This window comes from Muscardinus avellanarius, assembly GCF_963383645.1.
Source record: "Muscardinus avellanarius genome assembly, chromosome: 14".
Lineage (NCBI taxonomy): Eukaryota > Metazoa > Chordata > Mammalia > Rodentia > Gliridae > Muscardinus > Muscardinus avellanarius.
Genome location: NC_137800.1, coordinates 73,681,070 through 73,752,240, shown reverse-complemented (window position 1 = coordinate 73,752,240; position 71,171 = coordinate 73,681,070). Strand labels below are relative to the sequence as shown.

Below are 71,171 nucleotides of genomic sequence, written 5' to 3'. Positions count from 1 at the left end.
GCTTCCAGGAACCCCAGTACCACCAAAAAAAAAAAAAAAATACACACACACACCCAGAGTGTAAATGTGTTTACACACACAGTGTTTAGCTATAATAGTTATTGATGTAGTTAAAGGTGTGTTATTGAGCTTTCATATAGAAGAATGGCAGAGAATCTTAGGTCATTAGCCCGGCAAAGAAGGTAACACTGAATACCTGATTATCAGCCCTATTACACCTCCCCGGCTGGAGACAATGATTTTAGTGGAGTAGGTTTGGGGGGGCTGGAGAGAGATGAGCGGCAGGGTTCTCCTAAGAGAACTGGTGAGCAAAAGAGTAGACTCTGGATAGGAGGGAGGAGGGCAGAAAGGGGCAGGGCAGGGTAGCAGGTGACCTCAGCCTGAAGTCACAGGTGTAGCTGCACGTCATCCAGAGATGAAAGACAGGCTTCAAGCTAATGAAAGGACAAAGGCTCTCCACACTCACATCTCATCCCAAGTGCCTGGAAAAAGATGTATTCATGGCATGGAAAGATGTTTTGCGGCCAGCCGCTGGGATTACATAACACACGCTTATGGTCTTGACCCATGAACTTGCTGTCATTGGGGTTTAATCAGAGACCCTCCTGGGGAAGGTGTGGAGCCCCGAGTCACAATGTGAATTAGTGATGATTCGCTTAGGAGCAAGAGTAGTGGCAGAGAGTGACGCAAGAGTGATTGTGTGAAGTCATGATGAGTTTTATGTCCGGCAGAGGAAGGCTGAGTGAGGCAGCTGTGGCTCAGCCCATAGAGCTGTCTGTCAAGGGGGCCAAGCCCTGGTTGTCTAAACAGTGACCTCTGGTGGCTGCTTGTACCATTGCAGTCTTCTTCCATCTAGAAAGGAAACATTTTTTAGATTTTTTTCTTTTTTCTTTTTTCTGTACTGGGGATGGAACCCAGGGGTATTCGACCTCCAAGCTACAGTCACCACACTTGGCTAATTTTTTTAGGTTTTTTCCTGAGCTCCTGTTATGCCAGGAAGTAGCCTAAACTTTGGGGATAGAACAATGAGTTTAAGGGAAGAGAGGGGAAAAAAAAAAAACAGCATGCAGAAAAGTACAAAAATAATGTATCAAAAGATAAATGTTATGGAAAATCAACCTGAAGATAAGCTGAGAGCCGAGCATGGCGCACGCTTGTAATCCCAGCATTTTAAAGGCTGAGATAGGAGGATCCTGGTGCGAGGACAGCCTCAGCTACTTAGGCCCTTTGCAACTCAGTGAGACCCTATCTTAAAATAAAGAAAAAATAGGGCTGGGAGTGTAGTTTGGGGTAGAATGGCCTTGGTTTCCATACCCAGCATAGCAAAAAAATAAAATAAAATAAATAAAAGAAGGAAGAAGAAGAGGAAGAAAAGAAGCAGCAGCAACAACAGCTGAGGATGGACAGTTGTCTTACATAGGGCAGCCCAGGAAAGTCTTCCTGAGAAGAAGGAAGGTGTGAGCAAAAAGGATTCCAAACAGGAATACCAGGTGCACAGATGGGGAGGTGCAAGGGTCTTTGGCACGAACAGAACCAGCAGGACCAGTGCTGCTCCAGACACAGGACATCGGTCGGGCCTGTTCATAGCCACGGTTTTCCCCAGAGATGCTGGCTTGTCAGGGTGAGGGTGCCAGAGGTAGTGAGAAATGGGCTATCTGGAAGAGGAGCCGATAGGATTTGCTTGCAATTCAGGTGTGTGTGGTGTGATAGAGCAGATGATACTTATATTCCTGGCCCTTTGACCTGAAAAACTTTGAGTTGGGGAGGGTGGGGAGGTGTCTGTCCCATCAGGTTTGAGTTTTGCTGATTAGACACAAAAGCACACATCATCAGGCAACATGGAAGCCAGGACCTAGATGCGCCCTTGCGAAGCTGCTCGTTTGATATGTATGTTCCTTTCCTCAAGAAAGGCAAGGAGCTGCCTTTTCAATGATAATGGAATTTCTGCACTAGTTCTTAACAATCAATTAACCTTTAGGAATGTTTATGTTCTTATCACAAAACTAATTATAAAAACAGGTTTGTTATGAACACTTTATTGTACTTAGTTGAGACAGGTTCCACAAGATTTTTTTTAATTCTCACCAAAGACAGAATAAACATTTTTTATGGTTCACAAACATTCAGATTTAAAAAAAAAAAAACATTATATAGTTCAGGCTATTTGTGGAGACAGATAGCATTTGAGCCAAGCATAATGGTGCATGCCTATAATCCCAGTAGTTAAGATTATTATCTTCCTAGTATCTATTAGGCTGAGACAATAGTGAGTTCACAGATCTGAGGAGGACAAAACTATCAGTAACTTAGACCCTGTTTCAAAATAAAAAGGGGTGGAGGGTGTAACTCAAAAGTGGATGCCCAGCACCAAAAAGACAAAGCACCATTTAGCCTGAGCCGTCCAATCCACTGCTTCCAGCCATCAGGTAATCGGGAGAATCCTTTGCCCCATTGTGGCTTGTGAAGGCACAGTTGAGTGTGTCTGGTGGCGGCATCTGACGTCTTTCCCAGGATGGCACAGAATGCAAAGCCAGAATTTAGGAAGAAGGAACCAGAGACGAGCCTTGGAAGTGATGAAGACTCTCTCAGGTTAAAATAATCCCAGGAGCCTCCGAGGCTGGGATTGGAGCCTGCCGAATGGTAGGCCGGTGCTGGGGCCAGCGGCCGGCACTGGAGCCTGTCTAGAGGCAAGGCCAGTGCTGGGGCCTCCGAGGCCGGGATCAGAGCCTACCGAGGGGTAGGCTGGTGACGGGGCCAGTGGCCGGCATCGGAGCCTGCCTTGAGGCAAGGCCGCTATTGGGGCTTCCGAGGCCGGGATAGGAGTCTGTTGAGGGGTTAGGCTGGTGTCAGGGTCAGCGAGGCTGGGACGGAGCCTGCCTTGAGGCTAGGCCAGTGCTGGGTCCACAGAGGCCAGGATCAGAGCCAGCCGAGGGGTTAGGCCGGTGTGGGGGCCAACAAGACCAGAATCGGGGCCTCCCATGAGGCAAGGCCACTGCTTGAGCCAGCGAGGTCTGGATCAGTCCACCGGGTAGCCAGGCTACGACTGGGGCCTTCAAGAGTGGGATCAGTACTTGCAACACAGCATGCACAGAGAAATATCGCAGAAAATTAAAACCAGATGCTTCCCCTAATCAGCAATAACTAGGAGGAAAGGGGCAACAGGAAGAGGTCGAGTTATAGAAAGGGACCTATAGCGAAGCAATTAATGTGACCAATCAGAGGGTATGGAATAGGGGAGGATGGAGCCTCTTTAAAACTTAGGAGGTACATAAAATGTATCAGAGGTAATCGCCAAACAAGCATGGGATTGAGGGAGGGAGAGGTAAAGGGATGGGGAGTGGATGAGGGCTAATTGGATGATGTGTGCTTGTATATCCTCTCAAGTCTTGTATTCCCATGTGATATATGATTACAATGCACCAATAAAAAAAGTAATAAATAAAATAATCCCAGGAACATCAGCTCCTTTCACTGCACATTCGAAACCAATCATTCTCCCCTTCTCTCCCTCCCTACCCCCACTCATTTCTTTCCTCTTTCTCCTATTAATTTTCTTTCCTGAATGTTTCAGTAGACTCTTCTAGTTGTGAACCAAACCACAGCATTTGATTCTAAGGAAGGCCTGTCTTTGGAATTTTGAGAAGTGGTTGTAATGGAAGACTCCTAAAATGTCCAAAAATGCCATGGTCTATTTACTGGTGAATATAGATACATTGATAAGCACAGCTTTTAGAGTAATCAATCGTGGTGCCTGATTTAAAAGCCTTAGTGAGTCTACAAATATTTTGGTAACCAGTGAAAAATCTTCATAATAGATATATGTGTGTCTACAATAGATATTATTGTCAGAACATTGGCCGAGTATTGGCCACTCGGAGGAGTGTATATGATACAGTTCACATACCCAGACCCTATTCATGACTAGGTGTCGGGCTGTCCGCCAGCAAAGAGGTGGTGTGCCCAAGAGCAGGGACTTGGTCATCCAGACACGCAGAGCAAAAAAAAAAAGAGGCCAACATGTTTGGAAATAGGGCTTCTAGTATTATAAACATCAAGTTATGTCTGACTGATATCAGGCGGGAATAAGCAAAACCCTGGTAGATTCTTTTGAGATATTTACATTTGAGAACTCTGTATGACTTGAGAATGCTCCTAAATAATCCCCATTTGATATAGGATTTTTGTCCTCATTTTATGTCATTAGAGGGACTCGAAGAGGTTTTTAGGTTTTTTGAGAAAGGGTTTTTAGGGTCTGTCCCAAATTGGTCCCCCTACGTAACACTCAGTGAGCATCCCCATTTGATCCTATGACTATTCTTTTTCACTTGATAAGTCGATATACAAACACAGGTTGAGGGTGCCTAATCTGAAATCTGAAACTTTTTTAGAGCACAAACATGATGCTCAAAACTTTTTTTTATTTTGGAGTAATTCAGATTTCTTTTTTGGATTAGGAATGCTCAGCCTATAAAGGTTATATACACATTCCCCCCACCCTAAATTTTTTTCAGTACTGGGTTTGGAACCTCAGGGCATTCTACCTCCAAGCTACGCCCCCAGCCCTATTTTTTTATTCTTTATTTTGAAACAGGGTCTCACTGAGTTGCAAAGGACCTCAGTAGGTAGCTGAGGCTGTCTGGTAACCTCGATCCTCCTGTCTCAGCCTCCAAATGCTGAGATTACAAGTGTGTGCTGCCATGCCCAACTTTAATTCTAGAATTTCCAGGGGTCTTTAAAAAAAAAAGATTCTAGTCCTCTACCGGCATCCTCAAGCTCATCTCTAATTTTAAATATTTTGAGCATAGTCCTTGAAAGTCTGCATCTCATGACTCCATTTCAGAGGCCCCTGTGTGTCTGTTTTTATTCTCTGTTGTCTTTACCAGTGTTTGTGCTGTCTCCTCTCCTCATGCCTCTCTTCTTTTTAACTGAATGTTAGTCTTCTATCTGCAGAAATTTTGGTTGAAATAACTCAAGGCAGTGCAGTTGTAGGGACTGAAATTTCGATCTGAGTACAATGCTTAGTGACCACAGCCCCCAGAGTGGGGTTTGCCCAAGAACACCCCCTTTCTGTACCCCAGACCCATCCCTGCCCCCATGCTTTGAGATACTCAACAGCCCATTTGGTTTCACATCCATTCATTCCACTTTGGAATGATCAGAACAGGCCCCAAACAAAGCTCTGGCCATCACTGCTCTTGATCTGACCCAGTAACTGTCTGCTTTGTTTTCTGTCCTGTGCCTTAAGGAAAACTGCATTTTGCACAGTTTTTGTTTTTGTATTTAGAGTTTTAGTTGTCCTCTGCAGGAGGCCTTGTGCAAATGATCTAGCCTCCTGCGTCTAAAAGGACTGCTGAAAACTGGCTTTCAAAATGACTCCCTTTTCTTGTTTTTGTTTTAAGATAAAGTTGAAGAGATTGGGTAGTTTGTGAGAATTTCTAAAAACCTGTGGCATGTCTCAGCCTCACTTTGAGGCAGCAGGTGGACTTGGCTGGTTTGCAAGCCCTGGGCCCCCTCTCCTTGCCTTCGTTCACACAGCGCTGCTCCCGGGAATCTCTTTCGCTCCCTATCACATCTCTTTAGCACAGCATAACCTCATCCTCCCTCCCTCCTGGTAGATGCCTTTCCTCTGCCTTCCAGCAGCTGCTCCCAGCTCCATAGCCCCACCCACCATGAGGATGGGCAGTTGTCAACCATGGTTTCTTTGGCCTGCTTGATCGTGAACCTCTTCAGGACTAGGGCTATCTTCACCCAATTTCCTTAGGTCCATCATGGACCCACAGTGGCCTGAAGAAACGTCAGCTATTAAAAGGATGCTGGGCTTCTGTTATCATTAAATAACAAAAACAGCAGAGACTAGATGTAGGGCTTGCCCTTGTGGGTGAACCGTACTCTTGAACTGTCCGTGTTCCAACAGTGACCTCCTCCCAGATCTCTCCAAATGTTGCTCAACATTCAGGATCCTGGGAAGCTTCCTCTAGTTACTCTAGCCCTTATTGATAATTCTAGAATTCCTAGAATATACTTAGCCAGTAAATATTAGTCTCCAGCCACCGGCCAGTTCCCCAATCAGCGACTAGGGACATAGAAATGAACGCTACGTACCTTCCTTGTGGAGTTTACAGACAGTCTCACTGATCCGCGCTTGGTCCTGTCAAATGGGATAATGACTGTTGTCCACTGAGCCAGCCAGTGTAGGCCAAGGCTTGGGCTCCTGAGTTTCCCACAGAGCCGCCACGCTGGTTGCCAAATGCTAGGTGGCTGTTGTGTCATTGCTAGAGAGAGGGTCAGTGCTTCATGTAACAGAGACCTGGCCAGGCATGGTGGCACATGCCCGTAATCCCACTACTTGGGAGGCTAAGATAGGAACATCAAAGGCTTGAGGCCAGCCTGCACAACTTAGTGGAATCCTGTTTAAAAATAAAAAGGGCTGGGGGTGTAGATCATAGGTACAGTACCCCTGGATTCACACACACACACACACACACACACACACACACACACACACACACACACACCACCCACTGTAAAGCTAATATTTAGTAAAACATTTCAAATGCTGAATGGACTTTTACACTGGACAGTTTTCACCCTGGCTTCTGCCCAACATCTAAATATGGTAATTACAATTAAGTGGGAAGTGGGGAGCCTCATTTTTAGTGTGTTGCTGGGGGTTAGGGGGAAGAAGAAAGTCTAGAGGCGCCCCCTTCCCCACCATGCACGTGCATTAGATGAAACCATAATCAACCATTTTCATGTATTTCCTCCCTCCTTCCTCTGTTCCTGCAGGTCAGCGTTGAAGTTTTGGTAGAGTATCCTTTTTTTGTGTTTGGACAGGGCTGGTCATCCTGCTGTCCGGAGAGGACCAGCCAGCTCTTTGATTTGCCGTGTTCCAAACTCTCGGTCGGGGATGTCTGCATCTCGCTGACCCTTAAGAACCTGAAGAATGGCTCTGTTAAAAAGGGCCAGCCCGTGGATCCTGCCAGCGTCCTGCTGAAACACGCAAAGACTGACAGCCTGGCAGGCAGCAGACACAGATATGCCGAGCAGGAGAATGGAATCAATCAGGGAAGTGCCCAGATGTTGTCTGAGAATGGTGAACTCAAGTTTCCCGAAAAAACAGGATTGCCCGCAGCATCCTTCCTCACCAAAATAGAACCCCCCGGCAAGCCCTCGGCCGCCAGGAAAAGGAGATGGTCAGCCCCGGAGACCCGCAAGCTGGAGCAGTCGGAAGAGGAGCCGCCCTGGACTCTTCCCAAGCCCTCGCTGATTCCTCAGGAGGTTAAGATCTGCATTGAAGGCCGCTCTAACGTGGGCAAGTAGAAGCCGAGCGGGGACGGGAATTCGGCTCTCCCGTACCATTTGTATCCAGATTACTGTACTGTAGGCTAAATAACACAGTATTTACATGTTATCCTTTCCTTTAGGTTTCTGTTCTAACCTTGTCATTAGTTACAGCGGTGTGTCTCGGGAGACCGGCGCGCACACTTTGTAGAGTGTCCGGGGTGGAGGGGCAGGCAGGTGGAGGGTAGGTCAGAGCAGCGACAATCTGAGATCCAGGCATCCTGGGTGGCATGAATGTGGTTTCGCCCGCACCTGCCTGCTCCAGCAGCATCCCATGGGCACCGACTCCCGCTAGTTTTATGAGAAAGTTCCATGAGAAGGGACCTGCAGGAGGGCATAGGGGTTGCGTGCCTGGGGGGGGGGGGGGCATGGGTGCCCAGGTGGCAAATGAGCATCTTTTTCTCTGCCTCTCTCTCAGCTTGGCATCGGGGCTGTGTCCAGAGCTGTGTGTGCTTCTGGGGTTGCCCCATGCGGAAACCCCGCGAGGAACCCAGCTTCGGGGCATCTCGGGGGAACAGGCATCAGAGGGCAGATGGAAAGAGCTCAGTTTCAAAGAACATTTTTTTCTCTCCAACCTATTTTACAATAAAAGCAACTTTAAATCATATAGATATATATTTCCCCCTATGGGGCCTGACTGCACTGATATATATATATATATATACATATATATATTTTTGTTTGTTTTTAAAGAGCAACTGCCACACACGGGGTTTCATTTGTGCTTTACTAGTGTGGTGATGTCGCCTGGGCGTCGTGGTGGGCAGGGAAGCCTAGTTCGCTCCACAGCGGGGCGGTGGGAGCAGGGCCGGGGGCCGGGGGAACACCCATGATGGTTGCGGTGCAGTGTTAGGAGTACCAATCAGGTGATTGCATTGACTTGTTCCCAAGAGGTAGATGCAGACTGCCCTTTTCGGTGAGAGCCTCAAGCTCTCCGGGTTGAATTTGCAAAATCTTTTTTGTCTTTTAACTCTAGTACTGTTTATAGTTCATGACTATGGACAACTCGGGTGTCACTGTTTTTTCCGATTCCAGGGTGACACGAGGAATTAGATTTTGAAGAAGAGCATTTATTATTATCTCTAAGCACTTCAAATGCTGTTCACACTTTATTACCAAGCATCTTGGTGTGTCATTCAATGAGTACTGTATCTCACTTGAAACTCTTTGGGAAGAAAAACAAAAGGAAAAAAAAAAACTTAAGTTGCTTTCTTTATTTTTTATTTTTTCAACACTGTAACTGTTTTCAGCTCTGCCCGGCTGCTCACGAGCAAGCTCTGGAAAGTTTCAATGTGGTTTAAAGGGATGTATGTGTGACGGTAAATGACCACCAAGTACTACCTGACAGGAGGCACTTGTCACTTTGGTGTTGGAGGAAGAGTTAAAGGCATATGCAGAGTTGGCAGAGAAACTGAGAGAAAAGGGGATGGAGAGAAGAATACTCATTTTTGTCCAGTGTTTTTAAGATGAACTTTTAAAAAGAACCTTGCGATTTGCACATCTTGAGTTTATAATTTGTGTGATATTCCTGCAGTTTTTATCCAATAACATTGTGGGAAAGGTTTGAGGGACTGAACGAGCATAAATAAATGTAGCAAAATTACTTTCTAACCTGCCTAAACTTTAGGCCATTTTATAAGATTATGTTTCTTTGAAAATTCATTTTGGTCTTTCTACCACATCTGTCATGAAAAGCCAGGTCTTACTTAGCAGGACAACTCTGAGAATTGTCTTCAGATTCATTAAGAGAGTTTCCCATAATGACATTTATATATGTGAGCAAGTTTTTTTTTTAAAAAAAACAATTACTTTATTATTGTTTTTAATATTATTTTCAGAATGACTTTTACCAGATCAAGATTTACTGTTTGGTACAAACCCAGAAAAGGTATTTCATAAAGTTTAAATATTTTCATTCCCAGAAATCTAGAATATCATTTTGTGGGTTTTGAGTACATCTTAAAGTGCTTTAAAAAATAACAACAAAAATATGTTTTATAACTAGGGAGAAGTTTTTAAATATTCTTCCTTGGATGGCTGCAGCTAACCAGAACAAACACAGATTTGATTTCTCATTTACCATTGAAATACCACTCTTCCATTTCACAAATTAAAAAAGAAATCCTAATATCAACCCATACATTGGCTATCTAGTATTCATTTACATTTAGCTCTCAGCAGGACTAATGATTTTTATAAACCACTTTCTGGGGTGTACCAAAAACATTTGACTAGGTTTAGCATAGCTCAAATCCTTCCTGGTCTTGAATTTCATTACCCTCTTAGCATGCTAGCAAAACTTGGGTGGGCCCTTTCTTGTGGTCACACTGCTTATTTAGTGCTGTATTTTTTTTAATGTTTCTGTTAGAGAACTTGCTTAATCTTCCATATATTCTGCTCAGGGCACTTGCAATTATTAGGTTTTCTTTCTTTTTTTTTTTTTAACCTTTGATGGTAAGAGGAATACGGGGCTGCCACATAGACTTTGATCTCATTGGTACCACTACTTGCAACAAACAGTTCATGTGGGCCCAGAAAAACATGCCCCATCTTCTGGCTTCCTACAGCATTGAACTGACACACACCCACTCAACCAACACTAAAACGGGAAAACACACACGGTTCGTAGCAATAGGAACATCACCATCATCATCATCATCTTCTCCATTTGTGGTTCTATCTCAAGTATAGGAGTTGTAAAAGTCACTGGTTCTCTCTCCACATTGGTCCCATTTCATTATCTGGCTTTCTTAGCATGTGCAATACTTTCTGTGCCAAGAGCCTGAACAGTGTGCTATCTAGGTAAAGCTCCTTCCCTCTTGGCTTTTTCCTCGTTGGGTCAGTCCATCTTCTCTGTCTGGCTGGAGAAGGGCTGGCGGGAAGAAGCCAGGATGGGGAGCCCTCCCACCTTCCCCGTGCTGTGGATGCAGGCGCCGGGGCAGGGATCTTGCAGGAGCCCTGCGTGTCTGTCCACTGCGTTGCAGGAAGAGCCAGCTAAGGAGACCTGGGGGAAGAGCTGCAGATGCCCCGTCGCCCTGTGAAATAGTGAATGTGGAGTGTGGAGAAGAAGGAGGCAGATGGATCTCTAAGGCGCATTCTGGAGCAGTGTAGGCTGAGCCAACCTCTCCGCGGGGGGGCTGTGTCCATGAGACTCTGAGCCCTGCTTCTGGGCAGCGAGCGTGCATCCCGAGCTTGCCGGCCAGTGGACCCCAGTCACCTCTCCCTGGTTGGTGGCCACTTTGCCTTCAAATAGGAAGAACTCACAGAGGGCAGGGGCCTCCTCGGAGCAGCGTCTGCCACCACTTCCGTGTAGGAAACCTCGATGACAAGGGGTAGAAACTCTTCGGTGCCGTTCAGCGTACGAGGATCAGCCACGTGCCTCGGGACTGTCTGTCCTCTTTGCAATATTCACGACAGCCGTCTCTCATCCTTTCTTTCCTGTTTTCCACTTTTAAACTAATAACAGCAGGCTTTTGCGTTTACAACTGAACACAATCACCAAGAAATTAGTCAGGGCGACAAGTAAATAATAATATTATTAATAAGAAACCAACAAACAAGAACCTCTCTTTATAGGGATTTCTAAGCATATAAAATGACTGTTCCTTAGGATGTTTAATTATTTCAGTTTGTCTGGGCCACCCTGGGGGCAGAGGGGGAGGGAGGGAGGGGCCCAGGGATGGATGCCACTTACCTCAAATCTTTTCAAAGTGGAAATCCGAATTGCGTTTTCATTTGGACTGTCAGGAAAGTTTCCCGTCAATTTTTTTTTTCCCTTCAACTTACCCAGTTTGGTTTGGGGGTGATGTGATTTTTTTTTTTTTTTTTTTTTTGTGGCAGTGCCGATGGTCGGTCCCATTTCTAACCCTGTATGTTTTCTGTTCAGTGAGTGTGTTGGGTCCCCTCCTCCCCCAGGAAGCGGCAGCATCCCTCCTTCTCCCCTACGAGGAACTCTGCGGAAACTTTCACACCTCTTACTCAGGGACGGGGCTGGCATGTGTGTAGAACACTGAGGTGTCCAGCAGCAGCACTTTGACTGCTTTGGAGTAGGGCTGTCCAATTTCAAGGAATGTTTGGATTTCCTGCATCTTGTGGATTCCTTCTTAGATACTGCATAGATTGCAATATAATGCTGCATGTTCGAGATGAACAGTAGCTCCTAGAAATCAGAAAATCCACTCTTGCACATAGTTTGATCTTTACTGAGATATGTTGCCAAAATTTATTTTTGTTGTTGTAGCTTTGGATTCTCTTTTGTTGTTGGGTTGTTTTTTTTTTTAAGGAAACAATTGACAATACCCTTTAACATCTGTGACTACTAAAGAAACCTTATTTCTTTCATAGAAAAAAAAACCTGAGATGCTTTTGGAAGACACTAATGCCATGCTATTTCAGACACGGGTGAGAAGGCAGAGCTCTTGGGACAGAAAGCTTGGCTTCTTGAGCTGTGCTGGTTGTCATAGCGACTGTTTCCTGAACCACAAGCCTCTCAACAAACTGGCTGGGTCTCTCCTGAAACCCTCTGCACTTCCAATTTCCTTACCACCCTCGATAATTCCAGGTGAGAACGGGGCCAGCGGTCTCCGTGGCCCAATCCAGTTTCTTCAGTGGTAAAGTGAGAGGCAAGAGAATTTATGCTTTCTTTTTTTGTTGTTTTTAAAGTGTAGTGGAGGCCACTGCTTCCACGTCTGTGTTTTTAACCCAGAATTTCTGAAATAGAGAATTTTAAGAACACATCAAGTAATAAATATACAGAGAATATACTTTTTTATAAAGCACATGCATATGCTATATTGTGTTGGGTTGGTTTCCTCTCTTTTCCACGGACAGTGTTGTGTTTCTGTTGATAGGGAAAGTCCAAACAACTTGCACACCTCTACTCCGGAGCTGAGATTTCTTTTACATAAATGACCTCGCTTCAAATATGTTACCTTACCGATAGGATCTTTTCTTGTAGCACTATACCTTGTTGGAAGGGTATTCTTCCCCCTTTTCTTTAATGTACACCTGATTTGAAAAGCTGAAGAAGAAAATGTTAAGCGCTCACTTTGAGGAGTACAGGTAATGTGTTTGTTAAAAAAAAAAGTTGCACAAAAGAAAAATGAATGTTGAAATGAATCATTCAGTGTTTGAAAGAGATCTGTTAAAATCATGAGCTTCATACTTTGTTTAAAAAAAAAAAGAGAAGGGTTGAAAGTTACATGTTTTAGGGGTTTTTTTGTATATAGAAATTTGTCGTGTCTCAATGATCAGATTTATGTGGTTGTAGCCCGGAAGAATTACTATGTAATAGGCTCTGAAACTAGACCTATAATTCCTGTTGTTTTTGTTCCACATGACCCTCATCTGAGGGAGGGGAACTATGTATTCTGCTATTTGAGAATACTCTTCATTCATTTCTGAAAGTACTTTTCTGAGCTCCCTTTTTTTTTTTAGCTCCCTCCCCCCCCCCCTCTCTCTCTCTCTCTCTCTCTTTTTAATCTAAACTCTTAAGCCATTTGCAACTTTTTTTTTTCTTCGGAGATGTTTGACATGTCCAGCACTTCTTGTTCCTCTAAACCCAAAGAATATATTCCTGGATAAGAAGTGTTTCTAAAAGGGATCCTAGCTACCAAGAAAACAGGACTCAATATGAGGACAAAAGAAAAAAATTGTTTAGCCTTCTCCCCCAACACACACCTCATTTAAGTGGGGGTAAAACATGACTTTCAACTTAAATGCCTCATTACACTTTAGTTTGACTTTTCTTTAACGGAGGCCAGTGGAAATGTGGAGCGATTTCTCAGAAGTCACATTCCTGGCCAAGAATCAAGTTGTGCAGCAAAAACTGAACAGCAGCGAGGTGTCAGGTACGCCCACCTGCGATTCTTAAATTCAGAATCTCATCCCCTCCCTCTCTGCACGATGTAATTGCTCTGGTAGCCGACATTCACCTGTCCAAGGGCGGAAGGTACCGAACAGCAGCGTCAGCTTTTCACGTCCCCATGACTTGCATACAGAGTCGTTCAGCTGTATTAAAATTCAATGCATTTGGCCGATAGGTAGTACCGACACAAGAACAGTCTCTAAGAATTCCCGTAATTTTTTTTTTCTTATCTCAAAGGACTGAGTCTTCCACTGCAGATAAATCGGAGACTTCACCCACCCACCCACCTTTTTTCCCTCCCCTTACTTTGTTCGTTGTGTGCTGTCCGGATGGCCAACGAGCCTGTCTCCTTTTCCGGGCCCATCTTGAAGGCCTTGGTGAGAAGCGTTGTTTACAGTAATCCTTACCAAGAAAACAAACCTAACTGTCCTCCGGAACATCATGTCGAGGGAACACTGACTTGGAGCTGTCGTCTTGAAAGCTCACTCATCAAGGTCAGCGCACAGGTTTTCTCTGGTTCTTACATGAACCATCTACTCTTTTAAGTTATTCTCTGGCCCAGGAGTGGGGTAAATTCTTTAGTCAGTGAATCTTAACCTTGATCCCTGTGCATCCAGGTCTGTGAATACCGCCCTCTTGGCCAGGTTTCTCCCTCCCCAGCCTGTGCGGCTCAACTGTAAACCCAGTTAGTGTCAACTGGAAAGATTCTATTTCCATAGAATCCTGTATTGGTAGTGGCTTAAGATGGAGCCTGCCTTTTTCAGCCAGTGGGGTCCTGGACCCAGAGTCATCTCTTGAGATTTGTACTGTTGGGTGCTTAAACATTGGACCAGTACCCACCAAACTTCCAATTGTTACGCCTCCCACAGGCCAAGGGAAAATATAGACACCAAAACTTGGGTTGAGGGCACTACCAGACTGGCACAGCCGGTACGGAGGAAAACTCGGGAAGGAATGTTTTGCACCTTATTGAAAAGAAAAATTTTAAGTGCATACATAGTTAAGAGCTTTTATTGTGACAGAACTTTTTTCCATATGCGTGCATACTCTCTGTAATTCCAGTGTAAAATATTGTACTTGCACTAGCTTTTTTAAAACAAATATTAAAAAATGGAAGAATTCATATTCTATTTTCTAATCGTGGTGTGTCTATTTGTAGGATACACTCGAGTCTGTTTATTGAATTTTATGGTCCCTTTCTTTGATGGTGCTTGCAGGTTTTCTAGGTAGAAATTATTTCATTATTATAATAAAACAATGTTTGATTCAAAATTTGAACAAAATTGTTTTAAATAAATTGTCTGTATACCAGTACAAGTTTATTGTTTCAGTATACTCGTACTAATAAAATAACAGTGCCAATTGCAAACATGTCTTTGTCTTCTGTCGGATCCTCAAGGACAAAGGTTTTGGTGGCAAGGTTCCCATCCCTCTGCCCACGAGGAGCCTGAGCTGGCCCTGCGGAGCCTCTGGTGGGGAGAGGGACGGGCTTCCTTATTCCTATAATGGGGGGGCATGTTTGAGATTGAAGTTGTAAGATAAAAGGCACATGTCCAGATGTGATATCTTAGTTTTTTCCATTCATGTGGGTGTCTGCTATCTGGATACTGCTGTCTATAAGAGATTTTGTTTTTAAATATCTGGCAGCCTCCTGGACATGGGGGGCACCATTGACACATTCTCTAGAGTTTGCCATAAACTGGCTAGCTGTCTGAGGGTAGACAGCTCATTTGTGATTCCTGTAGTAGTTCTGCAATGCTTGTTTAGAAACAGAGCGTGTGGGGACCTCCTGGCACCAGGAGCTGCTCGTCCCGAGAATAGCATACTGCAGGTTTGCACTATGCAGGCTTAGCAAGCACCTGGAAAGTCGCTGCTCATGGACTTGTGAGGTTCTGGCAGACCCCCCCCCCCCCACACACACACGCCGTACTGTCCACCAGCCTTAAGGACTGCAGGGATGGAGTCGAAGTCATCACTGGACCCCAAGAGGAACGGGAAACTTTCCTTCCACTGTCTTCTTGGGTAGGTGTTTTAGAGACAGCCGACTAGGACTCTTCCTCTTACGACTTGAGGCCCTGGCAGTGTCTTAGTGCGTGGAGGAAGGGGCATGAAGCCTGCAGAGGCCAGACCAGGCGGCCATTTGGTGGGGTGGACGTGCCGTCTGCAAACCTGGGGGAGCCGTCTGATCTCGGCCTTTCCACATTTGCTCTCATTAGAAAGCTAATGAATTTGACAAGTCTGGAGTCTAATGGCTGTGATACCTCCTGGGGTTAAATCCACTAGGGAGAAATTGTAGCTGCCTGTGTTGCAGCAGAGCAGGCCTTAAAACCTTTAAGAACACCACTCCAGCCCAAGGCGAACGCTACCAAGTTCACTGCAGCAGGAAGCCCAGTGAGTGGCAGCTGGGCGGCACGCTGTACCTCCGTCCACTTCCATTCCGACACCTGGTCTGAGGGGATGCCCCAGCAGGGTTCTTCCTCTTTTATCATTTAGTGTGGTACTGGGGATGGAACCCAGAGGCCTTCGACCTCTGGGCTACAGCCCCAGACCTATTTTATTTCTTACTTGGGAACAGGGTCTTGCTAAGTTGCTGGGAGTCTAGGTTGCTGAGGCTGGCTTCAAGCTCATGGTCCTCCTATCCCAGCTTCCCAAGTGTTGGGATTATTAGCGTGAGCCACCAAGCCCAGTGTTCTTTGACTTTTCTTCTGAATGTTTCTGGCTTTGCACCAACTGCTTCACTTCCCTGGAAACTGGATCACAGTGGCCCCGCCTTTGGCTGTGAAGATGAGGGGCTTAGTCTGCAAAACCCTCGCATGGATAGGTAAGCCAGCATATGTCCCTGCAGGGGCGTGACTCCGAGGGAGCCACGGGGGTATCACCTCCCCATCCACCCGGCACCCATGAGGGCCCACATCAAGGAAGGGTGCATGGGTGACCCCTAGCCACAATAACCCTTTGGAGGAAGGGCATGGTCCTGAAAGAAGTCCTGTGCTACTGCAGGTATATTTTACTTCTCTCCCTTATTTTGCAAGAATCTCATTAAAACTAATAAGCACCAGCACTGGATCTAAAATACTTCTCCCACAGGAACAGAAGGAGACCCTGACGCTTCGCTAGATGGGCTGAGAGGAGGTAGGCGCCTCTGCCTCACCCCATGCCTTCTTGAACCATCCTCTGGACCTTCCTGAGCTCCAGTACAGCCATTTGTGTTTCAACAGGTATGAGAGCTACTTTTTATGCATTTGGGAGTGGGGGAAGGGAAGTAGTATGTCAGTGCTAAAAAAAAATTCAACACAAAAAACCTTTTGGAACTTTTTTTTTTTTTCCAGTACTGGGGATTGAATCCAGGAGCATTCTACCTCCGAGCGACACCCCCATCCCTATTTTTTGATTTTTTATTTTGAAACAGGGTCTCCCTGAGTTGCAAGGGGCCTCACTAAGTAGCTAAGGCTGTCTGCGAACTGTGATCCTCCTGTCTCAGCCTCCCAAATGCTGGGATTACAAGCGTGAGCCACCACGCCACTTTGGAACTTTTTTTTTTTAAAGACTACAATTGAGGCCTCTAATTTCCTAGCGTGATGGTGTGGCTGGCCTCACTGTGGAGACAGAGGCAGTTAATTTAACCTTATTCAGTAGCACCCGTGGTCGTCCTCTACCCAAGAGACATACTTGCCTTTTCAAAGGAAATCTGCTCCAGTACCTACGCTGCCAGAAAATGGTCAGCTTGAACTCGCCAGTCCTGGTGTTCAAGGAGCACCCGACAGTGAGCAGCCAGTCCTGGGGACCGCTGTAGGATGCAGCCAAGGCCACCAGCTCGCTCTTCAAGACAGAGTCACTGATACCAGTGCCCATTCTGTGGTGGAACCTTTTGGTCCTTTGAAGAGTATCAATTGCTCTGGCAAGGGAAGGACTTAACTCACTTTTTTTTTTTTTTTTGGTGGTACTGGGGGTGGAACCCAGAGGCTTTCTACCTCCGGGCTATACTCCCAGACCTTTTTTCTATTTTATTTGGAAACAGGGTCTCACTAAGTTGCTGAGAGCCTCACTAAGTAGCTGAGGCTGGCTTCGAACCTGTGCGATCCTCCTGTCTCAGCCTCCCAAGCGCGGGGTTACAAGTGTGTGCCACCACGCCCGGCTCTTAACTCACTTTTTAAACTGAAGCCTCTCAGGGTGCTACTGAGCCAAGCCACGTGCTGCCGCTCAGAGGATTCTACCCACCGATTTCTTTGCACATAACCTTTCCATAAAACATCTCATGGAGCTCCTGCAAAATAGCTTGTAACCTCTTTGAGAGGGGCAGGCCTGCAAGCTAGGCTGAGAAAGCAAGCAAAGGGGCTGGAGGAAAGGAAATCGAAGCTGCCCAGAAGCAGCTCTCGGGGATGGCAAGAGACGGCTCATACCATGCAGGTTTTGGTGAAAATGCATCACCCGCCACCACCGCTGGCTGGAGAAACACTTCTCTGTGTCCCCACCCATTACTCTTTTCCAGCAACCAAAAGCTGCAGGGAGGGGGTGCAGGGTACTCTGACTCCAGCTCAGCGCTCCTTTTCCTCCCAAGGGGCCTCGTGTGCTAACAGCCCAGAGGCCACTCACCTGGCTGGGACGGCGGCCAAGAGATCTCTATGGACCTGAGCAAGTTAGAACTGCGAATGCAAACTCCAGCACTCAACCAACTCGCATGATAACAGCATTATATTAAAGTGAAATCATTTTCTAAAAAAAAAAAAAAAAAAAAATCACAAGGGTTGGTTTGAACCATGAGGCCGTGAGCTCTGGGCAGCTGGGCTCTGGCCCAATCAGTGCCCTGCTTCGGGGCCCCAAGAAGGCACTAGGGAGAGCCCCACGGCCTCCCTGCGGCGGGCAGGAGGGCGAGGACGGGCGCGGGTTCTGCTGTTCAGGAAGACGGGATAGCGGGTGTTTGCCCAGGCCGCTGCCAGAGCGGGCGCTGCTTTGTGCCGGGGCTAACTGAAGACCGTGTTGTGCTGCTGTGTCACCCGGATGAACGTGGCCCTCCTGCTGAGCTCCCTGAGCTTGGCGGCTCCCACGTAGGTGCAGGTAGACCTCAGTCCCCCGAGAATATCCAGAATCGTGTGCTCTACATCCCCCTTGTACGGCACCTCCACCGTCTTGCCCTCCGAGGCTCTGGAAGGAAAAGGAAGTTTTTGTTAGTTTCTTCCCTAAAAAGCCAACTGGAATTATATTCCTTGTGCTGCAGCTCTGCGAGCAGCTCAGGCCAGCTAGGCAGGTAGCTGGACAGCACCTCTGCCCGTTCCTACCGGGAGCCATGCAGAATGGACACGGTCCTCGCACCTGAAGGGCACAGCCTCGCTGCTGGCAGACAAGTGTTGTTTGCAAATGCCTAATGGAGCCATAGGTCCGTAAGGTCCCGCATGTTGCTGTCCTTGGCACTATGCCCCCACTCTGCCCCTCAGGAAACCAACATAAAGGCTGTATACACCGACTTCCAGATGCTCATCGAGGAAAACAGACCTGGGGTGACCTCCTGACCAGCCTCCTGCCTTCCTGCACCAACAACAGGAAAAGCCCAGGGTGCCAGCTCTGCGACAGGACAACTCAGAAGAAGAGACAGCACGGAGTCTGCAGGCCCTCCCAGGTGGCGTGGACAGCTCCGCTGCCAGCCTGCCTGGGTTTGGGGCGACCTTCTGCACTCTCCCAGGCCTACCCTCTCTTGCCAGAGTGTGTGGGGGTCCCTGCAAGGCAGGACTGGAGCAGAACCAGGAGCAGGCTCAGCAGGGCGCCTGCGGGGCTTTGGGACACACCTCTAGGGTTTTCAGAGGAGCACAGGGGAGAATTGGGTCTGGCATTCAGGTAGCCATGATGGCACATCTGGCTGCCCTGTGGAGCCCTCATCCCTCTCTTTACAAGGCCACGGATTAATTTCACAAGCCAGGTCCTCACACCATTTGGTGATACAGTGCACACTTGCAGGGGCCCTGCAGGAAGGTCATCTGATACCTACTCTCGTCCACGGCCAGGGGCCAGCTGAATTCTAACAAGTACCTGCATTCTGTACCTTGCTGTGGCTATCCTCATTAACTGGGAAAATAACCTGTCCTGATCAGAACCTCGTTACGTAGAACGTCAATGGGGTGCTCACTTCTGTTTGCTGAGCATGCAAGACTCCCCTTGGGTGATATCTAGCTACTTAAACCACCAGCTGTGTGCAGAGCGGGCAGGTTCCGTGCACTGAGCTCAGGAGCCAGCGTGGCTCCACACCCAGGCCGGCTCACTCTGTGACTGGGGGCACCCATGGGCCCACCATGTTGCCATTGTGTTCTCCTCAGATACTCTTTGGAAATCACCCAGAATCTCGCCGCTGCCTCTTGGCTAACTGGTGATGTCACCACTGGTGACTCACTTGTCATCAATGCTGAAGTCTGCTCATTTGCAAAACTAAGGCATCTTGCTCTGCCTCCAGGGACGGTGGGAGAATGAGATGGTTAGCAAAGGGGCAGGAATGAGCGAAGCCTTCATCAACAAAGATGCCACAATTAAATAATGTCAAAGCAGGGACTTCCTCCTATGACAGGATCGTGGCCATACGGCTGCAAACTGACAAGAAAGAGAGAGGGAGAGACCCAGAGGCCGGACAGGTCCAGCCTGCGGGGCTCTGGCTGCCTGTGATTAAGGTTCTAAGGCCTTCAGCACTTTCCTTCCTTGCCTAAGACTTGAGTCTGCTGCCAGAACTGAGTCTTGGTGCTCCAGAGTCTGGTTTCCTGTGATGGTTCCAGAACATGGCTTTTCTTTCAGCTCCTTGGCTGCAGCCTGCTCTGGCCTTCCTTAGCCACAGCTTGTCTGAGGACCCCAAAGAGTTGCATCTGCTAGAGGGCCAAAGATGTCCAACAAGCAAAGCAAGGGCCTAGCAGCCTCTCAGACACGTGGCTCCACTGCACGGGCCCTGGGATGGCTACGCAATAACCCAATGGCCAGGTTCATACGGAGGCAGCGATTGGCTGCCCCTGGCCCAGTGGAGCAACCTCCCCCATCAGCTATGGCGGGTGCCTCTGAGGCCACTGGGAAGGAGTGTGTCTCCTGCTTCTCACTGAGCACCCCCTTGCCTTCTCCTACTATAATATCATCTTTATTGAGGGTTCCTTAAAGAAGAGAGGACTGGAGAGAATGGAAGTTAGAACCCTAATAGAGGGCCCTGATAACATTATTCCTCTCCACCACCTCCTGTTCATAACACTCAACGAGCCTTACATACATGCATGCACACATCTGAATCCCGTGCTTAAAAATAAGCTGCGGACCAAGTGGCAGGAAACAGAGGCTGCTTGGGATGTTACCCCAGACAGGGGCAAGGCCTGAGGCTTGTGGGGCAAGGCCAGCAGCCCACTTACAGCGATTCCCCTCTGAGGACACGAAACTTCCGCCCCATCCACCCTGTGTAGCTGGTGGCGGGCACTGGCTCTACCAGGCAGGGGCAGGGAGTGGGTAGATTCTGCCATCAGGTTCTTAAGGCACATATAAGCAGTTTGGAGGGAAGGCCAGGGGACCTGGAGAATCCTGGGCTTAGAATATTATTGGTAGACATGAGCGCCACTTTTGCAGTGAGCTGCTCAGTTAAAGAGAGCTGCCTGTCTCACCTTTCAAGTCTACAGCGGGTGAAAAGGAGATACTCTACAGGGCAGGACCTGGGCACTTGTTTCCCCTGTAGTGAGAGATCTATTCTTCAGCCCGATTCTTGCCGCCTGAACTCTCAGGCCAGAGCCAAGAGGCTAGTGGGAGGGCGCCAGGAAGGCTCTGTTGGAGCTTGGATGATTCCTGCCATGGAATCCCTGCCAGGTGTCCCCACAGGACTGCTCCCATGTGCCCCAAACTCTGGGCTCCAAACCCCGCAAAGGCCAGCTGCGTGCGAGTTAGGCTCTGGAAAGAAGATGCCAGACACATCTCCCAGCCCCTTTCCTGAGAACCCGAACGCCGGCGAGGGAGAAGCAGGAAGCCCCAGCAGCCTCACCTGTACTCGGCGACGCCGCCCGCGTGCTTCTTCATGGCCGTTTCAGAGCTCATCCCGTAGAAGAGCTTGAGTTTCTGTCCGTTCCGCTCGATTACTTCTCCCGCACATTCGGTGTGGCCTGAGAACATCCCTCCTAACATGACAAAATCAGCTCCGGCTCCTACGCCCCAAGGATGGATACAAAGGGAGCAACAGAGAAAGAGATGAGGCAATAAGGACTAGCAGAAAGAGCTCGGTGGTTTCCCAACACGTCCCCTCTCCTCCGCTCGAGCCACAGGAGAGGCTCTGCCTTTCTCCTGAAAACAGGGAGCCGGCTCAGCAGGGACATGGACGCTAGCAGCACATGGGCCCTCTAGCAGGTTGGTGGTCAATAGACTAGAAATGCTTGATGGTTATTAATGACTAATGATGACATCTTCTATACAGAAGCCTAACGCCCTAAGATTCAGGTGGACATCGGGCACCTGAGGCATCTTAGAAAGCATGCTGTCTACTCTTGTACTTAACAGTTAACTCCTCTACAACGTCCCCATGGGGCTTCGGAAGCTCTGGACTCTGACACTCTCTGTACTTACAGATCGCAAGAGACTGGCCTCTGCGCCAGAGATGGGCTGCAGGAGAGAAACCACGGTGTGCACTGGGTAAAACTCAACCTGCACCCCGACTGGGATGAGCACGGGGCTCTAGAGTCAATGTGTTATACCTGCCACTGAAGGACTGTAATTTCCAGAATAGCTACAGGGGAGATGGGGCTCTTGGAACTGCCTTTGCAGGCTGTGTGGGAGCAGGAGCAGGGCGGCTGCTCACCCCCACTTGTAGCAAACAGTAGACAGAGAACAGCCAGCTGTCTCTGGAATACGTGCAAGAAGTAGCCAGGGAGGGTGACACGAGCCTGTAATCTCAGTATTTGGGAAGCTGAGACAGGAGGTTTGCAAATGAGGCCAGCCCCAGTGACTTAGGCCTTCAGCAACTAAGCGAAACCCCATTATAAAATCTAAAAAATAAGCCAGGTGTGGTGGCGCACGCTTGTAACCCCGGTACGTGGGAGGTTGAGACAGGAGGATCATGGTCTGCAGCCAGTCAGCTGCTTAGTGAGGCCCTCTGCAACTTGGTAAGACCCTGTTTCAAAATGAATAAAAAATGGGGCTGGGATGTAACCCAGAGGCAGAATGCCCCTGGGTTCAATCTCCAGTACCACAAAAAATAAAGCTATGGTTATAGTCCAGTGGTAGGATGCTCCTGGGTTCAACCCCCAGTTACAGAAGTCGCCATTCCTCATCCTTTTCTAGGGTAATGGAAAGAGGGCTCTTCATCAAAATATTCAGTGATATGGTTTGAATGTATCCCCCCCCAAAAAAAAAGTCCATGTGCTGGAAATCTCCAGTTTCACATTTATATTAGGAGGTAGGCTTGGGGAAGGCGCTTACACAAGATGGGAGTGGGACCCCTCTGATGGCATTAGCGGCTTTGTGAGAGGAAGAGACCTGAGCTCAGAGCTTGTTCTGATGCCCCCTGCCTTGTTTGGATGAAGCAAGAAGACCCTCACCAAAAGCCCAGAAGATGCCACCTCTGTGCTCCTGGATTCTCTGGCCGCCTTAGCCTTGAGCCAAATAAACTTCTATTCTTATAAACTACCCAGACTTGGGTATTTTGTTACAGCAACAGAAAATGGACTAAGCCAAGCCATTAAGAAACTGCTATAACTTTCCCTAGGGTTTCTACTGAAGGTCACATTTAGAAGATAGAGCTGGATTAAGTAATTCGGAGAAAAGGAACAAAGCCCTCAGTAGGAGGAGAAAACAGAGGAAGCCAGAAAAGTGGCCTTGGCCTCTTCCCTCTGTCATTTTAACATGTAGAGGGCCACGGAGTGTGTACCGCTTCAGTCCCTTCCCCAAACAGCCATGTTCTGCAGGGCTGGCATTCTAAGGGTTGGGGGATAACTGGTCTCTGGCCTGAAGATCACAAACACCCATAGCACAAACAGAACCACCCAGTGCTTGTGGCAGTGCCCAGATACTCTCGCCTCTTAACACTCATCTCCTTTTCTAATCAGCATTTCCCTGGCAAGCTCCCTCTCCCTCTACCAGGGCTCTGCACAGGCACCCGGCACTTACTGGAAGGAGGGTGGGGGAGGGAGACACCCTGGGGGCTGTTAGCTACAAGGTGCCTTCTCAATGATCAGTCACTTTATAGTGTGGCCAGCCAGCCCCTGCTCTCAACACAGGACATGGAAAGTATTACAGGGAGCCCAAGGTTGGCCTCGGCCCTCTTGACATAAGGTAGGAACACTGGAATAGAGAAAGCGCCCTATCTTCCCTTCTGTTGCTAAGATCTATGATTAGAAGGGATGATCACAGTTTTATGATATTCTTTGGGCTGTTATAAAGCAGCTAGAATGCCCCTGGGTTCCAGCTCCAGTACCAGAAAAAAAAAAATGGAATTCCTAAGATAGCCACACACAAATATTTTTGCTGCCACCAGAAAAGGGTAGGGACAGGGGAACCTGGTTTTTCTTTTTTTTTTTTCTTTTTTTTTTTTTAATTCCTGCTGGAACCCAGAGCTCCCAGTTAGGTTTGGAGCCCCACACTACGCAGCCAGCCCTAGCTTCTGCATTCTGCACAGGTTGAGGGCTTGGCGGCTTCCCCATTTTACTGCCCACTGAGATGCTGGACAGTCTGGTTTCTTCCCCCCAAAAGACCCGGCGGCTGCATTTGCTGTGACAACCCTCAGGATTACAGTGGACACTGCTGCCCCCTAGTGGTAAGCAGCTCCTCAAACTCCAGAGAAATTGGCAGCTGGGACTCTGCCTTCCTTAGGTTGAGTCAAAAGAGCCCCCTTGGGCCTTGGCATGGTGCAATCCCAGTACCAAGGAGGCTGAGACAGGAGGATTTACAGGTTCGAGGCCAGCCTCGGCAACTTAGCAAGCCACTTAGCAACTTGGTGAGACCCTGTTTCAAAATAAAAGGGCTGGGGTGGGGCTCAGAGGTAGAATGCCCCTGGATTCAATCCCCAGTACCAAGGGGGGGGGGGTCTGCCTTGGGGCTAGGGGCATAACTCAGTGGCCAGGTGCTTGCCTGGCATGTGTGAGGCCCTGGGGTCCATCCTCAGCACAAAGGGAAAAAAAGGAAGCCCCGTGTGTGAATTGTCCTCTTTCATAGGTCCTTTTTCTAGTCCAGAGACTGTGGCTTCACGCCCTCCTGGCCTGTAGCTTGTCACCCCCAACCCCGATCTCCTGGGCGCCTGGCCTACTGTGCTGCGGACCAGCACCGAACAAGGCCAGGATTTCAGCCGGTAGGGCATGCGACTCTGGAAGAGAACCCGCTGGGCAGGCCCAGAACTTCCCCAGCTGCCCCTCCTCACCCAGCCTCCCTCCCTCCCTCTGCACCAGGCCCCTCCTTACCAAAGGCCTTGGCAACGTCTCCTGGGCAGGTGCAGCCTCCGTCCTTCAGAGGAAAGAACAAGGGCAGGATGTGAGCGCCTGGGGCCAGCCGCTGTGCCCTCTGCAGGGTGATCCGGCGATGGGAGCACCTGGGGCTGTGCCCTCAGCCCGGCACGGGTTCCTGGCCTAGTCTGCACCACTGCGTATTGTATCGCACCCTCCACTCCCCAAGTCCCACCCAGTTCTCTAATCCCCAAATCCCCACACACCCGCCCCTCAGGCTCAGGCACCCTGTTTAAGGGGCAGGAGGCGGCAGTGGCCACGGAGCTAAAGAAAGTCCTTGTCCTCTGACCACCATTACCCCTGCACAACCATTCTCTCTCAGGAGTCGCCTCCTCCTCCCCCGGCCTGGAATGAGGCAAGATTTATTTAGTACAAGGGCTAGATTATTTTAAGAGCTGCGGAAAGGACATGGGGTCGGGTCCTTTATCTCTGCAGCCACCCCAGGCGTCTCCTGTTCTTTGTGTGCTGTACCCAGTTACCGAAACACCAGACACCCGTCCTCGACACCCACTCTGCCCACGCACAGCACAGGCCGGGCGGCTCAGCGCACGGCGCTCACTGTTACCTGGGGCTGCAGCTCCGGGATTCAGCGCCAAGGGTTGTGTTTACCCCCCAGCGACACAGGACACGGTTCCTAGGAGGCAGAGCTCGCCCTGCTTCTTACAAACACATTATGCCGATGCCAAGTGCCCAGGTCCCCGCCCACTATGCCCCGGGGTGAAGTTCGAGGAGGAAAAGGAGGGCACCGTGCTCTGGAGGGACAGCCAGACAGCCAGGAACAGCAAAGGGTGAGGGAGAGAGACGTAACAGTCCGGGAGAGTGTGATGGCGACAGAGACCAAAGTTTGGTATGGGTCCAGGAGAAATATAAGAACTCGGGGGGACCCATCTGTGCAGGGGCCAGGCCCACTTTGGGAAGGACAGAGAACACAGGTCCCCTGAGACTGCCTTGGGCGACCATTTGCAGGACCTGCCAGCACCTCTGGAGTCAGAGGGCGTCCATGCAGAGCCAGGGGAAACCACTCCATCAAAAGCACCTTGCAGAGCCGGGCGTGGTGGCGCACGCTTGTAATCCCCGCGCTTGGGAGGCAGAGACAGGAGGATCGCAAAGGTTCGAAGCCAGCCTCAGCTACTTAGTGAGGCTCTCAGCAACTTAGTGAGACCCTGTTTCCAAATAAAGTATAAAATAGGTCTGGGAGTATAGCCCAAAGGTAGAAAAGCCCCTGGGTTCCACTCCTAGTACCACCAAAAATTAAAAAATTAAAAAATTAAAAAATTAAAAAAAGCATCTTGCCCTGAGGTGGACACAAGTCTCCGTGGCTCAAAACTCTCTTCCCAGCAGTTTATGAGTCCCATCATCCCAGCGAAGCTCAATCCCTGCTTCATTACTTCCTGCAGTTATGATCAGAAGGGTGGTGTAAAGCCTTGGTCTTGCTTTTTACCATTTTCTCACTGCGATTGTTTCCTGGATCAAGTGTGGTGTTCTCCTGTGGCTTCACGAACCTGCAGGAGCCGTGGGGCACGGAGGCCTGGCTGGCCTGGAGGCTGTTCCCCAGTGTAGAGTATCCAACCAAAGCCCTCTGTGCGAAGACTGGCATAGGGCTTGTGGTTCTAAGCACCTCCAAGCTCCTGCATGGCTTTCTCTTTTAAAAGTACAACTTCCATATGCCCTTCACTTGCCTGTCAATTAAACTTTCTAGGGTTTTATCTCTTTATCAAAAGCAGCTCTTCACCACAGGGCCTCAAATAGACTGAGAAAACTCCTGCTGTCATTGGAATAGGTCCCTGGAAATCTGACCTTGAACACTTTGTGTGTGTGTGTGTGTGTGGTACTAGGGGTGGAACCCAGGGGCTTTTCTACCTCGTGCTATACTCCCAGACCTATTTTATACTTTATTTGGAAACAGGGTCTCACTAAGTTGCTGAGAGCCTCACTCAGTAGCTGCGGCTGGCTTTGAACCTGTGCGATCCTCCTGTCTCAGCCTCCCAAGCGCTGGGATTACAAGTGTGCGCCACCACTCCCAGCTGACCCTGAACACTTTTGTTCACGCACTGCAAGTAGCTGTAGGTATGCTCAAGTTTCTCACGTGGGCTCTCAAAAGAGCTACAATGTGGTTGGTGGTGAGGTCTGATTCGAATGTCCCATGTCACTGGGACAAGAAAGTGAGCCTTTCTTTTCTCTGGATGAGCAGAGAAGCCGGCAGTTAGTATGACTGCGTGATGTGCAGCAGAGAGGACACTGTATTTGCAGTACCACCTGGGTGCACTGTCTGCGTGCACTTATGAAATGGGCGCTGTCCCCCCAAAATCCAGAACACACCATTAGCTGTATGCCATCCCACTTCCCACGATGCCTCAAGACAGAGCACTCTGTGCCCTCCCAGCATTTATAAGTACTTTCCAAACATTGGTCAAAAGCATCCTTTCCCATTCTCAGGAGACAGAGGGTACCCTCCTACAATCCATGACACACCTGTACCTTCACACAGAAAAAGTCCTACCTGCAGGAAGGTTGCTTTCTAAGAGTACAATTTGGCTACTATTTTGCCCTGTGCAAATACTCAATACCATAGTTTCCCAGGGTTACTTATTTTGTTTTTCGAGACTGTTAACATTATATTCAGGAACCAAAGGCATTCTGTGACATGAGCGGGTGATTTGTGAATTGTCAGCATGCCTAGAGAGGAAAGAGTTCAGGCGCCTACTAAGAGCCTTACCACTCACGACCAACGTACTAGTACATTTTTCTACTCAAATACCACGAAGACCTGAAGATGGCACTTTGCAAATGGAAGGAAAATTACTCTCAGGAAAGGTAGAGTGACTTTCCCAAAGCCACACAGCTATAAAAATGGGAAAAAAAAAATAAAAGATTAGAGCTGAGTATAGCTCACATCTGTAATCCCAGTACTTGGGAGGCAGAGATGGGAGGATAGCAGGTTCATGGACAGCCACAGCAAGGTAGTGAGACCCTCAGCAACTCAGTGAGACCCTGTTTCAAAACTAAAAATAAAAAGGGCTAAGGCATAGCTCAGAGGTAGAATGCCCCTGGATTCAACCCCCAGTATTCCCTGCATCCCAATGTGCATGTGTGGGAACACACACATGACTAGGACCAGCGGTTATCTTGAAGGTAGCATTTCTGATAATATGCGTTTTTTTTTTTTTTATGTTTATCTCTACTACTAGCTTTTACAAGGTGAAGCATTTTTTTTTTTTAAACAGTACTGGGAATGGAACTCAGGGGCATTCTACTTTCAAGCTATACCCCCAGTCCTATTTTTTAGTCTTTATTTTGAAACAGGGTCTCACTAAGTTGCAAAAGGCCTCACTAAGCAGCTGAGGCTGGCCACAAACCGCGATCCTCCTGTCTCAGCCTCCCAAATGCTGAGATTATAAGTGTGCGCCACCATGCCTGGCTTTCAAGGTGAACTTTTCAAGCCACAAAAGGAAGGAAGGAAGGAAGGAAGGGAGGAAGGGAGGGAGGGAGGGAAGGAGGGAAGGAAGGAAAGAGGGAAGGAGGGAAGGAATGCAGGCAGGCAGGCTATACATTTGACCAGGTCCTTCTAACTATGATGTGATTTTAAAAAAAAGTTTAACTGCCCACCCCTTCATCTTTGCCTATGGGGTATGGAGTTTTCCACTCTCTGCCTCTCTGAAGCCTGTGTGGACCACCAGGAATGTGAACACAACTCCAGCCCAGCCTGTGGGGCACCGGCCCTGCTGCAGGCTCCCTCCGGTGGGGCTCCCTGCCGAGCCTCAGGGCTCAGATGTGCTCATTCAGCAGTGAACACGTGAAATGAGACAGCTGGAAGGAAACTGGACAAAGTGGTGGAATCCAAAATATCTGCTGGGAGCCGGGCGTGGTGGCACACGCTCGTAATCCCAGCATTCGTTCGTAATCCCATCATTCGGAAGGCTGAGACGGGAGGATCGCGTTTGGTGGGCAGCCTCGGCTACTACTTAGTAAGGGTGTTTGCGACTCAGTGAGACCCTGTTTCAAAATAAAGAATAAAAAAATAGGGCTGGGGGGTGTAGCTTGGAGGTAGAATGGCTCTGGGTTCCATCCCCAGTACTAAAAAAAAAAAAAAAAAAAGCCTGCTTCCTGTGGGGTCAGGACTATTGGGAAGTGGGGGAGACCTGCCTGAGAAGTTCTGCTGGACAGAGTAACTGCCAGCTGCTTTGAACCTGCAGCAGATCAGAAGCCCTGAGCAGGATCCTCTGTAGGGTGTGTGAACTTCATCTGGTCTTCAGACCACAGAGTGAACACTCCTAATCAGCCACCATTTATGAGAATCAGTACCCGTGGTGCCCAGGTAAGCTCGTAAGGGCCGCCTTCCTGGAGCACGAGCCCCACAGGCAGGCCTGGGCCGTCGCTGTCCCTTGCTGCCACCTGAAAGTGAGATGTTCCAGCAGCTGACCTGGCCCTGGCACCCAGCCGGCGCGGCTGAGCTTCTACTGCATAGCCAGAGGTTCTTGGGCTTTGGCACATGGGGGGATCACCTGGAGAGCTTATTCAAACAGATCCCTGGAGATTCTCAGTAGGTCAGGTTTGGGGAAGAACCCAAGAAGGTCCAACGAATTCTCAGTTGATAAGGATGCTGCTGGTCTGGGCACAATGCTTAGAGAGAGAGCTGCTGATATAAGCTATCCATCAAGACAGGGCAATCCTAATGGGCAGCTTATATCAGATATCCCTATACCGGGGTATCTTGAGTTTTGCCTCTACACAGGCGAGATGGATGGATGTAAAATCTCCATTAGAAGATGCCATGCAAAGGGATCCTAAGTTGGTTCCAGTCACTGTCACCTGAGATACACACAGAGCCTCCACGACACCCTACCCCAATCTTTGGTCAAGCAGTCTTCTGAACTGAGCAAGTGTAGTTCCCAGAAAGACCTAAGTGTGGTGTCTCAGAGTAAGCATGTCATAAACCGTTACCAATGTGACCTCCACTCTGACGATGTGGTCATCCAAGGAACGTATGTGATACAGGGTTCCGACTTTGAGGCTCTTGATGCTGGACATAAGAGTAAATGGGGACTTGAGGCTCATCACGCATGAGACTTTTGGGAGCCAGCACCTGAAAGAGGCTCCGGCAGCAGGGTGGGCCGGGAATGTCTGTGTATAGATCCCTGGTGGTCTCAGGCAGCCAGTAAGACAAGGCTGCGGGAGGGACGTGATACCCCTGGCAGACCAGAGCGCGGCGGCTCCAGGGACACGTGTACACTTACTTAGCAAAAGTGAACTGACCGCTCCGTCAGCCTGGACAGCTAAGTGCTGAATAAATGTGTTAGCCTGAGCCAGTGGCTGAAAGTGCGCTGAACAGGGGGTCTAGGAGCTGCCACTGACCATTTACTATCCCAAGGTGAGATAGTAAGCCTTAGGTCATCTACTCTACCTCCGAGCACACTAGATGCCCAATAACTGCTTAATGAATGAATGGATAAGTACATGAAGAAAGAAAGAAAGAAAGAAAGAAAGAAAGAAAGAAAGAAAGAAAGAAAGAAAAGAAAGAAAGAAAGAAAGAAAAAGTTAAAGGAAAGAAAGACAGATGAGCAAACAGGAGTACACGCCAGGCATGGCAGCACATGTCTGCAACCTTAGTACGTGGGAGGCTGAGACAGGACAGCCTCAGCAACTTAGAGCTTGCTTGAAAATAAGAACTAAAGAGAGCTGGGGATATACCTCCAAGGTAGAATGCCCATGAGTTTAATCCCCAGCACTGTAAAAGAAAAAAAATGAAAGGAAGGAAAGAAGGAAGGAAGGAAAAAGGGAAAGAAAAAAAAAGGAAAAGAAATAGGGGCACAGACAACCTGCACCTGAAGTCAAGTCACTTTAGTTCTTATAAGGCTCAAAGGAGACGCGGTGCACGTAGGAGTTTGAAGAGTATAATACCCAAGAGCAGGTGGAGAAATCAGCCCTCAGAAAACTGATGCTGAGCCAAAATCAACATGGCACCATGCCACAAAGATGATTGCATAAGTTCTTACTTTGAGGTTTTTTTTTAATCACCTATCTATTGAATGTGGGAACCTGGCCTAACAACCACAGAGTGAGAAGGTCAGAGAGTTTAATATATTCAGTACAAGTCAGCATCATCATACAGCAACTAAAAATAGGCCATTGCTTCAAGTTCATAAGATATGTATTTGTATGTATATACATATAATATCCAGATAGCCTGCCTTTCATATCTGAGTTTCAGATTTGTAGATTCAACCAAAATGGATAAAAAAGTGTAAGAAAAATTTGCATCTATACTGAACATGTACAGCCCACCACCTCTGAACTGCCCTTGCTATTTCCAGCTGAGCACTGGTGGCACCTGCTGCCATGGCCTGCTCCCTCCTGGTCCGCCACCCTCCCCTGGCTGTGTGCTTCTGCTCTTCACCCCTCATCCACTCTTAAGGCTCCCATGACCTATGGGCCACTAGCTCCCAGGTCTCCAGCCCTCAGACCCAATGCTTAATGAGTTTCCTCCTGCATGTCCCTAGAGTACCTCAAAGCCAACACACCCCAAAGGGACCCCACACTGACCCCCACACCTCTTCCCTTGCAGCCAGCGCATTTCCCAGAGGACCAGGAGGCAGGGTAGCAGCAGGCTCCTCCTCACCGACTGGTTCCTAGACACCAATCCACTGTCTACGTGTGTTTAATTCCACCTCTAACCATCCCAACAGCTCCCTCTTAAGTCCCTGCATTTCTGATCCTCCCCAAGGCAGCCAGTTCCATGTTTCTAAGAGGCAAATCCATCCACTCTGCACACTCTTGCTCAGACCTCTTCAAGAACTCCTGAGTGCTCTCAGGGGAAAGCCCCAGTCTTTACCATGGTGGCCCCGCAGTTCTCGCCCATACTTGTCCTGACCCTCCATCTCCTGCTACCCCCTGGCTCACCTCCCTGACAGCTTGACTGTGAGAATTTTCAACATGTCACCCTCTCGTGCTTCCATAACTTTTTTTATGGGAGTGAAACTGGAGATTGAACCCAGAGGCATTTTACCTATCAGCTAGACCCCCGGTCCTATTTTTTTATTCTTTATTTTGAAACAGGGTCTAAGTTGCAGAGGGTCTCACTAAGTAGCTGAGGCTGGCTGCGAACCTATGATCCCACTGTCTCAGCCTCATAAACGCTGGGATTACAAGCCTGCGCCACCATGCCCGGCCCCAATGCTTTTCAATTCCCTTCGTCTGGAAAATTCCATCAGGTCTCCGTTATGCATTCAAGGTAAGCTCACCCAGCTACAGGCTGAACTCTGTCCCTCTGGAAATTCACACACCGCCACCCTAACCCTCCGTACTTTAGGATGTGACCTAACTCACCAAGCGCCATGTGAATGTATGTCCTTATCACTTGGAACTAATTATGGGGTGAGACTACAACGCACCAGTAAAAATATATTAAAAACCAGGCATGATGGTGCACGCTGTAATCCCAGCACTTGGGAGGCTGAGACAGGATGACTGCAGGTTTGAGGACAGCCTCTGCAAGAAGAAAAACCTAGTGAGACCCTATCTCAAAATAAAAATAAAATAGGTTTGAGGGTATAGTTCCAAGGTAGAACGTCTCTAAGTTCAATCTCCAGTCCCCCCACCCGCCCCCCAAAAAAGAAAAAAGAATATGACCTTATTTGGAAGTAGAATTTTTGCAGGTTATGATAACATCATCTTGGAGTGGGGTGGCCCCTAATTCAACAGGACCAGTGTCCTGATAAAAGGGAGAGGTTTGCATGCGCACGCACACACACACACCCCGCCAGGTGCACACTGGAGTCCAGGCACCACATGCCCAGGGCCCAGCTCCCGTCCTGGTGCCTGCAGGGTGCACACGGCCAGCCCGCGCACTGATCTGGGATTTGTAGCCTCTTGAATTGCCAGACACCACCTTTGCATTGTCAGTGGTGGTATTTAACAGCCCTGTAAACTGCCCCGTGGCCTCTGTGCTCAAGTTCCCCATTAGACAACCTACTGCCTCGTATTGTTACTGACAGCTGGGCTGCGCCCACTGCAGAAAACACAGATAGCAATTTGGTGCCACTGTGACCACAGTGCCAGAGGGAAGCCGAGAAGCAGGACTCCCCGGGGCCCGGGCCAGGCCTCCCTGTGGTCCGCAGAAGCTCCCAGCACACCCGCCCCCCTGCCCTCTGGGAGACTCACGGAGATGATGTGGCCCTTGAGACCGTGGGCGGAGTCTGCGCACTCGATCACGGCGCTCAGCTGTGGGTAGCCCACCCCGGTCTTGGTGCGGGTGGTGCACACGGAGCCTGCACAGAGGAAGGGGGACCCCAAAGAGAGACAGTAACACACGTCAAAATGTGACATGCACTGAGCCCCATTGCCTTCCCGAGATGAACTCGGGAGCAAGGGCTGCAGCTGAGCACAGGGAGCAGATGAGCTGGCTGCACTCTTCCTACCCCTCACCCCTCCTCAGCTCTGTCCTGTCGGTGTACCAGCCTCGGGTCCCCATCCACCCTGGACCTTAAGGCGGGCTTCCATTTCAGCACCCACACCAGCTCGTGAACACCCTCCTGCCTCAGCTGCCTTCCTTTCCCGTGATCAACCACAGCTCGCACTGTGTTCCCCCAGTCAGGTCCACGGGGAGCACAGGCACCCTGATTCTAAGTCTCCTGTCCCCTTCAAGCCTGCCCCCCACCCAGCCAGTTAGCACCCCCATACACTCACTACCCCAGTCAGCTAGATCAAACCCCACCTGCAGCCCTCCTCTCTCACTTCTCACTTCTCCCTGCTGCCTACCACTGACTTTTCAGTCCCTGGGACAGGGCAAGCTTCTGTCCACCGTACAAATGCTCTCTTTTTCTCTCTCTGTTTTCTGCTCTCTCTCCTGTCTGTCTGTCTCTCTTTTCCTCTAGATCTCATCTTTCAGACCGCATCTTAAATGTCACTGTACCAATAAGGTTGTTCCTGTTTCTTCCAAGAAGCAGCATTTCAGTACGTATTTGTGTAAGAAAGCTGCGGATCTATTTTTCTTCGCTGGGTTGTGAGCTCCCCGGGTCTTCACACTGCTGTCTACCCCATGTTGAGAAAGAGCCTGATGTGCAAGCCGGGCACCATAAATAGTCACTGGGAGGATGTACGACCTCCAGACAGAACAAGTCAGCACACCCCGGCTCCGGTGTCATCCCTAGCTCAGCTCCTCCTGTGGAGCCCACAATGGGGTGCTCCGGGACCAGCATATGGGCAGAGCAGAGTTACTGTTCCACTGGCTCAGAGCGCTGGAAACTATGGTGATTGAGCGGCTTCGTGAAAACACCGCTCTGACGCAGCAGCGTTGAACACCTCCCCGGGTCCGGGAAGCTTGCGGAGCTTAGGAGCCTATGGGGCTGTTCTTCCCAAAGTTATTTCCTCCAGGCTGATAACCAGGCTAAGTCACAACTCAATTCAGGGAATCCTCAGCCTCAAGCAGCACCTGCCCGGACTTTGGCTTCTGGTCTGCTTTCTCAATGGTGTCTTTTGGGTGGGAGATTTTTGCTGTTGTTTTGCTTGTGGCTGAAATCCATGTTTTCACATTCACGTTCTGAAACCAGGACCTCAGGTTCCAACCACCTCTGAGCCCGATTAGAAGGTGCCTGTGTCTGAAAGTTCAGTGATGCTTCCAGACGAATGGGCTTTGAACTCAGAAGACTGACCCCCTGCTCAGTCACCCGGTTCCCCACAGCGCCCTCTGCTGCCCCTGCAGGTCTTACCTGGTCCAACTCCCACTTTGATGATATCGGCTCCGGAGAGGATGAGCTCTTCCACCATCTCTCCCGTCACCACGTTGCCTGCCTGAGACAGAAAGGACACAGCTCACAGTCACGAGCATCGCCCGTGGCTCGGGCTCAGTGAGGCCCTCCACACCTGAGCACCGGTCCCGAAGCCACCAAGGCACGAAAAGACGACACCAGACTCCATTCCTGAGCTGACTTAAGTCTGAAAGTACATGGCCCAGAGTGTTTCCTGGGTTTCCTTCTCTTCTGAAGAGGATCAAGAACCCGACACCTGGAGGAAAGCTGCCAGGTGAGCTGAGCCATGAGAAGATCCAGAAATGGAGAAATCAGAAGCGTAACAGCCCGAGAGTCAGGGTCAGGAACTTGACCATCTCAGCAGTGGAAAAAACAAAATGTTCCAGGGCACCCAAATACATTAAGTATGCAAAGAAACGCTCACCGAGTTGATTAAAATTCTTATTGCTGCTCATAAAATGCTTCTGAGAAGCCATATTTAATGGTGCATTCCTATGATCCCAGCTACTCAAGAGGCTGAGGCGGGTGGATCGAAAGTTCAAGGCCAGGCCGGGCAACTTAGTGAGACCCTGTCTCAAAAGTAAAATAAAAAGGGCTGGAGGTGCAGCTCTGCCTACCATTTATAAAGTCTTGGGTTCGATTGGCAGTACCACAAAGCAAAAGGAATAATGATCTTCATAGCTTGCAAAACCTCTTAAGAATCTCTATGGAACCCCAGAGAGCTAGGTTTGGAAAACTCCTGGTCTTCTCACAGTTGAGAAGATACCCGAGTGTCCTGCCCCAGGGCTGCGGTTCCCCTCCAGCTCTGAAAGGGCAGATGAGCCCTGAGGGACCAAATGTCATCGGCATGCGCTCCGCTTATAGAGCACAAAGCTTTGGCCTAAGAATAAACACACACTCCAGGAAGTGGCAGAAGCTATCAACCATGAGGATGCATCTGGCTTGGAAACAGTACAAGATCTTTTGCTGCAGGAATCTGAGAGCACAAAAATAGTCCTTTTTATTACAACTGACTGCCCTGTGGATTCTTCAGCTAGCACACGGGATACTTGGCGAGATGCCCTGATGGAGTTTCTACAACCACGCAAAATGTATCCCTGCTCATTCTACTTCACCGAAGCTCAAGCGTCTTTTCACTGAATTGGTTCCCCTCTCGGGAGGGCATTTTCTTTTTTAACCTCGACAAGCTGACTTCATATAAAAGGTGACTAGGCAGGCACCAAGCTACTTTAATGACAAACACCAGCTGATCATGGAAAATGGCAGCCAGCCAGGAAAGAGGACCAGAGGTGGGCTCGAGAGTTAAAGCTCTACCGTCCAAAGAATCTTGAATACTTGTGATGGCATTAGAGTGGGGGAAAAAGAGCTGTCTACACAAAAATTAAATAGTCACATACATATAAGCACATACACCCATACAATCAACATAAACATGTGCTATTATGACCAAAGGTAACTAACCTTCACCTAACGAGAACGGTTATGAATCTGTAAGAAAACTGCCAGCACCTCACAGAGACAGCACCAAAGAACAGCCACAAGCTAATAAAAGAAAGCAATATGGCTACTAAAAGGAGGGGGAAATGTTGAGCCTCACTAATACTCAAAATTAAGGTAACGCGATGGTATTACTTTTCACTTAATAAATTATCGGGAGTCGCAAACACTAGTGCTAAAGAGAAAATATCAGAGAGACTCTCTGCTGGTGGGATGCCTATTTTAGCAGCAGTTTTCCTGGAAAGCGATTTGCCCATATAGGAGAAATGCAAAAATAGGCCCGTCTTTTGATCCAATCGTTCTATTTTTAAGATTCTTTCCTGAGGAAATCATCATAAATCAGGACGAAGATTTGACTACACGGAAGTATCATGTATAACAGTATAAAACTGCAAGTACATTCCCCCAAATAGGAATGGTTCAACAACTCATGGCGCATGCATGTGATGTTGGGGTTTTATTGGGGAGGGTTTATTTTGCAGAGCTAGGAATGAAGCTCAAGGCCTTCTCACAGGCCAGTCAAGGGTTCTATCACGGGGCCATACCCCAGCCCCATTTATTTTTATTTATTTGAAAATAAAAATTTTTTCTTTATTTTTCTTTCTTTATTTCTTTATTTTTATTTATTTATTTGGTGGTACTGGGGTTCCTGGAAGCCCTTCTGCCTCCAGGCTACACTCCCAGACCTATTTTTACATTTTTATTTGGAAACAGGGTCTCCTAAGCCAGTGCGCGCGGCGGGCTTCGAACCTGCGCGATCCTCCTGTCTCTGCCTCCCAAGCGCGGGGATTACAAGCGTGCACCACCACGCCTGGCTCCATGTGGTATTTTTAGAGTGGGAAAAATCTATGCATGCGTGCGTGCGTGTGTATGTAAAAAAGACACCAAAATGCTAACAAATTATATCTAGGTAAAGAGACATTATCTGACTTTTCATGGTTTTTTTTCTTTTAACTTTTTCTGAATTTAACAGTAGGAAGTGAATTCTATTATAATTAAGTGGAGGAGAGAAGAGTCTGGGTTTTGTTTTGTTTTGTAATATAGTATAAACCCAGTACCTCAGGAAGAACTGAACAGGAGGACCTGAGAAACAAGATTTGATCTCTCGTTCACATTCTTCCTCACCAATGACTTGCTTAAAAAATTTAAGTTAATAGAACTTAAAAGGAACAACTCTAAGCCCCCACAATCTCATTTAATCCAGATTGGCTTTTCCCCCCACTCTGGTACCACCTACAGAATGTGTTTGCTTTAAGGTGCTGGGGGTTGAACCTTGGAATAGTCTACCACTGAGCTATACTCCCAGCCCTATTTTATTTTTATTATTATTATTATTATTTATTTTTGTGGTACTAGGAATTGAACCCAGGGGCATTCTACTTCTGAGCCACACATCCAGCCCTATATAATTTTTATTGATTATCTATTTTTGTGGTACTAAGGATTGAACCCAGGGGCATTCTACCTCTGAACTACACTCCTATTCTTCTTTCTTTTTCCTTCCTTTTTTTCTTTTCTTCTTCTTTTTTTTTTTTTTTTTTTTTTTTTTTTTTGCGGTACTGGAGATGGAACCCAGGGGCGCATTGTACCTCCAAGCTACACCCCAGCCCTATTTTTTATTCTTTATTTTGAAACAGGGTCTCACTGAGCTGCGAAGGGCCTTGCTAAGTAGCTGAGGCTGTCTGAGAACTGCAATCCTCTGGTCTAGCCTCCCGAAGGCTGGGATTACAAGTGTGTGCCACCATGCCTGGCCCTATTTCATTTTTTACTTGGAAACAGGGTCTTGCTGAGTTGCTAAAAGTCTGAGTTTTATTTTTCATCTTGTAAAAGGGTCTCCCTAAGTTTCTGAGGACCTAAGTTGCTGAGGCTGGCCTTGAACCTACAATCCTCCTGTCTCAGCCTCCCACGTACTGGTGTCGCAGGCATGTACGCTACTCCTGGCTCAGATCATTTTATTTTCAAGAGCCTACTGTGGACAATGTAACTCAGCTCACAAAGGTGGTACACTGCTCAGTGACCCTGGGGTCCTCAGCAACTCCCCTCCCCTGCATGGCTCACAGTCCAGACATGGTCACTGATTCTGAGTGGGAAAACCCAGGGTGGTTATAAAATGCCTCAAACAGGACCACACCACAGGACCGCTGGGGACCAGGGGACTTTTGCTCACAGGAACAAAAAGCTGCCTATTCAAGTTTGAAACTAAGCACAATCTGGATAAAGGAGATCAGGACCAAAATCAAAAACAAGAACAAGGGCACAGCACAGCCAGGCAGGGAGGGGTCCCAGGGCCCCTGGAGGTGGCCCCGGCTTGGGCAGGACCCGGAAAGCAGGGAGGAGCTGGCCTGGGTGATTAGGTGCCAAGTCTATTTTATCTTGGCAGGAAGCACCGAGTGGTGGGGGAGGCGCGGGTAGGGGATGGTCAGAATGTGCTGCAGGCGGGCGGGTCACAGGCACGTCACGTAGGCAGCCAGGACTGAAATGGGCAGGTGTTGAAATCCTCACGCTCAAGGGGAGGAGGGTACTAGAAGGGGGCGCCTCTGGGAGGTTATTCGGCAGAACTCACCTGAATAGGCCTAGTCCCTTACAAAGAGCCCAAAGAGGGGGTCCCCACCTTTCTACCATGCAAGGAGACAGTGAAAAGACGGCTGTCAATGAACCTGGCTCTCACCCGGCACCAAGCCTGCCTCCATCATGGACTTCCCGGCCTGCACAACTGGGAGAAACGAGTTTCTGATTTTTATAAGCTACCAGTTTATGGGATCTTGTAAAGTAACCCAAACAGACTACGACCAAAGTCTTCTAAACACACACATACATACTGCACACCCGCCCCATGTTTTCCAGGTTCCCTTTAGACCTCCATATCTATGGCAAAGTTCAGAAACACCTGGGGTCAGTTTCTGGACCTCCCTGTTACAGGGTTGTTTTTATTTTATTTTATTTTATTTTATTTTATTTTATTGTTGTTTTGTTTTGACACCGGGGATTGAACCCAGGGGCATTCCACCTCCATGCTACAACCCCAGCCCTATTTTTTACTCTTTTTTTTTGTGTGTGTGTGTGGGGGGTGTTGGGGAGGGAAATTCCCTAATGTACATGATGTACATTCACAGACCTATCAAAATCAATCACTAAGCCAAACATGAGAAGGAGGGAGGGGGAGGGAATGAGGAGGTAATTGAGGAAGGGCTAAATGAGCAATGTGTGTATGTATGCCTCTACCATAATGTGCCCCACCCATTAAGATGTATGACTACAGTGCACCGATATAATTTTTTAAAAATTCTTAATTTTTTAATTAACCCAGGGAGGGCCTGGCTCTCGGCGGCACTCAGTAAGTTAAGCCCTCTATTTAACAGCGATTTCTCTCTATACTGCTCTTCTTCCCACCTCCCTCCGCCCCTTTTGTATTTGCAGGAAAATTCACAAATCTAATGTTTACTGTTTAAACTCTTTTTAAGTCTATGGTTCAGCATCATCAAGTCCATTCACCCCACAGTGCAGCCCTCAACATCAAACATCTCCAGGGGTTTCCATCACCCAAACCGATCATTTATCTACCCAGTTTTTATGGGCTCTTCTGGAGCCCCCTACCAAGAAAAGCTTTCCATAGCATGGCAAAGGGCCGGGTTGGCAAGCAGGTACCAGGCTGGGCTGGGCCAGAGCAGCAAGGGTGCCACGGAGCATCAGCGCCAGTGCCTTCGCCCCAGCGAAGTGGGGCCCGGGCACTGCCCGGGCACTGCCAGGCTCAGCTTGTTTTGTGGCTCCGAGTGTTGTGCATGACGTGAGCCTCTGAGGCCGGCCACACCTTTCAGCTGCCACTCCAGAATGAAAATAGAAAAGCCAGAGGTGACAGCCCCTTGTACTTCAGGGCAACACACTGCTTGGCAGAGCCGCCTGTGGCTCTTGCAAAGAACACTGTGAGAAAGTGTCCATCAGCCAGGTGTGGTTGTGCACGCTTCTAATCCCAGCATTCAGGAGGCGGTTCGTGACAGCCTCAGCTACTTAGTGAGGTCCTCTGCAACTTAGTAAGACACTTTCAAAATAAAGAATACAGCCGGGCGTGGTGGCGCACGCTTGTAATCCCCGTGCTTGGGAGGCTGAGACAGGAGGATCCCACAGGTTTGAAGCCAGCCTCAGCTACTTAGTGAGGCTCTCGGCAACTTAGTGAGACCCTGTTTCCAAATAAAATATAAAATAGGTCTGGGAGTATAGCCCAGAGGTAGAAAGCCTCTGGGTTCCACCCCCAGTACCACCAAAAAAATAAAAATAAAAATAAAAATAAAGAATACAAAATAGGACAGGGGAGGTAGCATTATTATTATTATTTTGCAGGTCTAGGGATGGAACCCAGGGGCATTCAACCTCTGAGCTACATCACCCCCCTTTTTTTATTCTTTATTTTGAAACAGGGTCTCACTGAGTTGCCAAGGGCCTAAGTAGCTGAGGCTGTCTGCAAACTGCAATCCTCCAGTCTCAGCCTCCCAAATGCTGGGATTACAAGTGTGCACCACCACGCCCAGCCAATGGGTGTAGCTAGAAGGTCGAATGCCTCTGGGTTCCATCCCCAGACCCACCAAAAAAAAAAAAAAAAAAAAAATGTGTCCATCTCCGTTGCAGGTGGCTGGTGTGCTGAATGAGCCGCTGTCATGCGTGGAAATGCTGAGGCCATCCCGAGGCTGCTGGGGGCTCCGCTATAGTGGCCGCCCTGAGGGACACAGTGTTGGGTCTCTAGTCTAATGTCCCAACACACCTCCCCAGGACCAGGTCAGAAAGAGCCACAAGTACTAGACCCCAGGCCCAGGGAGGGACATTGACATCCCAACCCCAATAAGCCTGAGTCAGTACACGCGGCTGGCTGCGCCTGGTGTGATGTGGGATGCCCGGCCAGGGTGGTCACCTGCTCCGCACACCATACCACCTCTCGTGGGCTGTGTGCACCTCGGAAAGTCTCCTAACCTCACTAAGGTGAAGTTTCTCATGGACAGAAGTGCCATTATCCCTATTCTAAGATATGGATTAAGATAGAGGCGTCCAGCCAGGTGCTGTGGCACACACCTGTAATCCCAGTACTCGGGAGGCTGACAGAGGAGGGTCACAGGTTCAAGGCTAGCTTTGACAACTTAATAATAAACCTAGCAATTTAGTGAGACCCTGTTTCAAGCTAAACAATAAAGCAGAGCTAGGGGTGTAGCTCAGAGGTAGGAAGCGCCTGAGTTCATGCCCTAGCACCACACCAAAAAGATGAAGCGTCTGTGCAGGTGGGGTCTAAGTCAGTGGCAGAGTGTTTGCCTAGAACATGCAAGGCCCTGGGTTCAATCTCAAGCACCACCAAAAAAAAAAAAAGATAAAATAGCAGGTGTAGTGGTATATGCCTGTAATTCTAGTACTTGGGATGCTGAGACAGGAGGATCAAAGGTTCAAGGCCACACCTAGCAGCTTGGTGAGACTGTTTCAAAATCATAAAAAATTTGGGGCTGTGGGTATAGCTCATAGGTAAAATGCCCAAGGTTTTCAATCCCCAGTACCAAAAATAAGTAAATAAAGAGAAGTGCTGCTAGGGGAATAGCTCAGTGACAGAATGCCTGATTCACATCTGTGAGGCCCTGCGTTCAATCCTGACACCAGAAACAAAAACTAAAATAAAAAGAATAAAGAAATGCTCATGCACATTAGCTGCCCTTTTCTGCAGTACTTAGAATGGCTCCAAGAATGTTATTCTTGTTCCTTTCTGAAAGCTGCCAGGTCAACGGCCTTAGGATTCACTACACCCTTCTAACACCTGTACAAGGACCCTTTTCTGCCAAAGATGTTCTCCTAAAAGCACTGCTTCCCCTCACCCCGTGGGGCAAGGCTCGCCCTGCGTGACTGGGAGAAAAAGCCCAGGCTGCAAGGCGGGCCTGGCTTCCACCTCCAGCTCCGCCAGGAGCGTTGCCCAGCACCCCTTCTGTTGGGGGTTTTGTAACCATTGTAATAAGCTCAGCATTCATACGGTATCTTTCAGCTCCACAGCACCAGCTAAATGTTAATGGGCCCTCACAATGCCTCCAAAGGCCAGAAGAGAAATGGCCTTTTCCAAATCACCAAGAACCAAGGACTTTGGAGTCCTGGAGGGTTCTGAGCAAATCAAAGCTTTCAGGGGTCAGTGCAGGCACAGAATAGCTTAGGAATAAACATCCACCTTGCCAAAGTCTCCTTTCCATTGCTGGGAAACCAATATGAGCGACAAAAACACCTCCTCGGGCCAGCCAGCAGGTGCACAGAGGCCCTCGCTGTGGGAGGTGTCCAGGGGGCTGTGGGAAAGCACACCCAGCCCTCCCCTCCCCTTCTTCTTAGCAACCCCAGGCCCTGCTTTGGCAGCAATACCCATTCCCTGTCCTGTACAGCCTCCCTCCTTCCTGAACTACCCTCCCTCCCCTGGTCTTAGTCCCTAGGGGTGGCGCACTGGGCCTCTGAGCTATGCAACTTGCCTCCCTTCTCAGGAGCTGAGCCTCACAGCCAGCTCTTATGAGCATCAAACAGAGCACTCTGGGAGGGGGGGCCACCTTTAAAAGAAGTGACTGCATACTGGGCGTGGTGGCCCATGCCTGTAATCCCAGTACTTGGAAGGCTGAGACAGGAGGATCGCAGGTTCCAGGCCAGCCTCAACAATTTAGTGAGGCCTGCATCAACACAGAGGGATGCTGTCTCAAAAATTAAAATGGGGCTGGGGGTGTAGCTCAGAGGTAGAATGACCCTGGGTTCAAACCCCGGTATCCTCCCCCCAAAAATGAGGCATGCTTTCTCTTAATTTTTAAATCAAAGCAACCCTCAGCCTACCCCCAAATCCTCCTCCTCCATTTCTGGCTCTGCTCTCACAGCACATGCCCTTGATGGAACTTCCTACAAACAAACACCAGTCGGGGAATGCTGTTCTGTTTACAGAACAGCAGGCCCTCCACTGCTCTCCAACCATCGGAACCGAAATCTCCTTTACACAGGCCAGGAAAGGGAGCTTCAGAAAGGACAGTGTCCCAGTGTTCACTGGCTCAGGTTCCCGCCCTAACTTCAGGAGTGCTAAGGTCTGAATGTCTGTGTCTCGCAACTTCTGGTCTTGACACTCAATCCCTCTTGCAAGTACGAGGAGGGCTGCAGGTGTAGCTCCGTGATAGAGCCCTTGCCTAGCAGGTCCAAGGCCTGGGTTTGTTCCCCAGCAACACAAAAACATTAATTCTGGGAGGTGGGGTCTTCGGATCAGGCAATGAGGGTGGGGCCCTCGTGAATGGGATTAATGTCCTTAAGAAAGGAATCTCAGGGAATCTGCTTAACCCCTTTTCTCTTATAAAGATGCATTAAGAGGGGTCATCTATAAGGAATGGTAACACCAGACACCTGGACTCCCAGCCAGCAGAACTGTCAGCAAAAAACTTCTGTGGTTTATAAACTACCCAGTTTATGGCATTTTATGATAGCAGCCCACATGGGCTAGGAAAAAGAGCACAGAGGGACTTTAACAGCTTTGCCTCCAGTTGCCAAGCAGAGAGAGGAACCAAGTGACTAGGGCGTCCAGGAAACAACACTGAGGCTCGGATCCAGGAACCACGGAACTCTACACAGCCGATAAGACGTTATGGTGGCTCTCTGACACCCCCCCGAGCCAAAGGAGACTCAGACGTACTGATGGCTGCTAATATAAGGTTCAAAAGCAGGCAAAGCCAGGCGTGGGGTGCACGCCTGTAATGCCACTACTTGGGAGACTGAGACGGAAGGATCGCAGGCTTGAGACCAGCCTTAGCAACTTCGTGAGATCCTGTTTGGAAATAAAAAATATAAAGAGCTGAGGGTTAGGCTCGAAGGTATTGAATGCCTCTGGATTTAATTCCCAGTACAAGAAAGAAAGAAAGAAAGAAAGAAAGAAAGAAAGAAAGAAAGAAAGAAGAAAGAAAGAGAGAAAGGAGGGAGGGAGGGAGGGAAGGAAGGAAGAAAGGGAGGGAGGGAGGGAGGGAGGGAGGGAGGGAGGGAAAGAAATCCCAGCTCTGCTGCTTCACATGGGAGGCTGAGACAGACGATCGTGGTCTGAGGACAACCTCAGCTACTACTTACTTGCAGCTCAGTGAGACTCTGTTTTAAAGTGAAGAATAAAACATAGAGCTGGGGTATAGCTGGGAGCTAGAATGGCCCCTGGGTTCCATCCCCAATACTACAAAAAGAAAAGAAAAAAAGAGGCTCCTGATCTGTAGTAAGTTGGGGATAACCGTTCCTACTCTTTGCAGACCTGTTGAAAAGAAGACAGGGCACTGATGTCAACCTCCTGAAATGTGTCAGTAACTTGTTTCTAGATAGGGAAAATCTGGATGCTTTTTCTTCCTTTCACACTTGCCACAACAGAGGACACTGCTGTGACCCAGGTGTGTGGGTTTTCCCACACACCAAGCAATTCTCCAACAGGCTACCTCTTTAACCCACCTCTGACCCTATGCACGGGAGGTAGCATCAAACCCACGCAGGCGGGGGCTCGGCCCACGACACTGCCACACCATGGTGCCAACCACAAACAGCAGGTGACTCACAACTCCTGTCTGGCTTGGGTACGAACCTGAGGTTTCCGTATCTACCTTCTTGGGTCATTTGCTGCAGCAAAGACCTTGGGACAAGGAAACCTCACTTACTTATATTTTCTAGTTTACTGCGTTAATAAAGGATATGGTTGGGCACGGTCATGCACACCTGTAATCCCAATACTTGGGAAGCTAAGACAGGATGATCGCAGGTTCAAGGCCGGCCTCAGTGACCTTAGTGAGACACTGAAACTTAGTGGGAACCCTTTTTCAAATGAAAAAATAAAAATAGGGCTGGGGGACGTAACTCAGAGGTAGAACGTCTCTGGGTTCAATCCCTAGTACCACAAAAAATAAAGAATATGATTAAAAATATAGGTCAAGAGCTACCCAGAAGCTGTGTCAGGGACCCATGTCCAAGATTGAGTATTAGAACAAAAGATTATTCCCAACACCCTTATCTATAAGTTTTTAGGAGTTCTGCCTCAGGAACCACATTATTATTTCACAGCCTTCAAGAAATCTTATTGTGATATAAAAAACCAAAGAGGGAGCACTGCTGTGGAGGGAAATGAATTTTGCTGCTTTCTCCGTACCCGTCGCCCACACGGGCCCAGCTGGCCGCCATGGCACCGTTCTTATCTCTTTCTTGCTGTGTGCTGGGAGGACATGAAAAGGCGCACCTTAAAAAGCCCCAGACCTTTAACAGAAGATGGAGCCCTAGTAACAGAATCCCTGCCTGCCAACCTTCTCAGAGTGATGAAATATACAGAGAAATAGGTTCAACACTCAAAAAAATGTGAGGCTTAGGTAAATTATTTGGTAATCTATAATTACCACAGAAATTTTTTTGTGTTTGGTACTATGGATTGAACTCAGAGGCATTCTACCTCTGAGCTACACCCCAATCCCTATTTTATTTTTCATTTTGAAAGAGGGTCTTGCTAGGTTGTTAAGAGACTCTCGCTAAATTGCTGAGGCTGGTCTGGAACCCGTGATCCTCTTGTCTCCGCCTCCCAAGTAATAGGATTACAGGCATGTGCGTGCCATGACGCCCAGTTTACAATGGAAATTAGGACCAGCAAGATGGGTATCATTACAATATGATTTTTCCAAAAGCCTAACTTTAACTCTAGAGATTTCTATTCCCTTTTCCTGCAAATCCACAATTCCTAAAACTCATGATCACATTCTGATGAGTGAAGGTTTATTAACTGAAAATATACGGAAAGGATAGAAAAAGTCAGGAAATAAAGGTCCTGAAGCCGAGTGTGGTGGCACACACCTGTAAACCCAGAACCTGGGAGACTGATAAAGGAGGATCGCAAGTTTGAGGACAGCCTCAGCAATGTAGTGAGACTCTTAGCAATCTAGTGAGATCTTGTTTTAAAAGAAAAAACAAAAAGGGGTGGGGGTGTAGGTTAGAGGTAGAATGCCCCTAGGACCACAAAAAAAAAAAAAAAAAAAAAAAGAAATGAAACGAAGGTTTGTCCTAGATTAGACAAAATGCCAAGTGATTTGCCATCAATGATTGAGTGTTGGGAAATGTTCATGTTGTGGATTCCAACTCTATTTTTTTTGTTCCTTTGTTTGTTGTTGTTGTTGTTTGTTTTTTTGTTTTTGGTGGTACTGGGGATTGAACCTATAGGCATTCTACCTGCAAGCCACATCCCTAACCTTTTATTTTTTATTTCAAAACAGGGCCTTAGTTACTGAGATTGGTGTCAAACCTGTGATCTTCCTGTCTTGGCCTCCCAAGTACTGGAATCACAGACATGCACCGTCACGCCTGGCTAAAGATCTTGTTTAAAGGTCTCAACTAGTGAGAAACATTGGATTATATTTAGCAAAAATATCAGGAGTCAATGTCCTAAGATGTTAATGGAGACTTCATTTTTTTATAGAGAAAACTAGTTTTCAGATCTTCCCCAGCAACTGCCTTTTTATAAGGAGTCTTTTGATAAGGAGGCATTGAACGCTCTGCAAAGAAGATAGGTTGCCAGGCGTGGTGGCACACGCTTGTAATCCCCGCGCTTGGGAAGGAGGATCGCGCAGGTTCAAAGCCAGCCCCACAGGCTTAAGAGACCCTGTTTCCAAAATATATATATATATTTTGGAAACAGGGTCTGGGAGTGTAGCCCAGAGGTAGAAGGGTTTCCAGGAACTCCAGTACCACCAAAAAATAAAAATAAAAGAAGATAGGTTCTCCCCAACACCCTGAACCCCTTTGCTTCCCTATCTTTTTATTTATTCATTTAATTTTTTGGTGGTACTGGGGCTGCTTCTCTATCGTAACAACATTCTACCCTACTTACCATGATGGTGTGTTCGGGAAATTTGGCGCGGACCAGTTTCACGAATTCCACAAAGTGTTCCGAATACCCGTTGGCCACATCCAGGCAGATGAACTTCACCTGCGGAACGGCTTCCAGGATGCTGCTCATTCTCTCCAGGTCCTTCTGCCCGCTGCCCGAGCTCACGGCCACGTGCTGCACCAAGGCAAACCGAGGAGGACAGGCATGAACAGCCGTGTGCATGGGCAGACCCTGCCGCCTCCAGGTGCCCACCGTGGGAACAGAACCGTGACCCCCGGAGGCTTCTCCTGATCAAACACACAGCGGGCCTGCTCAAGAGACGTGCAGCAGCAGAGATAAAGGAGATCCATTCCCTATATGATCAAATATCTTGATTCTATTCTCTTTCCTACCGTTGAATTGCACATACCCTTAAACCTGGACCTCAGCCACGGAATCTTTTCAGTAGTTAAGATTCTTACATATTCAGGAGACATGGTCCTTGGCTTCTACTTCATGTTCTCAAGCCTGCTGGGTAGAACGATGAATCATAGAGCTACTGGTAAATGTGTCATAGCATGGGAAGCCAAGGGAGGCCAAGGCAGGGACTCGGGAGGCCACGGCAGGAGGATGCTAACGCTGTGACTTCATCCTCAGCGCCTCGCTCAGAGAGAAGCAAAAAGAGGAGCCTAAAACTCCTCGAATAAACTGCTATTTTTTACTCCCCAAACAGTACTGCACCACCTCTCATCCTGAGTCCTCAGTTTCAGATAACCATGGTCAATCATAGCTTAAAAGTGCTAAATTAGCTGAGCGTGGTGGCACACGCCTGTAATCACAGTACTTGGGAGGCTGAGCGAGGAGGGTCACAGGTTTGAGGACAGCCTCGGCTACTTAGTGAGGCCCTCCGCAACTTAGTGAGACCCTGTTTCAAAATAAAGAATTAAAAAATGGGCTGGGAGTCATAACTCGGAGGTAGAATGCCCCTGCATTCAATCCCCAGTACTTAAAAAAAAAAAAAGGTGAATAAAAAACTCTAAAAATAAACAATTCACAGGTTTTAAACAACTTTTATCACAGTATATTGTTGTAATTGTTCTATTTTCTTATTCTTGTTCATCTCTTACCGTGCCTAGTTTATAAATTAATGGCATACGCATATAGGAAAAACACAGAGAACACACAGGGTTCCCTGGCAGATATATATACTCCCCATGAGTATATATACACACACATAGTCTACATGCCTCGGTTTCAGCCATCAGGCTCTTGGCACACTTCTCTGCATACGAGAGTAAACTTCCCACAACATGCAAACCTTAACCTGCACAAAAAGCTGCAGTGTGGTTTTCCTATCAGAGGTAGAAAATTTCCCAAGGTGTAAAAGCAAATGAGCCTGACCTGATCTTTCGCAGCCACACCTGTACGGGTTGAAATCTGCAGCCGCTACATCCTCTCCCACAATCCCTGCCCAGCAGGAAGGACCCCACCTCCTCCTATCTGCCTTCAGGTCCTCTCAGCCCTGCACGGAGGCATGCTGATCAGTAAGGGCGTGCTCATCCAGAAACTGGCAACATAGGGCGTACTGGCCCTAAATTTACCTAGGCTCTCTCCCACTTCAAGACGGAGGCAAGGGGTGCAGCCTCTTGTTCCAGACCCCTGGAGCGGTGCTCAGACATCTCCAGTCACTGCCCGCACCTTACAGAAGGGGCAGGAGCCACCCTCTCATGGCATGGACTTGCAGGTCTGATAGACAAACACCGTGATCAGCAGGTCAAAATCAATTGACAAGGACTTCCCCGGGGCAGATTTATAGAATCGGAACAGAGAATGATTAACTGGACCCTCGGTGGACCAAGACTGCTTAATGATGCAGTCATTGCCCCTGCTTCAATTCCTCCTCTGTCTAAGCCTAAGGCCCGTCAGCACCCCAAAACAGAGCTGCAATGCTGTCACTTTGCCTTTCGATATGGCCGTGTTGCTTAAAGTTGCCTTTCCTGCTTTGCACCGTTATCTTTTCTGTATGTTTTGGGGCGAGTGGTCAGGTGTACTGGATCCTTGGAGTCAGACTCAGGATTCTAGTAGCATCAATAGCATACTGAAATATTCAGAAATAAAACTGCATGTATACCAAACACACAGACTTTATTCTCATCATTAGTCCTTCAAGGACACAGTGTAACCACTGTTTACCTACCATTTACATTGTTTTCGGTGGTATACCTCATCTGGAGGTGACTTAAAGTATGTGAAAAGCTGTGTATAGCTTACATACAAATATCTATTAAGGGACCTGAGCATCATAGTATTTGGGTACCTGCAGAGTGGTCCTGGAACCAGTCCTTCACAAACAGCAAAGGATAACTAACTTATTTAAATACGCTATGGTAAAAATGAAAGACCCCCTATTAATTCAGAATTATTTCACCTCCAAGATGACTTTCTCATTAATGAAAATCCACATCTAATTAAAGCAGAGTAATAGCAGCCACAGCAAATGTCAAAAGCAATAAGAATCCTGGCATGTGGTGCAGCCTGTAAGACCAGTACTTGGGAGGCTGAGACAGGAAAATCCCAGGTTCAAGGACATCCTCAGCAATTTACCAAGACTCTCCTCAGCAACCTAGCGAGACCCCCATTTCAAAACATACAAAAGTAGCTCAAAGGAAAAATGCCCTGAGTTCAAGCTCCTTTACCACCACACACAAAAAAAAGCAGTTAAGATAAGAAATCAGGTTCTAATCACAAAGTAGGTCTTGTCTAGAGAGATCTTTCTGCTCAACTTGGCTCAGAACCATTTGGATGTAAAACTAGAAGGATTGGGAGGCTAAGACAGGAAGATTGCAAGTGTGAGGCCAGCCTTAGCAAGAACTCTGTCCTGTTGCAAATAAAAAACAGGCTGAGGGTACAGCTCAGTGGTAGAGCTCCTCTGAAAATAAATAAATACATACACACACACAGAAGTTAATTCAGCACGTTACTGTTGAGCTCTTATCCTTTTTTTTTCTGAACAGCTGCACCAAGATACACACCATGTAACTGACCCACTAAAAGCGCACAATTCAGTGATTTGTAGTGTATTCACAGAGCTGTATAATCATCACAATCAATTGCAGAACATATTTCTGGTTCCCCTCCCTTCCTGCAAGGCACAGGCAACCACTAATCAATTTTATGCCTCTCTCTACATAGATATGCTTGTTCTGGACAGTTCATATAAATGGAATCCTATTTGGCTTTTTGTGTCCGGCTTTTTCACTTAGCGAAACGTTCACGGTTCATCCACACCATAGCACGGCCAGCGCTTTATAACTTTTGGGCTGAGTCACGCCACATGGACTCATCATATTTAGTTTCCCCACTGGTAAACAGCTGGGCTCTTCCTACTTTTTGGCTGTTAAACACAATACTGCTGTGAACATGCAGGAGCAGGTGTCTGTGTGGACACGTTTTTATTTCTGCTGGATCTGTCTGTACCTAGAAATAAAATCGCTGGGCCATAATGGTAACTCTTTTTTATTCATTTTTTTATTTTTATTTTTATTTTTATTTTTTGGTGGTACTGGGGTTCCTGGGAGCCCTTCTACCTCTGGGCTGCCCTCCCAGACCCATTTTATATTTTTATTTGGAAACAGGGTCCAACTTAACCCAGCGAGGCTGGCTTCGAACCAGCGCCACCACGCCCAGCATAATGGTAACTTTTACGTTTAACCTTCTAAGGAGCTGAACCAACCAATAAAAGAGGGTTGCAATTTCTCCACAGCTTCAATGACACTTCTTGGTTTTTTGTTTTTTGGTTTTTGTTTTTTGGTTTTTGTGTGTGTGTGTGTGTGTGTGTGTGTGTGTGTGTATGTAATATGCTACAGAGGATTGAACCCAGGGATTCTACCTCACAACCACTATTTATTTTTTATTTTTGAAACAGGGTCTTCCCTAGGTTGCTGAAGCTGGCCTTGAATCTGTGATCCTCCAGTCTCAGCCTCCCAAATACTGGATTATAAATGTGTGCCACCACGACCAGCTTCTTGTCTTTCCTTCAGATGAGAGCCATCCTGGCAGGCATATTGTTAAACTCGAAGACAACTGGTTATAACTAGATGTTCTTCCTGTAACCAGAAGATTCATTCAGAATGGCTCTACCCTGAAACATCTGGCAGAAAGCACAGGCCTCCCCCAAGCCCTGGTGAGGTAACACTACACCTTTCAAATGGAAGCAGACATCCCTTGCAGGTAAACACATCCTAGCCTTTTTATAGCATGCCACGGAGCAGGTTTCTGCTGTGAATCCCTGGCATCGACGGGGCTGGAGAACCATTACGCTCTGTGTGTCTGTGTGTGGGTTTCAAATGCTCTTGACAGCTCTAAGGATATGCTTCTCCCTGCGGCCCTTGTGACCGGAACCTCAGGACGGGGCCGTACCTGCAGGCAATCAGGGTGATCTGCGGCAAAGCGCTTCCAGTCTTCCAGAGTGTAATGCTTATGAACGGCTGTAAACATGGAGTGCTAGGAAACAAAAGGACATCATTAGGAGAAGCCAAAGGAGCCCTCTCTCCCTCCTCGGCCCTCCTCTGCCAGCAGGTGGGACCCATCAAGACAAAGGCATCTGGCACCCTTGCCACTCATGCTAATTGTTTTGCTGTGTTCCTAGGGAAAAATAAACACAGAACAATGTTTCCCCTGCTAATCTGATTGGACCACTGAGATCAGGACCAAAAAAGCTCTGCCAGGGGGCAAGGAAGGACACAAGCCCATCCTGACTCCTGCCTACACCTGAGTCAGACCAAGCGCAGCACAGATGGTCCCTTCCCCCACCAAAAAAAAAAAAAAGGTTGGGCATGGTGGCACATGCCGGTGATCCCAGCACTTGGGAGAGTGAGACAGGAAGATTGCAGGTTCAAGGACAGCCTCAGCCATGTAGTGAGATTTCCAACAACCTAGCGAGACCCTGTTTTGAAATTTTAAAAACAAGGGCTAGGAGTATAGCTCAGAGGTAGAATGCCCCTGGGTTCCATCCCTAGTATTGAAAAAAAAAAAAAAAGTCCCTGGGTTTACACACACACACACACACACACACACACACACACACACACACACACACACACCCCACATAGCATGTACCCTGCCCATCCTAAGAAACTTTTGTTTAACCAACCCTAAAGAACCTCAAGCCAGGTGTGGTGGCACATACTTGTAATCCCAGCATTTGGAAGGCTGAGACAGTAAGATCACAGTTCAAGGACAGCCTCGGCTACTTAGTGAGGCCCTTTGCAACTCAGAGAGACCCTGTTTCAAAATAAAGAATAAAAAAAACTAGGGCTGGGGGTGTAGCTCAGAGGTAGAATGCCCCTGGAATCCATCTTTAGTACAAAAAAAAAAAACAAAAAAAAAAAAACAAAAAAAAACCCCTCACCTTATACTATAGCAGGAACTTAGGCTGTTTTGTGAAAAAGTGTTGACTCTTCACTGGGGCCTGCGGAGGTTTGACAGGTAACTGAAAACAGAGGAAAGCTTCGCATCTCTGCCTTCATTTTGTCTCCTTTATGACCTTAAACTCTGAGTCAGTTTCCCACTCAACTCTGCACACAGGCACGCTAACCATTTAAGGCACGTTCATCTACAGCTAGGGATCCCTGTCTTCAAGACCGAGGACACCAAGAGAACTGCAGGTAAGGTATTCCCAAGATTTTCAGGTCGCCCGTCCTTTACGACTCCTGTTCCAAGCTCCTGGAGCAGCACTTCCGTGACCTTACACCTCCCAGGAATACGGGAGCCTTGTGGGCAGATCACCCTGTCGCGAGACTGACGCATACCATACGCGGGAGTGACTGTCTCATGGGAACAAAATTTCCTCTTTCCAGAATCTTAAGCCTGAGAAATGCACATCCTACAAAGCAAATGGAGATGTCCCCACAAGCAATATGAGCCTCTTGGAACCCACACTGTGAAAATGGTTGGCCAGACCCCAGCCGGACCAAGACTGCCTAGCTATACAAAGGTTCCCCACCCCAACCCGGCCCCAATTTTTCTTCTTTTATTTTTTCATGTGTGTGTGGTAGTAGAGATTAAACTCAGGGGAATTCTATCTCTAAGCTATACCCCTAACCCTTTTATTTTTTGTTTTAAGAGAGGGTTTCACTAAGTAGCTTAGGCTGGCCTTGAACCTGTGATGTTCCTCAGACTCCCAAGTACTGAGACTGCAGGTGTGCACCACTACACACCTGGCACTTCTTCCACTTAAACCTACAGCTTAAACCTACCTGAAAGGCAGAGCTGACGCTTGGTCTCACCTGGTTTTCCAATAGGGCCATATTAATTAAAGTTCCCTCCTGCTTTTCTCCATTATTTTTTTCTGTTTGGTTTTTGAGGAGAGTGGCCAGACCTGATTTGTTGAGACCAGCAGAATATGACCCCTGGCCCGGGCCAGAAACTTCTCTTGCGTTCTCTTCCTAAATATTTTCAACTAAAAAGCTCAACCCATCAGGCAGCTGGCATTCTTAAGGGAGGAAATTATATAAATTATACACCTAAAGCTCTGCCTAGCAACCCTGCCTTTACTGCCATGGTGCCAATGCTTTGCAGAAACTGTTTCAAGTCCTTCTCAGAACAACTTTAAACAACTTTAAGCTTCATGGTGGAAGTAGAGTTTAGGAAATTTGGAAATTTTCAGATAGGCGTGGTGATGTAAGCCTGTCATCCCAAGACCTGCCTCAGCAACTTTGTGAGACTTAGTAATTTGGTAAGACCCTGTTTTATTTTTGTTTGTTTTGGTTTGGTTTTTTGGGTGGTACTGGGGTTCCTGGAAACCCTTCTACCTCCGGGCTACACTCCCAGACCTATTTTATATTTTTATTTGGAAACAGGGTCTCCTAAGCCAGTGCGGCTGGCTTCGAACCTGCGCGATCCTCCTGTCTCCGCCTCCCAAGCTCGGTGATTACAAGCGTGCGCCGCCACGCCCAGCCAAGACCCTGTTTTAAAACAAAAATAATAAAGAGGGTTGGAGATATAGCTCAGTGGTAGAATGCCCCTAGGTTTACTAGGAAGGCAGGCAGGCAGGCAATTGCTCAGCTACTAAGGGCAAAGACCAGAGTGAGGCTCAGGTCTGGCGAGAGAGCTCAAGCTCTTTCCCCGTACCGAGGGCCTCTCCTCTAACCTCAGGGCCTGCCTCTTTCTTCATCTACAACTTCCCACTCTAAAATTCTGTGGCTTCATTTACTTGCACTAACTCTACACATTAGAAATAGAGAACTCATGATTAGCTACGCCAAGGTCCACTATCTAATTCATGGGGAAACTCCTGTAAAAATGAGAAGGGTGTCGCAAGTACTAGGTTTTTCGTGGGCGACTAATCTGACGTGTGAATTGACCAAGCCATTTGTTGTTTGCCGAGACCCTCCCCTTTGACACTGGTAGTTAGCTTTCTGTCACTGGGATGAAATCCCTGAGATAATCAACTTTTAAAGGGAAAAGGTTTGCTTTGGCTTACAGTGTTGGAGGGTCCAGTGGGTGATCAACTGGCCCTGTTGTTCTGGGACTGCGGTGAGCAGCAGATTGTAGCAGGTGCATGTGGTGAGAACAAAATCACTTTTCTCATCACAAGCCAGGAGCCTGCAATCTCCTTCAAGGGCACACCTCCGATGACCTAAAGACCTCTCATTATGCCCCACCTCTTAAAGGATCCCACCTCTCAAAAATACCACCCTGCGGCACCAAGTCCTTAACACATGGGCCTTTGGAAGGCACTCATCCAAACCACAGTATACACTGATATATTTATTGGTAGAAGTGGCTAGTGACAGAAAAGAGCAAGGAAGAAACGGAGAGGAAAAAAATACCACATTCCTTTGGCAATGAATTTGTCAACCTCTGTCCCAAAGCTCAGTGGGGGCTGAGGGTTGACAGATGAGACAACAGATCCTACAGTCAGATACACTACTCCTTACTCCATTTTTAGAACGAACGCATAATTTGTTTGAGAATCCTTTCCTTCTAAATCGCTGCCTAATAATAAATCCCGGCACCTCCTGCCGTTAGACTTGCTGCCCACCGTGAGAAGCTCTTTCAACTAATTGGATTTATCTTTGCACTTGGCAGCCATCACCAACAGAAATAGATGCATAAACCCTACCCGCATCAGCAACCATTTCACATCTAGGATGCGTGAGACACTCTGCACTTTAGACATAGCTGTGCGAGGCCAAGGTCCCGCCTGCAAATGCCATTTCCTTTCCTTTTCCCAAGACCAAGAAACTACCTCTACCTTTATAGGCAATTAGATTAGTAGTTGGCTAAAGGGAACCCTGAGCTTGCCCTCGGATCTGTCATTTAAGTGAGAGGTAGACCCCTTAGATTCTGGGGTTCACGTCCTGCCTCTCCCTACCTGGCTGAGGGCCATGGGGGCAAGTTACCCCTCTTCTCTGTCTCAGTTTACTCATCTGTAAAAGCAACCTACTCTGTGGAGTTGGGATAAGAATTAAGAGATACATTATATCCAGCAGTAATCACAGTGTTTATGCCCTGATGTAGTAAGTGCTTTAGCTCAGACTGCCTACAAAGTAGCTATCTTACTTTTAAAAGGGATCACACCCTTCACACTCTTCTGGGACGAGTTTCCTGTTGTCTAACTTCTTTCTGAATCTCTCACTTCCTAAAACCATCACAGGCACTGTCACAGAAGTAGATGCAGATCTAATCAGCCCTTTGAATGCAGAGCCCGGACGCTGCCCATCTTCTGACTGAAGAAGAGGAAGACGTATCTTAACAGAAATCTCAGAGCCTCAAGAAGGACCCTCCCCCCAGGGCCTGAACAAGTCCAGGGTGGGCTCCACACCACATCTCACCCGTGACATCACGACAGCCATCTCAAAGGTTCCCACGGTGTCCATGTTGGCCACGATGATGGGAACCCCCGAGTAGGTCTGCTTTGAGTTCCGAAATGTAAACGTTCGCTCCAGATCCACCTGTTGGCAAATCAAAGGGGAAGGAGAATGAGTGCTTGCTCTTGTACCACGTGCACGGAAATTCTGTGGCTCAGGGAGAGTGGAAGGAACATAAAGTGTCTGACTTTGGTCCCTGGATTCTTAGGACTCAGGTTGGGTGTCCCAAAGACAGGAGAGTCCCTGTAACAGGATCCAAGTAACAGGTTGTCCCCAAGTGCAAAAGTCCAAATGATGACCTGCCAGATAGGAGGACAGGATATTCTGCCACTGGGCTTTCACCCCTCCTTTATCAGACTCTCCACTCCCACCGCCGCCTTCTATTCTCAGCCTGGTTCTGAACATCCACACACGTTATCTTTCCCCCACTTCCAAGCACTGGGAGGACAATTCCCCTTCTGGGAAAATCCACTCTGCTCTCCCCTACCAACAGTGACCTTCCTCCTGTCAGAATCCCTGCGTTTCCCACCTTTCACCTAGAAGCACACTCCAGATTCGCCCTGCAGTGAACTCCATACCATTAATCCCCGGCCTCTCAACCTCTGCAGCTGTTCTGTAATTATGAGCATCTTTCAGAGAGCTGCAGGGAAGTACACTGAGGCCATATGTTCGCGCATATAAAACACTTGTTCCTTGGACTTGCATACAGCTGGAGGGAGGGCCCTGAGATTCTGCTGTGACTTCCGCTTCAGGGCAGTCATGACGACCAGCTGTCAGGATTCCAGAATGATCACTCAACAGGACAGAGCTCAGTAGGAGCGGGGTGCTTAGGGTTGGGGGCTCACATGAGCAGCCAGGCAGCAACCTAGTGAGACCCTTAGCAAGACTCCGCTTTAAAGAGCAAACAACCAGAAGGGGCTGAGGGTATAGCTCAGAAGTGGAACATCCCTGATTCAATCCCTAGTGTCAATATTTAAAAAAAAAATTACAGCCAAGCGTGGTGGTGCACGCTTGTAATCCCAGCATTTCGGAGCCTGAGACCGGAGGATCGTGGTTCGAGGACAGCCTCAGTTACTTGGTGAGGCTCTTTGCAACTCAGTGAGACACTGTTTCAATATAAATAATAAAAAATAGGGCTGGGGTGTAGCTTGGAGGTAGAATGCCCCTGGGTTCAATCTCCAGTACCACAAATAAAATAAAATAAATTTAAAAAATTTTAAATTACTTCTATGACCCAGGGCAGGTCCCAGGCCTGTTCTTATCACAGAGAAGGCCCCATCCCTTACAGGCTCCATTTTGAATGTATTTCTAGCTGAGTTTGGCCAACAGAGGGCACTGATGGAGAAGAGGCCTGGGAGGGGGGCAGCAGGGTGGGTCTCCCAGACCCTCTGCCTCTGGCAACTTCTGCAGAGTGGCAGGGTGCCCCTCGGGCCTGTGCTCCTGGTTCCAACTTTCCCAGTGTGTGCCTAGTCCCTCCCCACTCCCACCCTGCTGACCCTCACCCTAGGGTGCGAGTAGCTTTGTATTGTTGACAATCTCTGGATACCTCGCTATCTCATTCAGCATCTCAGCTGCATCAGGACACCCTACATCAGAGTCCCTGGTTAGCCGGGTGTGGTGACCATGCCTATAATCCTAGTACTTGGGACAATGAGACAGGAGGATCACAGGTTCAAGGCCAGCCTCAGCAACTTAATGAGACCCTGTCGCAAAATAAAAAACAAAAAAATGGAGCTAGGAGTGTAACTCAGAGGTAGAATGCCCTTGGCTTCAGTCCCCAATAGCAAAAAAATAAAAATAAAAAAGTCCCTGCTTGAAATATTCCACATTGTTCATTTCTTTGACTGGACCTTAGTAGGTACATACCATGCTAGTGGTAGGTGCTTGCCCAGGGTGCACTGGCAGAAAAACACAGGTGTAAGCCTCATGCTTCTGAAGTAAAGTAGACCTCGGTGAATCCTGGCTGCTGGAGCACCCCAGGAACAGTCCCTTCCTACCAGTGTTTCCCTGGATCCTTTTCTTCTTTTTCATTGGACCCAACTTCACTTTACGCCAGTAGTATCAGGTCAGCAGAGAGGAACCCTCAACCTTTCCATTTCTCTTGCCTGTCTACACTGGACACCGTGTCCAGAGGCTCCCTGGGTAGATGACGTCATAAAGACAGCTGCACCAGCCTCCAACCGCAGCCGCTGTGGTTTCGGGAACCTCCCTGGCATCGCATCCCTTTCTCGGGCCCCTTCAGACGGGTCCTGCTTCTGCACCAGTGAAGCGAGTTAATACTGACATTCTGCAAGATAACTGAGGGAGCCCATTAGTTGCAACCCTCTGTGCTGCTAATGGCCCTCTAACACGTTGGCTTTGGCTCGCAGGCTTAAAACCATCAGAATTCTTTGGCCTCAAATTACTCTGATACTCCTCCAAGATGCATGGGGAGAGAGCTGCTAGGCTCTACATCCAGCTGAGATTGCAAGGGCTTTTTCCAGACCCTCCAAAACCTATCAGCAGCCCAGGAAAAAAATTATGCTTCACAGAAGAGGGCAACCTTGGTGAGGGACCCTACCCTTCATTTCTAGTCCTTTCTCTAAAGCAGATCCTCGGGGCTGGGTGTGTAGAGCTCAGTGGTAGAGAAGTTCATAGCATGCACAAGGCCCTAGCCTAGGTTCCACCCCCAGCGCCCCTCCCCCAGTGACACAAGGCCCATTCTTTGCAATACTTAATTCTAAAAATGAAATTTTCTTCCCCAACCTTATCTACCCAGGCGCACACACACACCCAAAACAGACCAGTCATTCACTGAAACAGATAAATACATTTAATATTCTGGACTCCCAGGAACAAAACTTGGCATTTAATCCACCACAGGTGGTCAACACACCAAATATAGCACCTCTAAATCCCTGCTCTGCTTGGCCCCATCTGAAAGAGAACAGAAGGTAACCAACTCCCCTCCCTCACCTCAAAATACACATTTGTATAGTTAGTCCAATAATCTGACATTCTGGGCTCAAAAGTACAAATGAAGCCCAGTGTGGGGGCACACACCTGTAATGCTAGTACTTGGGGGTGCTGAGGCAGGAGGATTAAAGGTTTGTGGCCAGCCTCAGCAACTTACAGAGACCTTGTTTCAAAATAAAAATAATGCCGGGCATGGTGGCACACGCTTGTAATCCCCGCGCTTGGGAGGCGGAGACAAAAGGATCACACTGGTTCAAAGTCAGCCTCTCTGACTTAAGAGACCCTGGTTCCAAATAAAAATATAAAAAATAGGTCTGGGAGTGTAGCCTGGAGATAGAATGGTTTCCAGGAACCCCAGTACCACCAAAATAAAAATAATAATAAAATAGGGAGGTGTAGTTCAGAGGTAGAATTCTTCTAGGTTCAATCCCCAGTACCAAAAAAAAAAAAAAGAAAAAAAACCCCTACAAATAGAGGCCTACATATCACATTCTTCAATAACTCAATGCTATGGGTCAAGCTAACAATCTGCTACATAATAAACTCTATCTTCTAACCCTAACAAAAACAGTGGCATCCAGGGTCCAGCAAGGCACCAGAAAACAGAAGCGTGGTGAGCCAGCCCCGCCCATACCCTCATCCCCCCAATCCTCATTTGAACACACACCCCAGTCTGCATGTGGTGTGCCCTGCACATCCACATACTGTCACGTGGCCACTCTCTGGTGCGGGAGGGGGCAGCTGGGGAAGAGGCCCTCGCAGGCCTTGAAATCAGCTCAGAGTCCTCTGAGGCGGGGCACCCAGGATCCTGAGTACCTGGGGAACACCCGGAGAAGAAACGGCAGAGCCCACAAGCCCTGCCCAGCGAGGCCGAGTGCCTTTGGGGGAGGAGTGGGAACCTAGATCTTCCGCTGGTAGCCAGGAAAACAATTCCTTCCTTACCTAGATTACTCATCTGGGGACCAGAACAATGTCTCTCATCTTTGAAATCCTATAGGCTCAACAGGTATGGAATAAATGAGTGTTTGGTTAAGGGTAAGAATGATCCTGTATTTTGGCCCCAGCCCTCTCCCCCCATCCCCAGTACTGGGGATTAAACTTAGGGACATTCTATCTCTGAGATACATGCCCAGGCCTATTTTTTATTCTTTATTTTGAAAAGAGGTCGAAGTTGTGGAGGGCCTCACTAAGTAGCTGAGGTTGGCTGCGAACCTGTTGATCCTCCTGTCTCAGCCTCCCAAGTACTGGGATTACAAGTGTGCACCACCATGTCCGGCTAAGGGCCCCAGCCTTTTGCAAGGCAATGCTTGGTGGTCCTGGCCCAGGCCTCTCTGGATGTGGATCCAGCCCCCAGAGGCTTTGCCATAGGTTCTCAGGCTTCAGAGACATTCACAGCTGCGGCATCGCCGAAGAGCCACGGGTTCTGCAAGTAGAAAGGGTGCCGGAGGCCAGTGAGACTGTGCACACAGCAGAATGCTTTCAGGATGGCTTCTGAGAACATGCTCAGGCTGCTTCGAATCTCATAAATCAAGATAATTGTGTAGGAGACTGTGTGCATATTCTGGAGTGTCTCCCTAGGTGATTCCGATGTACTCCTGACCAAGATCAAGTCTGGTCAAGCCCTCTCAATCCTACAGAACAAAACTGAGGTTGTTATGGGCTCAACCATGTCTCCCCCAAAAGATGATGAAGTCTTAACCTCCAGCACCTGAGAATGTGACCTTATTCAGAATTAAAAATCTTTGCAGGTAGTTAGTAGGGTGGTAATATCTACAAAGCCAAGCAATGCCCGGCAACTGACAACAAACTAGGAGAAGCTGGGGAGAGACATGAACACCCTCTTCCAAGCCCTTAGAAAGAGCCAGCCCTGAGAAACCCTGACCTGGCACTTCTAGCTACAGAACTGGGAGACAGTAGTTTTGGTCGATTAAGCCACCCAGTTCATGATACGTAGTTCCAGCAGTCCCAGGCAACTAACCCAAACACAAAGGTAATAATAAAATCAGTAACAGACCCCACAGAACCTCTCCCCCAGCCCAGTATTCCCCCATGCTGCCCTGTTCTCATGGCTCTGAACAACCTGTTGCAGATGGCTGCAGGGAAACCAGAACTCTTCTCTCTGAAACAATTACTACAGAGAGTTTGCTGTATGTTTGTTTTGTGGTGCTGGGGATGGAACCCAGGGACATTCGACCTCCGAGCTATACTCCCAACCCTATTTTATTCTTTTATTTTTGGAACAGGGTCTCCCTAAATTGCAGAGGGCCTAAGTTGCTGAAGCTAGCTGCAAACCTGTGACCCTCCCATCTCAGCCTCCCAAGTACTGGGATTACAAGAGTACTCCACCACGCCCAGCTACTACAGAGTTTTAAGCAGACTAAATGTTGGTTCTGTCTTCCCTGTCACAGGACAAATGGGCGATTTCCTGCTATGCAAATTCTCTGCAATGTTAGACTTTCAAAGTTAGGATTGCATACATTGCTATGTTTGTTGTTGTTGTTGTTAAGTTCTTATGAGCTTGAACACTCAGGTGAGATGTTACAGCCAGGGATGGGTCCTAAGGAAGTAAGTACTCTGTAGTCAAGAAACAGTGTAAGCTCCCAGTGCCTCCCCTAAGGACAAAGGTCTTGACTTAACAAATGCCACCGCTGAAAAGATTACCCAGGTGCTCCTAGGTAGCTCCTGACACTTCAGCCTTTTTCTGTACCAGGAGCTGGTCAGTTGAGTGAGGACTGTCTACCCAGAGTACCCACACGAGGGACACCTGTTCCACGTCCACCTCTCCTCTTGCTTCAAGAGCTGACCTCAGCAACCTTTGTGAGGCTTGTGAAAATATCCCTGAAGAACTTCTAGAATTTTGGATGGGTGCTCGGGCTTGGGCTTCCTTTCCATTACTGCATGATCAATTCACCACCAGGCCTGGCTCTTGGAAAATTCTCACAGCGAAAAAACTTGCTGGCTGTCAAAATTCTCTTTTCCTAGCCAGACTTCTCCCCGGTGCAGGTTCTCCTAGTTCCACTCAAACCTGCTCTCTGCCCAGTGTCGGACGTCTACTATTTGGTGTCCAATTTGCCTCCAGGTATGACTTCTAGCAGGGTGCACGCATTTCAGGCTTCTGATTGTGCAATGAAGTTTGTATCTGCCGGATGTGGTGGTGCACACCTATAATCCCAGCAGTTGGGAAGCCGAGACAGGAGGATCACAGGTTTGAGACCAGCCTCTCAGCAACCTAGCCAAGACCCTGTTTCAAAACAAAAACTAAAAAAAAAAAAAAAAAAAAAAGGGCTGGGACAGGAAATAGTGTCACATGCAGTACTTGGGAGGCTGAGACAGGATGTTCCCAAGTTTGAGACCTGCTTCAGCAACTTAGCAAGATCCTGTTTCAAAACAAATAAAAAGGGCTGGGGGTATAACTCAGACTTAGAATGCCCTTGGGTTCAATGCCCAGTACAAAAATAAAAGAGCCGGGCATAGTGGTGCATGCTTGTAATCTCAGCATTTGGGAGGCTGAGACAGGAGGATCCCAGTTTGCGACCGGCCTCAGTTACTTAGTGAGGCCCTTTGCAACTCAGTGAGACCCTGTTTTAAAAAATAAAGAATAAAGCCGAGCATGGTGGTACATGCTTGTAATCCCGGCACTCAGGAGGCAGAGACAGGAGGATCGCGCAGGTTTGAAGCCAGCCTCGCTGGCTTAAGAGACCCTGTTTCCAAATAAAAATATAAAATAGGTCTGGGAGTGTAGCCCGGAGATAGAAGGGCTTCCAGGAACCCCAGTACCACCAAAATAAAATAAAATAAAATAAATAAATAAATAAATAAATAAATAAATAAATAAACAGGACTGGGGTCTGGGGGTGTAGCTCGGAGGTAGAATACCCCTGGGTTCCATCTCCAGTACCGGAAAAAAATAAAAGGAAGAGCTGTGTAAGATGGCACACACCTACAATCTAGTACTTCGGAGGCTGAAAGGAAGGTCACAAGTTCAAAGCTAACTTCAGTAACCTAGAGGAATCCTGTTCCAAAATAAAAAATAAAAGCTAAGGGTGCAATTTGGAGCTACAGTGCCCTTGAGTTCAATCCCCAGTACCACAAATAATAACTAAAAACAAAAAGAAAGGGTAGGTAGGAGCAAACTGAGAAACAGGAAGAGTGTATTAGAGAGGCCTAGTCAGATCCCTCAACACCATCCAGGCAAAGAAAGTCAGGTGATGGGCTCACCAGCCAGCCAGCAGCCTCCTGACCGGGGAAGCTAGGCCTGGAGAACCAGCTGGAAAGGAATGACCAGTTGATTCTAGTTTCCGGGCCCACAGCCCACATAGGTGAAAATATGAAAAACAGTCTTCAAGGACACTGGCTTCTCCCGACTGCACAGCGCCACACCCCGAGGCAGCATTAAGAGAAGCAATCAGCCCCAATTAAGAAACCAAGAGTTGCAGGGCGATGTCATACTGTGCCCTAAGAAAGAACACATCATCCCATGACCTCAAATTTTAACGGTTTAACTTCCCGAGTGGAGTGGTTTTCTGGCCCATAAAACACATATAGCCTTGCTTGGAACACTTACTTTCTCTTACCGTTTTTCTCTTTTAAATTCATTTATTTATTTTTCTTTTTTGCAGTACTGGGGATGGAACCCAGGGGCATTCGACCTCCGAGCTACACCCCCAGTCCTATTTTTTATTTTGAAACAGGGTCTCACTGAGTTGCAAAGGGCCTAAACAGCTGAGGCTGTCCTTGAACTGCGATGCTCCTGTCTCAACCTCCCAAATGCTGGAATTACAAGCGTGTGCCACCCTGCCTGACTCCCTCTAAATTAATTTCTAATAAATATTTCAAGCATTTTGAGGCCACTAAACTTATTAGTCTGCCCAGAATTCCCACTCTCCATCCAGCCCTGACCTTAGCCGCTGCCCAACACACTTTGTTTTTCTTCCCAGAGTTCACCCTGCTTTTCATCGCCTTTGAAAGGCCAGGAGGAAGGACGCGAACGCACGGGGGTCATCTAATCAGGGGTGATAAGGGTCCATGATCCCTCCCCCACCTCTTCCTGCCCGGTCCTCTGCTGGCTCCAGCCAGCCAATGGGGCTGCTTGGAGAAAGAGACCAGATTCTACCCATTGGCTAACGCAAGAGGCTGCTCTGGTCCAAACAAGCCCTGGGCTGGCAGCTCACAGCACTGCAGTCAGGCCTGGCGCTGGAGCGGAGTTCCGGGCTGGGGAGGGATTTATTTATGGTCTTGTTTGTGAAGCTGGAGAATTAGAGCTAGGCACCGCTGGCTCAGCCTCCTCCTGTTTACTCCTTCAGCCCCAGCCATCTCAGACCTCCCTGCCCCCCCCCCTTCATCCCCAGCTCCCAGAAGACCAGGCAAAGCCCGGTTCCGGCACACCACCCCAAGTGGGCTCTGCCTTCCCTTAAAACTACTTAATCCTTCAGGGTCTGCCCTCCTTTATCCCCGCCCTCCACCCCGGTTATTTCTCCTCGCGTTTCCACCTGCTCCCTTCCTTGATCTCATTAAGACAGAACCAGCAAAACTTGCCCAAGGTTTCCAATTCACTCTCCCCCACCCCCGTACAAGGGTGCTTTCCGCATCTCACCAGAAACCGGTCCCCCAGCTCCGCCCGCGAAAAGGCCACCCAAACTGGGAAAGTAAACCTGAACCTTGCATCGGGGGCTGGAGGTGGGGGACCCGGGTTTTCGGATCTGTTAAATTGCACTGCGGGACCTGACATTGCTGCGGCGGCTGCAGGATACGCTACGCTGCCGAAGTCCCCAAGGATGTGTAGTCGTCTTTCTCTGCTTTCCACCAAGCGCCAGGGTTTCCTTCTCTCGCTCCGAGCAGCCTATCGGCCACTTCATCTTGACCCTCTGAGGTCTGGTTGTCAACTTCCTCCCCGGTTTAGAATTTGGGCCGGGGCCGGGCCCGGGGTCACTCTGCCTTGACTGATGATGGCCCCTGTCCTGGCAGGGGCTGCCCTCCCCTTTCTAGGCGGTGAGCACAGAGGAAAAGCAGGCAGGGTGACCCCTGCCACCCGCCTCCCCCCGCGGCACCATAAATAAATAAATAATAAATAAACAAATAAATAAATAAAATCCCCAGTCCCCGGCGGCTGGCGAGCGGCCCCACCTCGGCTCGGCTCCGGAGGCTGCTCCGCTTGGGTCGCAGCAGGACATCCTTGAAGTCCAGCTTGAGGTCCGCGTCTACGCGGGGCATGGCGAAGGAAGGCTGCGGGCTGCGGCGCGGCCGAGGCGGGTGCGCCCCTGGGTCCCGTGCACGCGGCTCTCCAGGCCCCGCGCCCTCGGCCGCCCCGCCCCTCCCGGCTCGCCCCGCCCCGCGCCCCGCCCGCGCCCCGCGCCCCCAGGTGCGGCTCAGCGCCGCCGGCCAGCGCGGGGCGCAGTCCTGCTAGCTGCGGTGATCGCTTGGGCTCGGGGGTGCCCAGTCTTGGCTACTACCGAGATCCCCCATAGAGAGGGTACCGGGCTTGTCACCGCCTAACACAAGGGGAGAGGCCTCCCTTAACGGGTTTGGCTTCTCCCGTCTCTAATTCCAAGCCCAGTGAGTGCCCGCAGGCGGCGAGGCTGGCCTCTTTCCCTCCGAAAACCAGAAACCCTTAGGAGCTCGGGCTGAAGGGAGGAAGGAGGCCTGGGGGTGTGGCTCCGGAGTAGGGTGCGGGCCCAGGTGCCTGGGCTCCCTCCAGGGCAGGGGCGGGTTTCAATTTAAAAGCACTGAGGTTGAGACTGTTTCAGGCTATTTTGGAGGTTCCTTTTAGATTTCAGGGTTTGTTTGTTTGTTCGTTCGTTTTTATTTAAAAAAAAATAGAGGCAGCAAGGTCTAGAGTCAGCCAGATTCTGGCTGAGAGGAAGCTGAGTCCTCTCTGAGGATTCCTGGCGAGGTGAGTTCAGTTTAATGGGCGAGCCTCCCCTCAGAATGGGCCAGAGGGCCTGGACTGTACCAGCTGTTTTGCAGATAAGGGAAATGAGGCCCAGACAAATGAAATACCTTGCTCAAGGCCCCAGAAAATAGTCCTGAAAATTCACTGCAACCTTTCACTAAAAACTGCTTTGGTCCTGGGGACCTCTCACTGTCTCAGTTAAAAATGTGGTTCTGCTACTTCCTAGCCGGGTGACCTTGGGAGACTCGTGCTGTGGTTTCTATGACTCAGTTGTTTCATAGGTTAAAGGAAGGACTGAAGAGCTACCCTCTTGCCAGGCGTGGTGGTGCACGCCTGTAATTCCAGTACTTGGGAGTCTCAGACAGGATGTTCTAAGGCTCAAGGATAGCTCCAGCAATTTAAAAAAAGGGGGGGGGGGGGCGTGGTGGCGCACGCTTGTAATCCGCCCCCTTGGGAGGCAGAGACAGGAGGATGGCGCAGGTTCGAAGCCAGCCGCGTGCGCTGGCTTAGGAGACCCTGTGTCCAAATAAAAATGTAAAAATAGGTCTGGGAGTGTAGCCCGGAGGTAGAAGGGCTTCCAGGAACCCCAGTACCATAAAAAAAAAAAACCAGGGCTGGGGGTGTAGCTCAGAGGTAGAATGCCCTAAATTCAATCCCCAGTAAGTAGAGCTGCAGGCGCGCTCTCTCTCTCTCTCTCTCTCTCTCTCTCTCTCTCCTCCCTCCCTCTCTCTCTCCCTTCCTCCTTCTCCCCTCTTCTGGATTTTTTTTATGAGAATTAAATTGGGCATGTGCCTGGGTGTGCTGGTGCATGTTTGTAATCCCAGTACTTGGGAGGCTGAGACAGGAGGATTACAGGTTCAAGGCCAGCCTCAGCAATTTAGGCCCTCCGCAACATAGCGAGACCCTGTTTCAAAATTAAAAAATAAAATAGGGCTGGGGGTATAGCTAGGGGTAGAATACCCCCGAGTTCAATCCCCAGTACCATGGAAAAAAAAAATGGGGCATGTACTTCTGTATGTTCCTATAGTCTATAGTCGGTGCCCAATAAAAGGCAGCCATTTGGACTCTATGTGTTGTGCTCTTTTATAGTCTCAAGCTAGACTGTTAGCTGCACAAAGCGAGCACTCACTTCGATTTTCTTTCACTTTTCTGCAGCTTCCAAACGCTCTCAATGAGTTCATACGGCCAGCCATAAAGACCACACAATATTCATTTTAACACAAATGTCTGCCAGAGATAAAGGTCTCCAGCCATCCCCCTTGCTGGTGTGTCTTTACCTCACAGAAAGTTCACCCAGTTTCATGGAAGGAAATGAAAGTTATCAAAGAGAATGGAAGCGACCAGCCAACGAAATATTTATGATCCTTATCAAATATTTGGAAACTGGCCAGATGCCATTTCCTTGAAAAGTAGTAACCTTGAGTTCCTTGGTTAAAGACAAAATAAAACATAATTATTATATGGTATGGTAATCTAGAATTTATTCCCCAAAAGGGAATTGAAACTAACTTTGTTAAGTATCTGCTCAGAGGACAGTAAGAGATGAACGAGGGCTACATACTTATGGTTGCGTGCCCCATCTTTTAGGAAAGCCTCCTCGGGTTGTCTTTTTGCTTATACTCTGGGATAATATCTCTGTTCTTAGTTTCTTGCCCACCCTCTCTGTACTGAAAAGACAGAAAAATTTACTTACACACTCCATCCCCACTCCTTCTGGAATATTCCATCATAACTGTCTCCTTAGACACAAAAATCATACTCCTTGTAAGTCAGTATGAGTCCCCAGTTCTCCCGCACCAACTTAGACTCTGCTATTATTAAGGATCTTGAATGTTCCCAAAGACCCATGTGTTGCAGTTTTGGTGCTAATGGGAGGAGAGCAGAGACCTTTGGGAGGAGCCTACTGGGAGAAAGGTCACTGTGGGTGTGCCAGGGATATTGGGACCTTGGCCCCTTCTCTCTCTCCTCTGTTTTCCAGCGACCGACCGAGAGAGGAGCGTCATCATCCACTAGGTGTTTCCTGCCATGATGTGCTGACTCTTGGGGCCAAGCAACCGTGAACTGAAATCTCTGAATCCATGAACCGAAATAAATCTTTTCTTCTCTTTAAGTTGATTAGCTCAGGAATTTTGTTACAGTGCTGAGGAGCTAGCACAGACCTCTTTAAACAGCCTTTGTAACCTTGTATATATTTCTGCTGCCCGTTTCACTAATAATAAGTTATAGTTTTCTATCAGTACAATGACTTTACATAGAAGTGTTAACTGATAAGAGAGATGAAGCCCTTAGAAGAAAAATCTAGACTCTAACCTGTTAACATTATATGACCATAAAGGTAGAGTGGTCCCAAAAAATGACAAGGGAAAATAACCTCAGAAATTATATGGGAGCCGGACATGGTGCCGCACACTTGTAATCCAGCATTTGGGAGGCTGAGACAGGAAGATCCTGGTGGTTCCCGGACAGGCTCAGCTACTTAGTGAGGCCCTCTGCAACTTAGTGAGACACTGTTTCAAAATAAAGAATAAAAAGTAGGGCTGGGGGTGTAGCTCAGAGGTAGAATGCCCCTGAGTTCCATCCCCACTACTGCAAAAAAAAAAAAATTATGTTGAATAAATCACACTTGATCACAGTGCATAATCCTTTTACAATTGATGAATTCTATTTGCTAATATTTTGTTGAGGATTTTTTTTTATCTAAGCTCATGATGGATATGAGTCTGTAGTTTTCTTTAAAGGCCTTTGTCAGGATCCAGTAGCTGGGAAATATTTTTTTGTTTGTTTTCTGAGAGCTTGTATGGAATTGGAATTAATTCTTAAGGTATTTGATAGAATTAACGAATTAACGAGTGAGCTAATCTTATGAAGGATGGAAATAGTTTATTTTTACTAAATAGCAAAACCCAGACATAATTAAAATTTGGTGCCAAAAACTTCGAGATAATCCAAACTTATAATATTATGGGGATAAGAAAGAATTTGTGCATATTTGATATTTTGTGTACTTGAGAAAATTTGTCCCATTAGATTAAGAGAACTCTCTTATAATGCCAATTCAAAGTGAGTATTTGGTTTGGGCATGGTGGCGCTTGCCTGTAATCCTGGTACTTGGGAGGCTGAGACGGGAAGTTGGGTCCTGCACTCATGTGACTTTGTGTCACATGACCTCTGCAGGGCAAGGGAGGGCCTGAAACCCCCGCGAGAATTGGGCGTTCCCACGAGTAAACCCTCCTCTCGCGAGATGCATACCTTGAAAAGGAGAGTCCGCAGCCATCTTTCCAGCCCCGAGCTCTGCTGAGAGCTCGCGGCCATCTTTTCGGCCCTGCGCTCTGCTGAGAGCCCGCGGCCATCTTTCCGGTCCCGAGCTCTGCTGAGAGCTCGCGGCCATCTTTTCGGCCCCGTGCTCTGCTGAGAGTCCGTGGCCATCTTTCTGGCCCCGTGCTCTGCTGAGAGCCGGTGGCCATCTTTTCCCGCCCATGTGCTCTCTTCTGGAGTGCCGACGGCCATCTTCCACTGCCACCGCGGCCGCAGCCACCACCACCGGGGCGTGCAGGCTCCCCCGGCCGCCAGGCTGCCAGTTCCACCCGCCCGGAGCCAGGCTCCTTGGGTGATGCTGGCACCTGCTCTGCTTGCCGACCTCCTGCACGGGCCAGGACCTCTGCCTGCTGCTTGGACCTCCTAAAACCGCCATTCCAGCTCAGCGCTCCGGTCACTGCCGGGACCTCTGGCCGGTTTGCCCCGCCCGCCCCGAGCCAGGCTCATTGGGCGGCGCACAGCCGGCTTCAGTGTCTGCCACAGTCACCCGTGCCAGGCGTAGCTCTACTCGCTGCTGCTGCTCCATTCCGCCCGCCCAAGCCAGGCTCACTGGCGGTGCTCCTCGGGGCCCAGCCTCAGCGTCTGCCGCGTGCCTGGAAGCCATTTTGTCGCCATGCCGCCTACGCACCCCCACTGATCCCACCTGGCCAGCCGCCAGTGCCGTCCACACCAGCCACCGGCATCTGCGTGCCCCAGCTCCACCACGCTCCCAGCAGCTTCTCAGCGTTTCTGTCGCAGCCAGCACTGGCTGGCAACACTTCACTCCGGTAAACTGCCTCCTTCCCTTGGTTAGCGGGTTCCAGACTTGGGTCTTCCGGTCCACTGGGACCCCAAAATCCAAGCGCTTGGTGACCCATTGTCCCCTGGTCCACTGGGACCACCCTGCGGATGACCAGGTCATCCTCCGGTTTTGAGAAGGAATGAAGACGTTCTTCCCTATCTTTTAACCTCCGTTTCCGAACGATTGAGCAGGGAAATCGGGGACGCCCATTTCCTGTTCTTCGTTTCCGCCCGTGAACCAATTATGGGAAGTCGAACCTTTATACTAGCAGATGCCCTGAGCGCCTGTCTGCCTTGATACGAGTTGGGAAATGGGTTGCAGTGGCCCAGGAATAGTTAGGAACTTTTATAAGCAGTCTGGTATCCCTCCAAATGCTTTCCCCTATCAGCTGCCATTTATTTTCCCGCCAGCTGCCATTTTGTGATGGCGCATAGTCGCTGCCTGGTGATGTCACAGTCGCCATCTTGGCCCGCGCCAGACTGCAATTTTGCTGGGCGGCCTGCGTGGGCGCGCCCTAGGTGCTGTGGGAAACGCCGGGCCGGGGCTGGGGCGACACCCTCTGCCCGTGGGGAGTCTGCGTTGCCATTCTTGCCGGACACCCGCCCTGGGACGCACTCTTTGTGTGTGAGTGTAGATCCGTTGCAGCTGACAGAACCTTAACATGGCATCTAAAGTTTTAATTCCAGAGAGAAACAGGCGGAAATGGAGCGTACACTCCGACTTTGCCAAAAAGCCGATCCCTGGTAGCTGCCCTTCGGCTGGCGGTGGCGGCTCAGCCCCCTGGAGCGCCACCTAGGTGTGGAGGACTGCAACAACAACTACCTCCAGGAGCCTGCCTCAAGTGGGGCGAAGCCACGCCTACCAATCAGACTGCTCGGCGTGTGGCCAGGAGGGCCACTGGAACAGTGCCCTTGGAAAAGGGTGAGCCCCAGGTGCCTCAACACAGGGGGAGCACCTTTCCAGACCAGGCCCCGCCGCTGGCCCTACTCAGCCTGGCTGAAGACTGATGGCTCCTGGATCCCTCAACCTCCATCCTCTTTGCCAGCTCAGGGTAGCTCTCCAGGTACTGAGTAAGCCAGTCTCCCTTTTGGTCGCCTGCTCAATCTCATGATTTGTTTTTTTCTTTAATAGCCCTTGCCTGTTCAAGCCTCCTCAAGCGCACATCACTAAGCTGTCCAGGGTAACCTCCAATTTGCACTGCAGCTATGCACCCACCTGCATCCCCTTCTGGGGAACTGGACTCCCGACTCCTCCCGGCCTGGGGCCCCTGACGACGCCCCTTGACAGCAGGAAGAAGCTAGAGGGTCCAACGTCATCCATTATCTCTACCATCAAAAGGCCGGAATGTTAAGTTGGGTCCTGCACTCATGTGACTTTGTGTCACATGACCTCTGCAGGGCAAGGGAGGGGCTGAAACCCCCGCGAGAAGTAGGCGTTCCTGCGAGTAAACCCTCATCTCGCGAGATGCATACCTTGAAAAGGAGAGCCCGCGTCCTCAAGCTTCGGACAGGCGCGCGGGCCCCACGGTGCCTCGCCCTGATCCCCGGGAGAGCCGTGCCATTAAAACTTTACATGCCATGTGTACCGGACCTCTCTCGTGTTTTTCACACTCTGCCGTACTCACATTATTTTTATTTTACTCGCATTAATTTTTTAT

General features: G+C 48.6%; 2 protein-coding genes across 4 annotated transcripts in view; one reads left to right on the top strand and one right to left on the bottom strand.

Annotated features, from left to right (window-relative positions):
- The window catches only part of ATXN1 (ataxin 1), a gene marked incomplete at both ends in the record, with an annotated part of 17,385 nt that extends 10,065 nt beyond the window's left edge, over nt 1-7,320 (top strand). For both annotated transcript variants that reach the window (XM_080710647.1, XM_080710646.1), the window contains one exon: nt 6,787-7,320. In XM_080710647.1, the coding sequence (XP_080566773.1) occupies nt 6,787-7,320 (534 nt within the window). The remainder of the gene's footprint in view (nt 1-6,786) is intronic.
- Nucleotides 7,321-18,099: 10,779 nt separating this feature from the next.
- GMPR (guanosine monophosphate reductase) lies at nt 18,100-64,739 on the bottom strand (the record flags this gene model as incomplete). 2 transcript variants are annotated; one of them, XM_080710878.1, is made up of 9 exons in its annotated part: nt 18,100-18,349; nt 21,189-21,348; nt 24,589-24,631; nt 32,788-32,894; nt 34,335-34,416; nt 46,723-46,896; nt 51,121-51,204; nt 55,539-55,658; nt 64,653-64,739. In XM_080710878.1, the coding sequence occupies 9 exons, from the start codon at nt 64,737-64,739 to the stop codon at nt 18,169-18,171; spliced, it is 1,038 nt and encodes a 345-aa protein (XP_080567004.1). In that variant the 3' UTR covers nt 18,100-18,168. The 2 variants fall into 2 exon arrangements, with proteins under 2 accessions (XP_080567004.1, XP_080567005.1); XM_080710879.1 differs by lacking the exon at nt 51,121-51,204.
- Nucleotides 64,740-71,171: the final 6,432 nt, after the last annotated feature.